Below are 72089 nucleotides of genomic sequence, written 5' to 3'. Positions count from 1 at the left end.
CATTCACTTGAACTCATGAAGGTTGAGAACCTAGATGATAATATTGTTTGAGATGCATCATTTGGTTGTTGTGTGTTTGCTAATGTATCCACATATATGTGGTGTGTTGTAGTTTTATAGTGTGAGTGTAATGTGAAAAATTAATTATAGAATAGTTTAACATATTTTCAAATTGGTGGTTTTTGACAGTGACACAAGAACATATCACTAATTTGATTATCTATAATATGTTATAAGTTGGTAGCGTCCTATGGAGAAACATCAACTTACAAGTTAATTTGATTATGTGTTTAAGAGGTCACCGTGTATAATTGACTTTTGAATACATTCAGTACCAGATTGCCTTCCTAGATAGCCGGTGAATACAACGAAAGACCATGTGTTCAATAGATGGAAGTGTGTCCATAGTATGGTTCAGTATCGAGTTTGACCCTTCAATTCTGCAAAGTACATCAAAGATGTTCTGAAGCTGTTATGTTTTAAATGGAGGTCACGTGATAGCTCGAAAATGTAGTGGTGAAAGAGCGATGTTTGTGAGATTCCAGAGTGGGTGTAAGTGCTCATGAAGACCAATCAGACAAAGATTATTTTTGTTTTGTAATATGTGTTATCAATGCTTTCCATGTAAGCATTAAGGGAGGGTGTTGGAAGTAATGGTTCCATGTCATGTATAGTTGTCATTATGAGTTACAAGTAGTCAATCTAGAAGCTATTGATTCCTATGTTATGAGTTGGTGCCATAATCTATATGTGTCAAAGTCACTGTGCTATGTCCTATATATTTGTAATTGTTGTGATCAATAAAATTTCAAGTGATTTATGTGTGTTATAATGTTCTCTCTCTATTTTTCTAATGATAAGAAAGAAAGCGATTACATATTTATACTGCTTATATTTCACCAATAATTATACTTTTAAGTTTTGTATATGAGAAGGAAAGCAAATTAATTTATATCTAACCTTCAATTAATTTTTTAAAAAATATATGAAATGTATTGACTTTCCTATTTTGTGAGGTGAACGTAAATTTACCTACAAATATTTCAATTTCACTTTTAATTTAAAAGCCCAGAAAAAAAGAAGAAGATAAAAACATATTTTCAAAAAATAATCAAATATCTCATTTTCTGTTTTTTTGATATGCACTATTTCAAGTATGTAATGTGTAATCTCTTTGTTTTATTGATTGTAGTTTCTTTTGTATTATTCAAAACAATTATAAAAATATAATATATTTAATTATATGTAAATATTTAGTTTAGATTTATTTTAATTTTGGATTTTTTTATTTTTATTTTTCACTTTAAAAGAGCTTTTCATCTTAGAATATTTGATCCTTTTTGGTGCTTGGTAGATCCAGAGTTAAGATGGATCTACCCTCGTTTAGTTTACCCTTTAAATAGGGTATAATCCACATGAATACCATGGATCAATACAATGGCTAACAACAATGGTTCTCAAAACCTATAGTCAAGAATCCATGACCAGTAAATTGATTATTTTAACTCTATTTTATTTTAATTATTAATTCTATTATATATATATATATATATATGTATGGGGAAAAACCATAGGTTGTTTATTTTATTTTATTTTAATTATTAATTTTATTTTATTTTTAAACTCCTAGATATATATATTGCGTGTACATAGGAACTAGATACATATAGTCCAACCTAATAGAAACATATAGATCCATATATGCCAAACTAAAACATCATAAGAAGGTATAACACCAGTAAAAACATATTACAACCATCAAATAATATTCCTTGTCGATAAAAACCAAAATCTATCAGTCCATCATGGTACCATAGATCATAGCCAAACATAAAAACATGTCAAAAAAACTAAATATCATAGCCGAGAGATTACTATCTAGGGAGAGGTAAAACACCAACATCTAGTATCACTACTACACCAAGGGCACTTTTGAGACTTTTTTTGAGACAAAAAAAATCTTTTGTCTCAAAAAATCATTTTTTTATTTTAGTTATTTTATATTAAAAATTAATATCAATTGATTTGTCTTAAATATAAACTTTAAGACAAAAATAGGTTGACACAAAAATATTTTAAGACAAAACGTTATATTTAAGACAAAAATAGTTTAAGACAAAAATATTTTAAGACAAAAGTAGTTTGAGACAAAAATATTTTAAGACAAAACTTTATATTTAAGACAAAAATAATTTAAGACGAAAATATTTTCAGACAAAACTTTATATTTAAGACAAAAGTAGTTTGAGACAAAAATTTAAAGACAAAACTTTATATTTAAGACAAAAATAGTTTAAGACAAAATTATTTTAAGACAAAAACAGTTTAAGACAAAATTATTTTAAGACAAAAACAATTTAAGACAAAATTATTTTAAGACAAAACTTTATATTTAAAACAAAAGCATTTTGAGACAAAAATATTTTAAGACAAAACTTTATATTTAATACAATGACCACTTTAGATCAAACCTATGTTTAATACGATATTTCACTTCGAATGAAAATGGAGAGCGGAGCGCTTAGGGTTTGATGTTGCTCTGCAACTGGCAGACCTTCACAGACTGCGCCGTTCTGCCATTAACCTTCAGCCATAAGGCAACTACAACACAATAAGGAACAACTATCGGACAATGGAACCCCCTCAGGGGGAGGACATGATGCCTCCCCCCGCTGATATGAAAAACGGCCTGCGACAGATTGAAAGTGTCAGGATGGACCATCCAGAAGATACAGCAGCAGAGAATGAAAATACGCCAACGAATAACAACACAAATGAAGAACCACGAGTGACGTCAAACACCTGCAAGCCGGTAGCAGTTGACAGACCCAAAATCGAGCTCCCAAGTCAGCGCATCAACACTCAGATCCAGTTTATGAGGGATCATGCTTTGATAGGAAAGTTCATAGGCCTTTCGCCAACGGAGAAAGCTTTGCACGACTGGATCACAGCCAAATGGAAGCCAAAAGGGCACATAACACTGCAGTTAGGGCCTAAGGGCTTCTTTACTGCCATTTTCAATTATTTGGAGGACCGAAACAGGGTATTGGATGGAGGACCATATTTCTTCAATGCAGCAGGGCTATACCTAAGAGGATGGATCGAGTGCTTTAACCCGGACAAAGAAGATCTGAGCTGGGCCCTGGTGTGGTTCTGCCTTTATTCTCTCCCTCTGGAGTATTGGGACGAAGACTCTTTGCGAGACATTGGGAATGGTTTAGGCAAATTTATCAAAGTGGCAGAGGAGACAAAGCTGAAGCGATATACCTCCTATGCGCGGATCTATGTATACATGCACCTCAGCAAAGCTCTCCCGGACGTGGTAAGCCTCTACCATGATGATTATGAATGGTTACAAACAATAGATTACGAGCATGTACCATTCCACTGTCGAAAATGCCACGCCCTGGGCCATTTATTCCGAGACTGTCCCTCCAATATGAAATCCACGACCACCCCTTCAATGGACAAATCTGACTCGGATGGGTTCACAAAAGTTCCAAATCGCAAAAAGACCCATAAAAAGCCCTCTACCTCAGTCAAAAAACCTGTCACCAGCACCTCCTTGCCTTCAACAAGCAACAACTTTGAAATCCTGCTCTAGCCAGAGGTTCATATTTTAGATAATCAGAAACAACCTGAAGCCATTCCTAAGACTTCCACCCATTTTTCTCCATCAAGCTCAAAGAAAGCCCTCACTTCTAAGCAACCCACGGACACCAAAATTCCCTCTCCCAGTAACATGCAGAAAAGGACTGCTCAAGGTATGGAGGTAGATAGCACTCAGATGCAGCTCATGATTGTAGATGATACAGAGGCAGAGTAGGAAACAGTACAACACATGGAAGAGGAACTGGAGAGCTTCAACATTGAAGATCTAGATATACTGGGACTTGAACAGGCTTGTAAGAAAAAGGAATATGACAAAATTCCTGAGCGACAGCTAGAGAACTTAGAAGTAATTCTCTCAAGAGCACAAAAGCAAAGATCATTAGGCGTCCAAACTGGTAGTCAGTGGGATGGAAGAAATATCTTCAAATACAACAAGAAATGAGGACGGAAAACCGATCTTCAGAGAACCATCTGTATAGGGGAGATGCTGGTGGAATCTGGAAGATACTCCAAGCTCACCAAATACTATAATCCCCTTCCTAATTGTGAATCATGAAGCTCATCTCGTGGAACATCATAGGGCTCAACAACCCGGGGAAGGGATGATTAATAAGGAACATGCTACAACAGGAAAAGCCTCAAAATCTCTTCATGCAGGAGACCAAGTGTAATTCCACAACGTTGGATTAGATCCTTGCCAAAGCATGGCCAGGAAGCAAAGAAGTGGTAGTGGAAGCCATGGGAGCCTCAGGAGGGCTAGCCATCGTTTGGGATGATAGAGCTATAACACTTACCAACATACATGCCAGTAAGCACTTTATTCAGGCCAAGTTTCATTTAATAGGGACAAATGTTCATGGACACTTAACTAATGTCTACTTCCCCCAGGAGGCAACAAACAAAGTAGACACATTGAACACCCTAACTCAGATCAACTCAGAAAGATCCCACCCACTTTAGATCATAGGAGGGGACTTCAACATGATTACAAGATTGGAGGAAAAAAGAGGAGGACGGATCAAGCTGGACTGTGAAAGCACGCACTTCAAAAACTACATTCATAACAATAGGTTTATAGATATGGAATTCAACAATGGCGTTTATACTTGGAACAACAAGTGTGCAGATGCCCACCAAATTGCATCTCGGTTAGATAGATTCCTGATCTCTGATAACGCAATACATCTTGGTGGGGATCTCTTGGCCTCTATATTGCCACTCTCTGGCTCGGACCATTGGCCTATTAGGCTTCACTGGCAAATACCGGGAGACAATGTTCGCAGGCCCTTTCGTTTTGAAGCCTTTTGGTTGAATCACCCCGATTTTCTTAACCTGATAACAAAGACATAGAGAAATTTCACACCACTAAAAGGCGCAAAAATGTACAAGCTCCAACAAAAGCTAAAACATATCAAGGAAAAAATAAAACAGTGGAATCGCTTTACCTTTGGCAATATCTTTTAGGCACAAAACACTCTTGAACAAGAAATGCAAAAATTACAGCAGAGAATCATAGCTGAAGGCAGATCCGAAACCATAGCAGAACAAGAATGTCAACTACAAATGTAGATCTCAGAAAGAGAAAGACAGGCAGAGATTCTTTGGAGACAAAAATCGAGGATCCGATGGCTTAAAGAGGGTGAACACAATACAAAGTTCTTCCACCATATCACTATCCAATGGAGAATGCACAACAACATTACTCTCCTCCAAAATCGACAAGGGGAACATATAGAGAAGCATGAAGATATAGAACATGAATTCCTCACCCACTTTCGGAGGGTGCATCAGGAAATGGAGACTGATCGGTTGCCAGCTATAGAGAAGATCATAATATTATTCCTAAGATTGTAACTGAGGAACACAATCAAATACTCCTCAGGCCTATTTCTTTACAGGAAGTGGAGACAACTATGCGACAACTCAAAGTTGGGAAAGCACCTGGACCAGATGGCTTGACTTCGGACTTCTTTCACAACTTCTGGGATCTAATCAAGGAGGAAGTTTGGAAACTAGTCGAGGAGTCCAGAGTTAACATATGGATGCTTCCATCCTTGAATGCCAACTTCTTCGCCCTCATCCCTAAGGAGGAGAACAACCAGAATCCGGACAAATTCCGACCTATTGCACTATGCAAGGTATTGTATAAAATTGTCTCCAAAGTGATCGACACACGCCTCAAGCCCCGGCTTCCTCTTCTTATATCACCGGAGCAATCAAGTTACGTGGAAGGAAGGCAGATCATCGATGGCATAAGTCTCACTCATGAAATCATTCAATCCCTAAAGCAAACCAAAAAGGTAGGTATGCTCCTAAAATTGACCTCTCAAAAGCTTTCGATACTTTAAGCTGGAAATATATTCAAAAAACACTGCTGGCCTTTGGCTTTACCCCCCCATGGGTAAGATGGATTATGAGTCTAATCACTTCTACCTTTTTCTCAATTCTTGTCAGCGGGACCCCCTCCACCCCCTTCCACCCATCCAGAGGTATCCGACAAGGGGACCCTCTCTCACCCTTTCTATTTGTTATTATGGCGGAAGGTCTTGGACGTTACATAAAAGATGCCCTTCAAAACCAGCAATTACGTGGCCTTTCTTTCCAGAATACCCCTGCTTTCACCCACCAACAATTTGTGGAAGACAATATGTTATTTGGTCATCCTTTAGTCCAGGAAGCCCGTAAACTGAAATCAATTTTATCTGACTTTTCGGATGCCTCTGGCACCTGCATTAACAAATCAAAATCTCAAGTCTTCTTCTTTCACACACCTCCCATCACTCAAGCCTCCATAGCCAGAATTTTGGGCTTCTCGATTGCATCTCTGCAAAGGTCTCCGGCTCCCAGGTGGATTTGTCTCACTTTTTGTGGTTTTTGGTCTCTCGCAAAGGTGTCCGGCTTCCAAGCGGATATGTTTCTATGATTCGTGGTTTTGTGGTCTGGATGTGTTCTTTCTTCATGCCAAGTGTCTTGAATTCTATGGTTGACTCTCTGCTAGGTGGAAATGGCATATTGTTACTTGGTTATGTCCCTATCTTTTTGGTTCAGGATTGTATTCCTCTTTGTTCGTTTTGGAAAACTAAGGTCTACTTTGAAATAGTTATTCTGGTTCAATGGCTGGTTTCCCCCATAACAGGGGCAGTCTTCAAAGCTTCTTGGACTGGTCTCCCCTCTGTTGGGGCAGTCAAATACCAACAGTTGCATTTTGTGATGATGACTGATGCTTAACATCTCTGATATCAGGTTTCCCTGTAACTTTTTTTGTATTACACAAGTGTCCCCTTTATCCTCCCGAAGTCTATAATCGAAGCTGCACTTGCCGTAAGCTGCCACAAAGGTTGTTGCATTAAGTGAAGTATGTGTTATATGTTCTGGATGGTCTATGTTGTATCGATAAGTTTTCAAGTGTGTGATCGTAGTGAAGTTTTATCACTATTCACATAAGTTCCACTAATCCCACACTTAGCTAAATTTCGGAGTTTCCTTAGCAACCTAGCCTCATCCAACTTTCCTGAACTACATAATTCACATATGTAACCCTCAAGATTTTATGTTGCTTGTTTGAACCGTGCAATACACAGAAATCCCAACCTCCCTTACCATTCAAAAATGCGCAGTGGTTTCCTCCAGTGTCCTTCCCTCAGCCGGAACCCACTGTCTCCAAAAACTGTGCAGTTTTGTCCCTTGACTACCTAGTCTGCCTTGCATCCTGAAATTGCATAGATGTTTCCTCCCAGGGCCTCATCCCAAGTAGTGCCTTACATCCTAAAACTGTGTAAATGTGTCCTCCCAAGGCCTCATCCTGCAACAGTCATTGCCCATTGAAACTACACAATTATGTCTCTCACGGGCCACGAAGAAAGATGACATGATAGATGAATCTCAAGGAGTTGAGGAGAAAAATAAGCAGACCAAGAAACCTAAGGTATGATAGAATATTAGGACCGCATGAAGACTCCATCTGATGCATAACCCTTTGGAGGCTAGGTATGGAAAACAAAGCACGTCTTTTGAAATACACCTCTTAATGTAGCTTAAAAGTTTGCTTATCATTTTCGTATCATTCCGCCTTCAATGAAATTCATGGTTGCAAGAACTGAAAGTCATTCCATGTGTTTTATCTACGTGTCTTGCTCCCTTTCACTTGTTTATTACATAGCTTAGAAGATGAAGAGTATTACCACTTCTTTATTTAAGCTACTGAGGTTGTGACCAACATGATATTATGACTAACCAGGCACGATGCAAGACATCCTAAGTGGGATGAAATATTTTTGATGATATGTATGTAGTCAATACACTCCTCTGCATTACTCCTTTGCATTAATCCTTACTTTGTATCTTGCATGTACCCTCACCGCTTGTCAGATTTGGCTACCTGCTAATGGATTCTGTGCTTAAAACACAGTTCTGCCACCGACTCTGTCTACACACGACACACCATATATAACAATATTTTCGTTAATCAATGGATCGCCATCGATCGTTATAGTGATCGATGGTCGATCAACAATCTCGTAACACAGGAATTAAGCCATCATCACATATATATACGGATAACACGAAAAGGCATTATTACATATACACACACAGAAATCCACACAATATCAACACTGAAGACACTTTATATTATACATGATATGATTACAGATCTAAGGCATTTCAGCCTTGGGAGCAAATTCCCCTTCAACTGCATTTTGATCACTCTGTTCTCACAAATTTACTTTGTTCTCACTCTTTCCTATTGAACACGCAGGTTCATCATTTATAAACACATTGGATCGGATCACTGAAAGGATCCGATCAAATCCTCTCCATGAATCACTCAACTGTCCCTAATTCTCTCTACATGCATACATACATATGGCAGATTACATTAAATAAGTCTTCTAGAGACTTTATCCATTCCATCAAACTAGCTCTATTTTAATAGAAATGTCCCATGTTTACTCTGATGGTCCACGTCGTCCTCCTTGCTCCGCTTTGGATTCCTTGTTTGATTAAGAGTGTCGAATGCTCCTGCATTAGGCTCAAGGATGTCATGTTTGTTCTAGGCCTAAAGAAAAATCTCATATTTGTTGCAATTTTGGAAGACCATGGTTGTGAAGTGATATTAATCAAAGGAAAAGCATTCCTAAGACACATAACCATGGGACAGGTGAAGCAGATCAGGGTTTGTGTGAAGAACCTGTATAATCTAGATGTGGAAGACTATGTTGCATTAAGCACTAAGGCGGAGAAAGTGCAGGTCGCGATGTCAATGAACTTTGGCACAAAATACTTGGCCATTTGCGTCATGATACCTGAAATATTATACAACAAATAACCACTAGCCTCCCTAAAGGCGCACTTAAGTAGTAGGATGTATGTGTAGGTTTTAATCCCGTATAAAAATTACCTGCATACGAATTCTAAAACACAGAAAATAAACAATGCGAGAGCATAACAAATAAAACACATATACATAGAGATTTTCCCTTGGATCCCGAAACCAGAACTACCAGCTTGATTTTTTCATTATGTTCCTTTCAATGTTATAATACATATTTATACATGCCGAAGCATCCAATACCATGGACCGAAAACCATCGCATCTAATACCATGGAACGAAAACCATCACGTCCAAAAACATGTGCAAAAATAATGCACAAAACCATAGGTGGGTCCGCCCATCCTAACATAGGGTCCAAAACCAAAATTTTCGGGGGTGCTGCCCCAGACCCCATAAAGTGGGGTTACAAGTATGCCTCAAACCCCCTATGACCCCCATACTACACAATCGATGCAACGAAGGCGGGCTCCTCCCTCCCTCTAACCCCCCGGTTAACTACGTGGGCTAGTCATGGAAAGAATATAACACAACCCAACAGTATGCAAAGGATGTACGTTGCGGAAGTACATAAAATCCACATTCCATGATCGGGACAACAAAGCACATGCAGTCCTAGAAAGGATCCACTATCATGTTTATGGACCTTTCTCGACAACCTCCACTGCCATATACAAATATTTTGTCATTTTTATTGATGCCTTCTCACGGAAGTGTTGGATATTCTTCATGTGGAAGAATGATGACACATTATCCAAGCTCGTATAATTCAAGGCACTACCCAGTCTACCTTGCATCCTGAAACTACGTAGATGTGTCCTCCTAGGGCCTCATCCCATAGCAGTGGCTTGCATCCTAAAACTATGTAAATGTGTCCCCCCAGGGCCTCATCCCGCAATAGTGATTGCCCGCTGAAACTATAAAATTATGTCTCTCAGGGGCTATGAAGAATGATGACATGATAGATGACTCTCAAGGAGCTAAGGAGAAAAATAAGAAGACTGAGAAACTGAAGGTATGAAAGATATTAGTGCCGCATGAAGAATCCATCTGATGCATAACCCTTTGGAGGCTAGGTATGGAAAACAAAGAACATCTTTTGAAATACACATCTTAATGTAGCTTAAAATATTTCTTATCATTGTTGAATCATTCTGTCTTCAATGACATGCATGGTTGCAAGAAATGAAAGTCATTCCATGTGTTTCCTCTTCATGTCTTGCTCCCTTTCACTTGTTTATTACATAACTTAGAAGATGAAGAGTATTACCATTTGTTTATTTAAGCTACGGAGGTTGTGACCAACATGATCTTATGACTAACTAGGATGGAGGACCATATTTCTTCAACGCAGTAGGGCTATACCTAAGAGGATGGATCGAGCGCTTTAACCCGGACAAAGAAGATCTGAGCTGGGCCCCGGTGTGGTTGCACCTTTATTCTCTCCCTCTGGAGTATTGGGACGAAGACTCTTTGTGAGACATTGGGAATGGTTTAGGCGAATTCATCAAAGTGGCCTCAACGGAAAATGAGCTGCTTTAAGTTCCCGGCTAGGTGGTCTCCCTTATAATGTTGAGGCAGAGAATTTTGAGCCTTCAACAGGTACACAGACACAACTCACAACTATCGTGTGTACTCTCCATCTCTCAAGATGACAATGGTCACAAGAGATGTGAAGTTTGATGAGGAGAAGGCAATGAGGTGTTCTCCTAAGAGGGAGCTTCAATTGCAGCCTGATCAGGAGCTTTTGGCTCCAAAGGAAGAACCTCAGGAAGTTGTGGAGTAGCCACAAGAAAAGGAGCAGAGAGTGGAGACATCCAGAGAAGGAAGGAAGCAGACCAAGGAAGCTAACAAATTATTGCAGGATTCTTGAGAGAATGTGGGAGCACCCACATCACAGTGCAAGCAAAGGAGGTCATAGGATCAGTACACTGGGTACATGGCTTTGATGAGTGAGCTAGTTGAGACATAAACATCTTCATTCGAGGAAGCAGTGCAATAACCAATATGGGTTGATGCTATGGTAGAGGAATATGATTCCATTGTCAGAAACAGTGTTTTGGAATTGGTCCAAAGACCAACAAACACATCAGTGGTTGGTTCGAGATGGCTTTATAAGATAAAGCATGCAGAAGACGGGAGCATAGAGAAACACAAGGCCTGATTTGTGGCCAAGGGGTTCTCTCGGGTGGAGGGAATTGACTATGAGGAGGCCTTTGCTCCAGTAGCAAGGTACTCATCCATCAAGTCAATTCTAGCACTGTTAGCACAGATGAGGTGGAAGATCCACCAAATTCATGTGAAGATAACATTCCTCAATGGAGTTATTGAGGGGTAGGTGTATATTGAGCAATCGAATGGGTTTGAGACCTTCAACAGAGAGTCGCATGTGTGCAGACTCAAGCGAGCGTTGTATGGACTCAAACAAGCACCCCGTGCTTGGTATACTAGGATCGATAACTATCTCACTAGTTTGAGCTTCACCAAAATAGAGAGCCATTGAATCCCATGGATTTGAAGAACCTGCAAGGATTCTAATTCCATTATCTCTAATAAGGAAATGAGCTTATTATTTCTCTTTGCTAAATTTCCAACCCATGAGTATACCTTGTTTGTTATTGTCTCAACATACAAATACCCAAGTATCTTTTTCAAAGCTTATGATGCTACAAGTGCTTCAATATGTGAAATGCAATGAGTGCCAATCAAATTTTCTAAATCATTCTTTAGCAGTGCGACAAATCCATTTTCACATCCAACCATAGATGAAGTACCATCAATCGAAACCCCTATTAGTTTCTCATTTTCCAACTACCTTGTTTCCTTTAAATTAACGATGGTATCATATATAGTCTTTCCTTTTCCACTAGGAACAATAATCATTTTCATAAATTGTGTGACTGGAGGGCCCAAACCTTTTAAATCTAGATATGTAGAATACACAACAAGGTGTTGTTATAGAGAAAAAGGGATTTTCTAGCACTTTTCTAGTTTGCACCTCTTCAAGATAATTTGATATAGAGAGAATGAATTTAGTAGCTTCTTTTCTATTTATGTAGGAAGAATACTCCTCTTGAGAAGGCATATTAGGCGTCTGTAGATGCATTTCAATATGACAAAGATCTTTATAAGTAAAAATTGAAATATCTTTTTTTGCAATAAAATATGCTAACTAAATGGTAGTTCTGACCATTTCCTTATTAGCCTCACTTATAGCCACTATGTGTTCTTTAATGGGATTTTCAAACCTTTCAGTGTCATACAAATTTCTCTGAGTTGATGTTTGATGAATAATGGATTTTTCATGAGTTCTCACAACATCATATTGAATCGTATTAAATCCATCTCCAATACCCCATGGACCTTGAGCCTTGTATTTCTCACAAATTTTACACTTCATATGAGTCTTGTGATATTCAACATTGATACTATACACCCAAGGATGTTTTATCATCCTCTCTTCTCGGAATTCATGTTTTGAGAAGGCCTTCCTCCTCGAACTACTAGATCCACCACCATGTCCTTCCTTTTTATTGCCAAGAATTTATATATCAACAAAATACTCTTCATTCATATCTTCATTAGCATCATCATTCAAATGAGGTATATATGGAATATCTTTAACGTTATAAGTATTTGATGTTTTAAAATATACCTAAAAAAATTTAGTTGATTGACCCTTCATTTTTGGAGGCATTTCTATTTAAATAATTTACCTACATGAAAAACAATTACAATAAATCACAATAATCAAATAAAGAGTGAAGGATTGATAGTCATTACATAAGTAAAGATGTCAAGATAATAAGGTGTAATTACTAAAGAATAACACATTCCACCTTGAAGTGTTTATGAATGTGGAATGATTTTTTTTTATCTATTTGTAATAGTAGAATTTTATTAGTCACTCAAATTACATTTTGGTAATTTATGATGATAAAATCCCTTCAATAAATATGATATTTATTATGGTTCATTAGATTTCTTTGTTTTGATGAATGCTCCTTAAAAAATTACTAGACACTACCTATAGTACAATGATTACTTACTATAAAATAGATACACTACCTATAGTACAACAAGTAGATCAATAATAAGTCAATTCAAAAAAGCAACTTCAAACGGAACCTTAACCTATGTAAAATAACATAACATTTTAAAATTCTTATGGAATTTAACATTCTTAAACCTATAAGAAATCAAATTAAGTTAAATATATGTTTGTTATTAATAAATTTAACATAAAAGATTTAAATTAAAATATATTAAGTATTAAGAGCCCTAGGTTATGCATGGTTTGACTACCAAGGAGCCTCCAGTTGGTACCCTGGTTGTCGTATGCCTAGGGTTATGCATGGTTAGACTGCCAAGGTGCCTCCAGTTGGAATCATTCAGTGGGAATATGGATCGGTTCTATGGTGCAGATGCCTCTTCCAAATGCAACGATCGTGGTGTTAGATCCTGGTACATTGTGTGCCTTGAGGTGATCTCCCAGGGTTGTCGAGCCGAGAGTGTTAGTCTGTCGAGTCCTCAAATGGTTCACTTCTTTCTTTCTCTGTTATGGTTCTCTACCCGCTGCTTTACCTCGCCACAATTTGCCTTTGATCAAGTTTCCCACTTCTGGTTGCCTTCGAAATTGGTTCTTTTCAGTGGTATAACACGATGTGCGCTGAGACACAGTCTCTGTTTTCAAAAAGGGTTTCCAGCTTGGATAGTCTCTTCAGGTAAGCGCATATTCGTTTTAGGTGTTAAACTTAAATAGTTTCTGAGTTTTATAGCTTTTCTCTTGTTTTGTCATCACATACTCATCTTGTTTTCTACTTGAATGTGCAGCCCTGGTTGGCTATGGTGTGGGTCTTCGGAGTCATGCCGAATTGCGGTTGGGTCTACCAGTTTCTTGGTGCCCACTAAAAAGTATGTGTTTGTTTGTCGAACTAGGCTAGGGATATTAGTTAACATCCTTCATCTGTGAACTGGACGGAATACTATCCCTGTAATGTATTTTTAAAAGGTTTCTCTGGCCTAAGGCTGAGGGTTTTGTTATAATAACTCAGAGGGACTGGGCCGAACTTAGAGGAATAATTCCTCGTTTTCAAAATTTTGGTTTTGGTTATGAAATTGCAGTTTTGTTGCCAAGAATGTGCTTGTGTTAAGTTATTGATCTATTAAAGCCACGAGACTAGGGTTTCTGTGATGGGCATTAAGGGCACGAGGCCCAACGGCCGCAGAGTACATACTCATTTATTCGTGGGTGGCGGGAGATAGATATTAGGACCCTCATTCTTATGAAAAGTGGGAGACATATGCGGGAAATAGCAGGAAACAGCAGGCTAGGCCATCTTAAAATGGAAACAAGACCGCTGAAACCATCAGAACTTTTTTGGTGTAGAGGCTAAAAATCTTTTTGGCGCTAAATTGTTTTAGTTTTTATATGTTGGGGCTTTCACTGTTATTTTGCAAAGGAACTCGAAGCTGAGCTAGAAGTTTCAAGGAAGACAGCAAAGGGTTTATTTTCCACAGGTATTTTCCGTTCAATTTGATGTATTTCCCTTGCAAAGATGTTGGCCTTAAGAAGTATGCTCTACCACGAATTTAAAGAGTTTTTAGCTGCACTATCTCTAACTTCAAATAAAAAGCAGGATCTGTGATAATCTGATTTCTTCATATTGAAGAAATGTTTTGCAAAAGTTGTCTTTCCTACGCCACCTAACCCCACTATCCCCAATATCTAAGATTTCCCCCTTTGCTGTTGCTGCAACAGGACTGTCTCTTCAAAATCTTGAAGCTTAAAATTCAAGCCTGTTGGATAGTCAGCCATGGGAAACTCTGTCTTTTTCACTATTTCTGACAGACATTTAACCCTTTCGTCTTGAATTTGAGTGTAAATTTAGGGAAATAATGTTTATTAGGGCATAGTGTTGTTTCTCTTTGTAAATTTATTAAATAACCTGGTGTTATATGGAATCTCGTTACATATAACATAGTTTTGGGCTCTCATTGTTAGGTTGGACATGGAAGCCTGGTTCGATATGCTAAAAACGATCTATGAGGTTGAGATGACACTGAGTACATTGACTTTTAATCATTTAATGGTGGCCCATTTTACGCTCAATGGGTATAAAGAGATCATGAGGATTTTCAGGTAAATGTTAGAGAAATTCCACGGCTTCGATCCACCTAATAAGTATGAGGAGGTCATGAAACGTTTCAAGGAAATGTTAGAAAAATGTCATGAGGCTGATCCTCCTACATATGCTACTACAGACCTCCAAAGCAGCACCCCCCAGAATCCCGCGTGTCCTCTTGAAAGGTTTCGATGGAGTTGGCTGTTTTTGGATGTGTTTTGTTCATCTTACCTTATTGTTGAGTCAACAAGTTCTTTCTTGTGTTTCCAGCAGTACTCGATTTATTTCCATGGAAGAAACTTATAATTTGCTACAGTTGAATTGTGGATTACGAGACAAATTTGTGATAATCCAATTTACTATCTCAATCTAAATTTTCGGTGGCTTTTCTCCATTATTATTGGCCCCTCGAAGGGTATTGAGGTTTCGTTTTGTTTATCAATGGGAACCTTGTATTCTGGGGACCTTTATACTTACATAACTACTCATTCTCAATTTGTTGTGTGTTTTTTCTGTAGTTTGCTCATAAACCCATTCTAAAAGTTTAGGTTGCACCAATTTTGTGGCCTCTCGGTATTCCATGAGTTCAACACAAAATGGGCAGAATTGAAGTTGGTAGTACATGGAAGGTCTATTCCCATCTTTATTTTCGTCTCTCAGGATGGTTATGTATAGATGGAAAAAATGGTTTATGAAGTTTTCTGGACAATGGAGAGGAGGAGAGCTTCAAAGATGCAACAATCTGCACGCAGTGGTTTCTGAGAAAAGAATTGTTTTAAATGATGCCATATTTCCCTCTTTCAAACCTCTTCCCACACTTCTCATGCAAGATATGCTTGTAAGTTCCTTTATATGTTCAAACTAAACAACATAGCATTTTATATTTAAGTATTGTAACCATGATTTGGGTTTTCAATTTTATGTCATCAGCGCCTCTCTAGGCACTTGGGTTTTCTTTGAAGTGCATTTCTATAAATTAACATATACATTAGCCAAATCTATTTAAATTTAGGTTGGATATTTAGAGTTACAATAATGCATACATCGACCATTTGTGTGAACTCAAGATAGATATTCATCCTCGAGTTTCCTATGTCTAGGTGCATTCTAGATCTTGATTTACATGAGATTGTGTTAGTTCCCTTATTTAATGTGCCATGAAAGAGATGATGGCTCATCCCATTTCCATGAATGTTGTAGAAGGAACCTAGGCTCTTTTGGTGCAAACATCATATTGGTTAGATGTATCTGAGTTTACAAATTTTCTAACATGGATATGAAATTTCACTTGGGAATGGGAAAAATGTAAATTTATTTCAACCTGAAGATAGTGTTAATCCCCAAATACAAGGAAGGAATTCACTGTCTTTTTTATTCTTAGGACTATTGGATTTTGTCTCTTGAAATTGATTTCTGAAACTAGTTCCGATCTCAAATTTTTTTATTAAATTCCTTGGAATATTATGGAGGATATTTATAAAAAAATTTGAGTACAATCAGAGCTAAATTTATTAGTGAAATTCATACTGGAAGATTACTACAAGTTTCCCTATCTCATTTTTCTAACATATGGGTTCACAATATTCTCCATACTTTTACTCATGTTATCATCTAGTTTTTTCTTAAAACATTTGGCCTCAAAGTACCTATTTCTCTATCTATCACTAGGTAGTGAATTTAGGTCACCTAGTCTAGATTTGGGGGACATATATTTCAATAGTATGGAAATATTGATTGAGTTAGGTGCTTGTCTTTTCATTGTATCTATTTTCAATGTTTAGAACTTAGTGACATCAACATTATCATTTTGGTACTAGTTGTTTTGTATGCAATAGTCTTGATATATACTCTTTTCCATTCCTAGTAGAGTAGTGCAAAGGTTTCAACATGTTTACACCAAATATATTTGTCAATTTTAAAAGGTATGGGGCCACATGAAAAACAGGGTTAAAATCTCATCTTTTTTCAATGTTTTGCAAAAGTTGTCTTTCCTACGCCACCTAACCCCACTATCCCTAATATCTGAGATTTCCCCCTTTGCTGTTGCTACAACATGACTGCCTCTTCAAAATCTTGAAGCTTAAAATTCAAGCCTGTTGGATAGTCGACCACGGGCAACTTTGGCTTTTTCACTATTTCCAACAGACATTTAACCACCTTATCTAGCAGCTCCATCTCCAACTCCTTGCTAGTTATTCAGAAGAAAATAAATATAACAGTGAGAAACAAACGTCTATGTCTATTTATCAAACATAAAATACTATCATTGATAGTGAAGGTTGAGTTTTCACCCAGTATTGCACGCCTCCAGCTCGAAACCACTAATGTCTGCAACACGAAAAAGTGAATTTCTCCAATCTTCAATAGCCTTGGAGTCAAAGCGTGGCTTCTCTTCATTAGTTTGAGTCACTTGATATCCACCATTCTAGGAGATGCACTGGGATGATCTTTTGCTTGGATATGTGATCATGTGTTTGGCACTAGAATCTAATTCGTTAGCATGAAATAGGTTCGAGAGGGGTGTTATGGAGATATGATTGATTCTCCTCTGAACATCTCAAATCTGCATAAATCTGCGTATAGGTATAATACCAAGCCATGATATTTGTAGCTTAGGTCTTTGAGAAGTATGAGGCATGAAATTGGCATTATTTGGTTTAATCCCACACCAACATTTACTCATGAATTGATGAAACCAGAGCTCATGGGCATTCATTGCATTATCATTCATTTGAATTCACTTATTCCATGTGTGGTTAACTATATTGGAGGGTTAAACATAATTCTGAGTTTTTATACCCTCTCTGCCACCAATGCTCTACATTATTTTATGTCTTTTCATTTTCCAAGCATATTTTAGGGTTCTTTATTGCATATTGGTGCTCTTCTAAGGCAACACACCATATCGCTTCATCTACCATAATAATTCTTTGGACTCCGATTAGTAGTTTCCATGCATGCTTAATATGCTTCATATGCATTGCTTTTCAAATGTTGATTTCACAGTTTAATATAAACTGGTGATAATTTATTTAAATATTTTATATACAAAATGATGCTTGTTTTTTAGGAACACTGTTTATTTTTTGAGCACCATATATGGAACCTCGTTGGTTTCAATCCATAATTGCAGAGAGTCAACCAACCATACTTTCATTTAATTTTCTAAAATCTCTCGCTTTAATCCAACTTCCGAATGTTGCTATATAAATGATCGAATAGACACTAACTGTGGCAACAAACTATCTTGAGGCATTATCTGGGCAGCGAATCAGCCCTGAGACATTATCTGAGGCATTGGCCTATCTCTAAGGCATTATCTATAGTAGCACATTAAATCTGAGGCTTCACTGTGGCAGCAATATGTCTATGAAGTAATTCTGGGATAGAAAGATACCTCTAAGGCACTGTTGATGACAATAAATCATCCTTGAGGTATCAATTGTGGCAGCGAACCACCTATAAGGAATTGTTTGTGGCAATGAATCACCCCTAAGGTTTTTATGTGGCAGGAAATCATCTTGAGGTATGGTCTGGGGTTTTGAGGCAAGCAAGGTCTAGTTTGGAGTTGATTGCGGCTGCAATGAGACAGTGAAGTAATGTTTATAGGCAGCAAGGAGATATTATACAGAGATTACTTTGCATTATGCGACAACAATTTAAGACAGTGCATTACCCTTTGTAATATAATACAAAGAACTCTTCAGTGAAATTAGTATTACATGCATAGAAGTTTAAACCAACATATTTTAGAATAATTTTATGGTTTTACACGTTGTCATATATTTCAACATTTATTTATGTAATGATCCTAACGAGTGTCCACAAACTTTTCTTCGTAGATTTCTATTACATTATTCTATACAAAATGGCAGACCATGTATTTATGTTGCTTTTGGTATTTGTATTATTTATGTTGTTGATTTAGTTAGAGGTTGGATTTGTTTTTAGAAATAAATTTAAAATGATACTTCAAAAGTTTGTTTGTGACTAGTTAAATGCTTGTCAGAAACACTCTGATAAGCTTGCCTCAAAGTGTTGGACAGATCTTCAATGCTTACTCAACACATATTTGGTGTTACCAATTCTATTTTCTTATCGGTTTTTTGATCAAGGTTTTCTTATTTTTATGTTATTATGTGTTTTTTTAAGAATGTACCCATGGGTGTTACTGATGCTACTATGGGGGGTTCAATGATATTCACTACTTTCATGGAAATGTTAACAAATGCACGAGGGCAAGACGCTGCTATGATGATGCATGAGGTAAGATTGAATATTGTCTTTTATATGTTCAATTATCTTATATTCCTTATTATATTATGCTAATTTATGTTTGTGGAATGCAGGCAATTGCTAAAGTCATTCCAACCCCTATAACACCTTATAAAACATCTAAGGTAATGATAGTGGTAAAACTTGTACATACTTGTGCTTCATGAAACTTCACATATATGGTCATTGATTCAGCTTTATATAATTCGAAGGCTTCCGTCCGGCGATTTTTCTGAAACGAGGGTTTCGACAACCATGGCCGCCGTTCAAAATCCGTCTGTCGTCGGCGTTGTAAGAGATGGCCAGGCGCTATCTAGTAACATTGGTTACAGGAATTCCAAGTGTGACAGTCTTCTCTCAGACATGGACGCGATTTCTAACTGTGATTTTCTGGAAAGTGCGATGTCTCCTCCGTCGGCCTGCAAGTGGGAGGAGCTGCCATGGCTGAAGGCCAAGAGTTATTACAGCCTCGCTGCTTTTGTGGCCAACAAGCTGGAGCTCTCGTTGAGGCTCTCAGGGCTTCATTCTCACGGCAAGAAACGAAGTTCCAGGATGAACTCTATGGCGATTAGCCATGAAGTGCACAAAAATGGAAGAGATTTCGCAGGGATTGCTTCAATTGTGTTCTGGAGGAAGAAAGCCTGCGTCGATTGGTGGTCTAAGGTGAACGAGACGACCAGAGCTGAAGCATTTAAGCTTGCCATTGCAAAGGTCGCCAAATCTGAGGAGGATGCGGGGCATATGTTTGACAAAACACACCTTCGAGATTTTATCCCAATCAGGGGCCTATGCTCTGTTTCAGCTCAAACGGAATGCGATGGAAAGGTTTTAAGTCTCCGGCTTAACTCCCAAGACCCAGCAGAGGCATGGCCTAAGCAAAACCTTGCAAATCTATCAACCGTGAGTCTCAGGAGTGCCTCCCTCCCAGACAGATGCGTGCTTACCAGTCTTCCGGGCCATCAGGGTCACAGTAGCCCGCAGAGAACAGAAATTTCAGAACCATTCCAGATTCTGATTGTACTCATATCCGGTAAGTCAATGCTGCTTTGGGTGAGATCTTCAGATCTGGTGCAGCACCTCAAGCTACTCCTGGAAAATAAGGCGGGGTTCCCGACAATCTTTCAGCGACTCCTTTATGAAGGTAAACAATTGGAGGATACCTGTCCCCTGTCCTGTTATAATATTCAAAGAAATGCCTCCATTACCCTGTCCATGCGTCTGAGAGGGGGTGCTGTTGGACAGTCCTCTTCAGCTGCAGCCTTTTCCTATAAAGATGCAGTCCATTCTCAGAAGCCCAAGGAAAGAGCTCCTCCTGCTCAAGCTCCCAAACCCTTCTTAGTGGACAAGCTGGACGAGTCCCCCACCATTGAAATATCACATCCCTTGTTGGATCAGCAACACCAGGTGTTTGCAGAGTTGGGCATCATTTGCAGGTTCAATGGTCTTTGGCCTAGTACAGCAGATCTGTACCAATGGATTCATGCAAATTGGACCAACAATTGCAAGGTTATCTTCTGTTCTAAAGGCTTCTTTATAACTCTGTTTGTTGATAGCGATGATTACCAAAAAGTCTTAACTGGAGGCCCTTGGTTTTGGAATTCTGCGGGTCTGTTCCTTACTCCGTGGTTCCCAGAGTTCGATCCCTCTACAACAGTCATCACCAAACTCCCGATCTGGGTTAGACTCCCTAACCTTCCGGCGCATCTTTGGAACTTTGTTGTATTTGAAGCTATCGACAATTCATTAGGTCGCTACCTCGACACAGATCCCTCACGAGGGCTAAAAGGAATTTATACCTTCGCCAGAATCTGCGCAGAAATAGACATAAGTAGAGGACTTCCTGATCAGATCATTCTCAAAATAGGTGATTTCCATTGGACTCAACCTCTGGATTTCGAGAATACAGCATTTCGGTGCCGAAATTGTCATCTCACAGGGCACCTTCAAAGTTCGTGTCCTTCATTGCCTTTCCAAAAAAAGAAAGCTAAATCCAAGCCAAAATCCAAAAGCTGGAAACCTCATGATCCTCCCCCAATGGATGTTTTTTCCAGCTCAGATGAAGAGGACGAGGAGGAAGATGAGGAAGTCATGGACGAAATGCCAGAACAGGTTTCTCCTTCAGCGCGTCACGAGGAAGCAACAGTCCCTCCCGTCTCTCAGAAACGAACTCATGAGTCTTCTCCTTCAGATTCAGACAAGGAGCTTTCGCCTCCAGCCCAACACAGTTTACAAATCGTTCTTGACCAACAAGATCCAACTGGTTGGGTCAAAGTCGGCAAAAAGAAAGGGAAAAAAGGTCGACCAAATGATTCCACCCTCGTTGTGTAGAATCTTTGGTTTGGACCGGACTTCCTTCTTCTTCTGGTTCTGTTTGTTCAGCTCTGCTCTAGTCTCTTCTTCTCTTGGGAGCCGAGGTGGATATTTCTCCTTTCCGGCTGCCCTGACAGTCTTGTGGTTCTAAGCCGCCATGCGTGGTGGGCAGTCTATTCTTTTTAGTTTCCTGAAGCTAGGCCTGCTGTTTAGCGGCCCGTTTTTCTGCAGTTTTGCAGAAGTTTTGTACTATATTTTCCTTTAATACAAACGCTCACTTACACAAAAAAAGATAGTGGTAAAACTTGTTCAATATTTTTGTGCATTTAGTTAACTTATTTCACTATATATATTTATTAATATTTGTGTTTTTACTAAGCGTGCATTTTGTTGGCATGCAGGATTCATTTATTCCCCTCAATACAACCAACGTTGGCATGCAGGGATCATTAATGCCCCCATATACATCTAATGTTATGCAAGATGTAAGATTCAACCATTTATTTATGTGAGTTTGATTATGTTATTTGTTGAGAAATCTAGGGAATATATTTAATAAAGTTTTTGCAAGACGACTCCATGATTTATGAGGTGTTACAAAGAGCTACATCGTGCCTTCAAATGGATCACCCCATCTGTTTTTTTCTTCTTGTACATACAATACTATTTTAACAAGTAACCCAAACAATATGTTATTCCAAAACATGATGTGAAGTTACTTTTTTAGGGTTTTTATGTAATCAAGAGGCCTTTTTAGGGTTTCTTAAATTCAAACATTAGATCATAATCTTTTCCCTTTATGTCATTCTAGAGTTTATCCCATGCCCTAGAAATCAAATCATAGGGAACAAATACCTTAAGATTATGGTTTCTAAATACTAGGGTATTTCTTAAAATATAGACCCATAAATTCAACCCTACTACATCTTATGATGGACCCTTTAAAAGAAAATTATTATACATACCTCATGGACACCTATCTGTACTGATTAGTATTTTGGTTGCCATGATTATTTGCAACTTTACACTACATTTCGTTGATCATTTTCCACCTTCATGACCTTCTTTTAATGAGTCTTCCGAGATATTGTCATTCTATAATGGGACTTGCTTCTTCATGTGTTCATGAAACCCATGCCTCAGTCATAACAAAAATAATCTTCTTTTTCCTTTTTTTACATAAATTACATAGAATTGTGATTAGATATGTGATTATGAAGACCGAACCTAGTTACATATTTCAACATTATTCATCTGTTATTCCATCTTATTATTTATATTTGTGCCTTGCAGGATGTTTCTAGGGTGATTCCAACAAGTATACAATCTATTGGTATAGAGGGTCATGTTATGCCATCTACACCTAGACCAGAACCCCATAACATGCCCTTTACACAATCTATTGGTATAGAGGGTCATGTTATGCCATCTACACCTAGACCAGAACCCCATAACATGCCCTTTACACAATCTGTTGGTATATAGGGTCATGTTATGCCATCTACACCTAGACTAGAACCCCATAACATGCCCTTTACACAATATGTCGGTATAGAGGGTCATGTTATGCCATCTACACCTAGACCAGAACCCCATAACATGCCCTCTACATAAAATGTGGGTCTAGTTAGCGTTCTCCCACTAGGACCAGAACAAGTTTCTTTGAGGAGTCTTATAGACTCACAAACAAGAATGTTAAGGCTCCTACCAAATATTCCTGCAAATGTTCAAATCAAACAAGAAATAATTGAACAAATTTAGTTATGGGAAATGTCATTGTTGGAGAGTGTAGCTCCTACAAGAGATCAACAGGTAATTTTTTTTTTTTTTTTATAATTTCAATTGTTATGTTTAGGATCATTATTTTAGATATGAAAAATAGTTTCATATTTTGCTTGGGTTCTTAATAGTTTCACAATTTCATTGTAAATGTAGGAAGTAAGTGACACAGTGCCTAATGTATCTATAAGGGAACCTTCCTCAATCCCCAAGACTACAACAATATCATCAGTGACCACAAAAGGAATGCAAGAAGTTACAATCTTGCTCACTTCAGAAGGAAATGTCTTGAAGGATGAAACATGGCTGAAATTTTATCACTTTATTTTTCGTCGTGCAGAAGAATTATTTGGAAATACCATCCAAATGGATTGGAGGAAACAAGCCAATGCCAAAAAAGAGGAACTATTTAAAGATGTAGTAATAGCATTTGGTAATCCTGGATTTGATAAGGAACTTATTTTACAGATTGCAAGTAAATACATGCACTCAAAGAGGTCCAATTTAAGGACAAAGTTGACAAAAAACTTGATGTATCCACGTTCAGCTTGGATCACAGACCAAGTGACGTGGGATGAACTTATGAAAGATGCCAAGTTTAAGAGGAAAGTCCTTAGAAATCCAAACTATACGCCATCTACACAAGGAGGAGCTAAGAGACGCCTACGAGATACAAGAAAAGCAACCCAAGCTAGGGTGTCAAAAATTGGATCTCACAAATTAGGCTCTGGTGGATATAATAGTATTCGTGGTGGTATGGTAAGTGATATTTCCATCTATTATATTTTCTATTTTAGGCAAAGTAACCATGGTCACGTTGAATTAATTGTATCTTATTAGTTATTTTACCTTATAGATATGATTATCTTTGTTAATGTAGGTTCACCAGTTTCAAAAGGAAGCTTCAGAGGAAGACCTAAAATATGTTGTATTACATGGTTCCCAAGGTCTTCGCCAACACATGATAAATCGAGGGGAAAAAATAATTACTGGTTATGGATCCGAGGTTAGTTGTTTATAATATTATATGAATAATGCAATAAATCAATTGGAGGTTTTAAAGTTATTATAACAAGTTAAAGTGTGTTGTGTATAGGAATTAGGTGAAACATTTGGGAGTGAGCATGGGGAGGAGATACAAGCACATGATGATTTGCTTGTTGCACAAAATCATCCAATAGTCATTCCTGAACCTTGGCAGGAAACCATTGTTGAATTTCAGTGAATGGGAGATAGAAATAATGAGGAGGGTGTTCAATGTGATGAGCATTCCACACCCACAATTAATGTAGCGCCTCCCAAAAAGAGGACAAAAAGGATTGATATGTGTTAAATTTTAATAACTTGAACGTGCATCGCTCTAGCTTCTAAGGAGCACACTAGGTTGTGAGGGTCCAAACATAAACTAATTATGTGTGCAACAAAACAAATTTTGAAGATACTTTTTTTTTTTGATGAGTACTTACATATTAAAGGCATCACTAAGATTGTTGCAGGTCCTAACTTGTATTATTTGTTTGATTATGATCAATTTGATATGCTTATATTTGTGTTGTACGTAGATGACCTGGTCCTAAAAGTTAGTTAAAAAAATTCTATCCCATGGTGCAAGAAGAAACTGGCAAGTGAAGTTGACATGAAGGATATACACCTCATGTGTTATTTCTTGGTCTTGGAGGTTTGGCTGAGTTGAGGTGAGGTGGTCCTCGAATAGGCGTAAGTAAGCAATTGAGATTCTGAAGAAGTTTCGGATAATGGACAATAAACCATAGGCTACTTTTATGATACATATTTTGAAGTTGTCAGTAGATTAAGATTCAAATTTGGTTGATTCGTCAGCGTACAAAAACTATATAGGTTCCCTAACATATTTGGTAGAATTTAGCAGTCAAATTGTTGTGTTCATGAGATCCCTTGTCTCACAAACAAGGGGGGCTTAGACACCAATTTATTGTCCAGCTTGGCTGCTAATATATGGTTGAGCTGAGGTTGCTGCAAATATGCTCCATGGTCTGAGGCATGAGAGGTACTTAAAGGGCACACTGGCACAGTGCTTTGAGCTGCTGCATGCTTTAGTGGATTTTGACAGGGCCAGAGATGCAGGTGGTAGGAAGAGTGATTCATGGTTTTGTTTCAGCTTGGGTTCAAATATAATATCTTTGTAAGGATGGGATACCCATGTGTGCAAGTTGAAGAAGTCCCTTTCTGGGCTAAAGTAGCCTCTTGTGCTTGGTACTCATGGATTTATGAGTACTTACAGATTATGGGCATCACTAAGACTGTTGCAGGTCCTAAATTTTATTATTTGTTTGATTATGATAAATTTGATATGATTATATTTGTGTTGTATGTAGATTACCTGGTTCTAACAGTTAGTTTAAAAAAATCTATCCCATGGTGCAATAAGAAACTGGCAATAGAAGTTGACATGTATTATTTCTTGGTCTTGGAGGTTTGGCTGAGTTGAGGTGAGTTGGTCCTCGAACATGGGTAAGTAAGCAATTGAGATTCTGAAGAAGTTTCAGATAATGGAAAATAAACCCTAGGCTAATTTTATGATACATATTTTGAAGTTTTTAGTAGATTCAGATTTAGATTTGGTTGATTCGTCAATGTACAAAAAGTAGATAGGTTCCATAACATGTATGGTATAATCTAGCAGTGAAATTGCTATGTGGATGAGATCCCAATACACTATCCTAGTCATCCCAGCTGTATAATGCATAGTTGTACCGTTGTAACACTAACATAGGCACCAGAAGCTATGCTACTAGAAAGGATTGAAAGTAAAGTAGGATGCTAAGACCTTAATGTCTTTGCATGTCAAACACTACGCTGATACTTATTTCATTATTTACTTTTTAACCATCATATGCTGACCATTTTCGATGATGCCAAATTGAATGCTCTTTTTCCTGTTTCCTAGGGCATATTACCAAAGATCCTAGAAGAGTTACTAGCTGCCAGGAAAAGAGCCAAGGCAGACCTAAAGGTGGTGAAGTAAGTGCTTCCTATGTTCATGTTACATGCTTGTATTTTTTCCACTTAGCATCTCAGTTTTTAACTTCCTGTAATCTTGTTTAGGAGGCTAAAGATCCTTTTGAAAAGGCTATCTTGGATGGCCGACAATTGGCTTTGAAGGTAATTACAGCTTTGTCAAGTTTGTATTAATTATGGCTTGGACATGGAATAAAAGTAAAACTAGGTATGCTGGTGAAACACATAAAATAGTTTTGACTGTGTGCACTTGCAGATAAGTGCGAATTCAGTTTATGGGTTTACTAGTGCCACTGTTGGGAAATTGCCCTGTTTGGAGATTTCGTCGAGTGTGACGAGCTATGGTAATTTCACAGTTCTTCCATGGAAAAAAAAAATTAAATCCATGGACACCTTGATTCTCCCCTTGTTTTTCCTAGTTGTAATGTTATTGGTGCTTCTTTTACTTACAAGATAGAGATGCTTGCAGTCCTCTCTTATTCTATATATGCATGTATCAGCCATTCACATTTATTATTTTTGGGCATCAATTATATCCATGTAATACATTTCTTCCTCCTGGCATAATGTTTTTGGTATGAACTGTAATTGAAAATCTTGTACAAATAAGATCGAGTTCTTGAATTGCATTAATTAGTCATGTGTACTTGTACAACTAAGATGATATGCTTAGGCCCTCTTATTATATTTTGATTACAAGTGCATTTTGATCTTTTGACATATTCTATGTTCCATCAGACAATATCAATTTTACGTATTGTTTTAAAATTTCATATCATTAATCATCTCATTTTTTTTCCACCTGTCAGGCCGTCAAATGATAGAGCATACAAAGAGGCTAGTCGAAGAAAGGTTCACAATAGTTGGTGGTTTTAGTACAATGCTGAGGTAGGCTATTATTTAGCAACTAAAGGCATTTGTAACCTTTGAACTGGATCAGTAATGACAGGAAGTACACTTGTATTGGTGATAGTCCAAGTTCTTGAAATCATAATGGGTGATCTGATCCTAACCAAGATTTCTACTGTAAATCTTGATATTATATTTTTATATTTGAATCTAGGTTGTATATGGAGATATAGATTCAGTTATGATACAGTTTGGTGTACCAAATATAGAAGAGGCCATGACGCTAGGGATGGAAGCCTCATATTATATTAGTGGTACATTTACAAAGGTACAATGTCAAGAATTTTAAATATCCGTGAAGCCTCTAGAGTTGTTAATGATGTTTTTGTAGGGATGAATGTTTTAATATCACCTTTCTTTTTAAAACTAATCTTCTTTTGACATTCCACTTCCATGAGATCTTTGTAAATATGCACAGGACAAGATGATTAGTTATGCTTTTATGTGGCTTATCTGCATCTGTTTGGTGCATCTTTGGCATCTAATCAGTGTGTTATTTAACATATGCTTTTATGCAGCCTATTAAACTAGAATTTGAAAAAATATACTACCCATTCTTGTTGATCAGCAAGAAAAGATATGCTGGGTTGTTGTGGAAAAATCCAGATGCTTATGACAAAATGGATACTAAAGGTGACAAACCTGATCTTTTTTTTTCAAAGACAGGCCTTAGTGTTTGTGAAGGCTCAAAATGCTCTTAGAAAAATAATTTATTTGATACCTTCTTAGTTATTAAATATTCCTGATCTTTTAAATATTCCATATCAACAGGCATTGAAACAGTGCGAAGGGACAATTGCCTACTGGTGAAGAACTTGGTTACAGAGTGCCTTCACAAAATACTCATTGATTGTGACATACCTGGTGCAGTGCAGTATGTCAAGAACACTATTTCTGACTTGTTAATGAACATAATGGATTTGTCACTTTTGGTGATAACTAAGGTGAGAACAATGAATCCTTCTGCATGTTTATGTCCAAATTTGTTTGACCATTTGTTACTTTTGAAATGGATAAAATATGATAGGGGGAAGAGGAGATTTACATTGCGAGCAAGTCACTTATTACATATTCCTGGTTTCAAGTGTTAGAAGTATATACTATATACCTAGTTGGGGTAGGCCATGGAAGTTTCGTTTTTAAGTCTGTCATGTTTCTTCTCCCTACATTCTGTACTTGGAAGGGATTCAGTCAATATTTATTGCTAGCAATGGGAGGAAGAAGTGTCAAGGGAGGCTCTTATACAATTGAAGAGAATCAAAACATGACAATATATAATATATCTGCATTTTTTAATCTCATGCTGAGAAAAATTGATTACTATTTAGCTGCGGCAGAAACATATGTTTGCAGGTCATATCCTTTATCAAGGCTATCAACATATTCTTAAGGGCATTGTTGTTTTCCTGTGCTAACAATCTCTTTGTTGAGTCAGGGTCTGACAAAGACTGGAGATGACTATGCAGTGAAGGCAGCACATGTGGAACTAGTTGAGCGCATGCGAAAGGTAAATACTGGAAATAACTTCTCAAAACAAGTATAATGAATGGTGCAATGCCTTCTGGTTCCATTTCAATCCTATCTCTCTATTTTTATTACTGCAGTGCATCTAAAGACTCTTGTAATATTTTGCTTTTTATTGACAATGAGTCCATTGTTGGATTTTTTAAATTGATGTCGTGTTTTAAAGCCAAGTTGCCCCTAGTTTACAAAGGGATGCTGCAACTGCTCCAACTGTGGGTGATCGTGTTCCATATGTCATCATAAAGGCTGCAAAAGGTGCCAAGGTAATAATTAACCCCTTCTGTGCTCAGCATAAGTCTCGATATTGCACTAAAAAATGGTTATTTTAATTATTTTGTTGTGTTTTAAAGCCAAGTTGCCCCTGGTTTACAGAGGGATGCTACAACTGCTCCAAATGTGGGTGATCGTGTTCCATATGTCATCATAAAGGATGAAAAAGGTGCCAAGTGTTGGAAATAATACTGAGAGGGGGGGTGAATCAGTATTATCAGATCAGATAAAACTTTTTCAATTTCATACTCAGATTCATACACGCAGCTTCAGTTAAGGATATCAGCGTATATACGCTACTTCGTTAAGGGAAACTAGCGTACATGCAGTAATCTTATGATTCAGTTAGCTTATCTTCAGTAAATGCATCAGAACATTATTAACCATATTAATAGTAAACAGGTGCAGTATAACAGAACAGATCATCACACATAAGGCACACACATGAACACCATGATATAAGGTGGAAACCCAATGTGGGTGAAAACCACCTGCTGCAATTTGTTTCTATCTTCCTTTAATAAGAAACTTCTTTTACAATGTACTGGTGCAGTCCTTTAGCAACACGCAGGCTACAACCTGCAGAGGGCTACAACTCTCTTAGCTCTTATACTAGCCGATCCATTTACTAGTACGTAGGTGCCTGCCTACAAAATGCTCCAACCTTTACTCGTTCTCCAGCTGCTCCTGGAAGGGAGGTACAACCCCCTGACTCTTGTACTAGCTGATATGTTTACCAGTACATAGGTGCTAGCCTACTGAACTCTACGATCTTCCCGGGACCACATTTCATACATTTTCATACTGGATCCATAAAACAACCTGCATCATCAATCTCTGAATCACCCAATACTGAATCACTGTAACCCTGTCAACAACATAGACAACATAACAGTAACCAGATCCAACTTCATCTTCAAATATCATACTTCACATTGTATACGCTACTTGGACAAACCCAACCTGCGTGTATACGCCCTTTCGCCAAAGACAACCTGCGTACAGATCTGCAAATCCTAACTTATAATTCCGCAGCTATATCAGACATCAAAACATACCCAGATCATAACAATAAACATGCGTCAATAGATCTAGTCTATCCAAAGTCAAACCATATGAAGATAATCATTCCAAGCCTTGAGATCCCGTTCCATAGTTCATCATCCTCCACATGAGTGAAACCATGGTTCAGATCACCAACCCATAACCAGCATTTGGATCTCACACTTCATCAGATATTCATTACTCACTCACACTCTTTGGCCTAATGATCTTCTCCTTATATAGGTTTAGGCCTTTCATAATACCACGGTCCAAAACCATAGTAAAACAATACCATCAACTCAATACTAGGGATCAACACGTCTGTCGAGATACTTTGGTCCTAAAAAACATAGGCTCAAGTACCGAGGACTAACTACCATGGACCAAAAGTAAGCTTTCCGACACGTACACTCTTTTCCGTTCATGAACCTGCGTGTATACCCTACTTGGTATATAGCGAACTTGCGTATACGTGACTTGGTATATAGCGAACCAGCGTGTATACGCGACTTGGGCTTAATGAACCTGCGTATATGAATTTTCTCTTCTTCTTATAGTCTGATCATCAATTCCTTGCTGCTGACCTTCTGCACTATGATTTGTCATCAGTGTGGTTTGCCATCAAGGACAACACTTGTCTCATAATGCCAACACCAAGGTAATAATTAACCCCTTCTGTGCTCAACATAAGTCTCGATATTGCACTAAAAAATGATTATTTTAATTATTTTGTTATGTTTTATTTGGAGGCATAATTTATAGAGGGATTATCGATATAATGACTAATGTGTTTACTTGGGCTCAGGCATATGAGAAATCTGAGGATCCAATTTACGTACTGGAGAATAACATCCCTATTGATCCACAATATTATCTGGATAATCAACTGAGCAAGGTGAAAGACGAAAGCATCATCACTTGCTGTTTATGCTCTTTTTGAAAATTTCACCTGTGTTTCAAATATATCTTGATAGATAGTAATTCTTTCCAGCTAAGTGTTTTTGATTAGTGCTTGTTTTTGCTCTGTAGCCGATGTTGCGAATATTTGAGCCCATTTTGAAGAATGCAATGAAGGAGCTTCTTCATGGTAGTCACACACGAGCAGTTTCCATATCAACTCCTTCAAATAGTGGAATTAAGAAATTTGTCAAGAAACAACTTAGTTGTATTGGTTGTAAAACACCTATCAGGTATTTAGTTAATACAAGTAGAGGGTGTCCTGCATGTGGTTTCCTTGCTTATAGTAGTGCACAATTGAGAGTAACTATTATTTCAGTTTGGCGCTTTAGAAAGCTACTAGGGTTCATCTTTTTGATGTGGAAAAATCTATGAGGTTGCATGATTCCATGCCTGCTCTCCTTGTAAGAAACTGTCTAGCTTTCTTATAATAAGAATGTCTGGTTAGGTTGCTTCATACTAAAATTCATGATGTTACTTGATTTCATGTTGCCATTGTAGCAAAGAAGATCAGACACTTTGTTCACATTGCAAAGGAAGAGAAGCAAAATTGTATCAGAAAACAGTTGCAAATGGTAAGCTGGTATTCTAATACCATTACTCTTTATTTGGAGAATTTAAAGTAGGCCTTGTGTCTATTGTTCTCACCTAGATTTTCTATCATATGACACTAATATTTGATCAATGTCAGTGAGGGAATTAGAAATTCTCTTTGGTAAACTATGGACACAATGTCAGCGGTGCCAAGGCTCTCTGCACCAATATGTTCTTTGCACAAGTATTTTGAATGCTATATTTCAAGTATTACATAGTATTACATTTTCATAACATGATTTAAATTTACATTATGGATGTATTTTGTAACATTTGTGTGATCATGTATTTGTTTTTAATTAATAGGATGTTTTTATTTTTATTTTTACAATTACTATCTCTTTTATACTTACATTGATGTACTATCCTTATTACAGTCGTGACTGCCCAATATTTTATTGTAGGAAGAAAGCTCAGAAAGACCTAACTGAAGTAGAGGTGCAACTAGAGCGCTGGCAGTTTTGAGGATGCTGCCTGTGTAGCTTGTAATTTTTTGTATTATCGAATATTTTTGTTTTCCTGAATTTTCTCTGGTGTATGTTTCTCTGATTAAATGGACTAGGGAATTTATTTGGTCCTTGAATTAGGATGAAAATTTTTGTATTATCGAATATTTTGCACTGGCAGTTTTGAGGATGCTGCCTGTGTAGCTTGTAATTTTTTGTATTATCAAATATTTTTGTTTTCCTGAATTTTCTCTGGTGTATGTTTCTATGATTTAATGGACCAAGGAATTTATTTCGTCCCTGAATCAGGATGAGCATGGTTTATTTATTGTACAGTAATTGTCAAGTCCTTGTTATTTAATGTTAACCAGTTCGATATATCTTTTCTCCTTGCAAATGAGATGGAGAAAAAGTTAAAATTTGATACATACTTCCCAAGGCACACCCTATAAATGCAATGTGCACGCATATCCCAAATTTTAGGAGAGCACACACTATAAAACATAGATTTGCAGGCTTACATATGTATGTCCAGACATGCATATAGTTGAATGGATGGATGGATGGATAGGTAGATAGAGATGGATACACAGATAGATTGGCAGGAGCAAATCCGAGACAATAGTTTGAGCAGATTTATTTTTTTAAAATAATTTTTGGCAGGAGCAAATCCGAGACAATAGTTTGAATTATGGGCATTTAATTTTTTTTAAATAATTTTTTGTATTGTCTCTAGAGAGACAATAGTTTGAATTATGGACATTTATTTTTTTTAAAATAATTTTTTATATTGTCTCTAGAGAGACAATAGTTTGAATTATGGACATTTATTTTTTTTTAAATAATTTTTTTTATTGTCTCTAGAGAGACAATAGTTTGAATTATGGACATTTATTTTTTTTTAAATAATTTTTTATATTGTCTCTAGAGAGACAATAGTTTGAATTATGGAATTGTCTCTAAAAAGACAAAAATGTAATTGTCTCTAAAGAGACACAAATGAAATTGTCTCTAGAGAGACAAATCAAATTGTCTTTATAGAGACAATAATAATGTGTTCTATATTGTCTTTATAGAGACAATAATAATGTGTTCTATATTGTCTTTATAGAGACAAATTTTTGAGACATTATATTTTGAGACACACGCTTAGAGACAATATTTAAGACAATATTTGAGTTTCTTTTTGTCTCAAGTTAAGACAATTGACTCAAATATTGTCTTAAAACCCCCCTACATGTAGTAGTGTATGGTTCCACCCATCCGAATCTCAATGTGCATTCCATCTAGAGAATACAGTAAGCCTTGCTTGGACATCGTGTTTTCATTTTGATTAAACTTTCTCCCTATATGATGAATAGTAGGGTCCCTGAAATACCCCCAAAGGGTCTTAATTTGCATGAGCCATCCATTTAGTTGTGGTTGTCTAATCTTCACGCATCCCTGAACATGGTTGATGATGGTATGTGAGTCGCCGTATATGTGTATAGTGGGGATGCTTAGGAACGTTGTGAACCATAGGGGTCTCCATAATGCCACAACCTTCATCTTCATATTAGTGCCTATGCCAGCTCCCCAATGAACCCAAAATTCTCTTTCCATTGAGATAACGATCCAGAACCCACACCCACAAATACCCCCTGTGCCACACCATAAAAAAACCCAGCTAGGTCTGCATTCGCGGGGCTAGTCTTATGGTTAGATGACCTTTTAGGTCTGATAATGTTGGTAAGTGCAGAAGTATACCAACCAAAAATGCGATCAATCACACATGGACCATCCCCCATAATGCCTTCAAATATTATACCATTTTTCCATCTCCAGATTTCCCAAAAAATAGATAAAGGGATGTTTCTCCGTTTGGGGGGCGGGTTTGACTCCACCAGATCAGATAGTCTGTGATATTATCAAATGGATTTTAGAGGAATTTTATACGTCCCGGAATCTCCTGCCATATCTGCAGTGAGATTGGGCATTTAAGAAATAAATGGACATTGTCTTCCGCCGCCTTCCTGCATAATACACATAAACCAGGCCCCTGCCAGTTTCTCTTTTGTAGATTGTCCCAGGTCAAGTTCTTATTTTTCCAAACAAGCCAAAGAAATAAAATGATTTTGATAGGAATTCTAGTTTTCCAAAATTTATAAAACCAACATACCTCAATGTTATGTTGTGTTGGAAATAACACTGAGAGGGGGGGTGAATCAGTATTATGAGATCAATAATTTTATTTCCCAAACAGATTTATATACGCTACTTCACTGAAGTGAACTAGTGTGTACACGTGACTGTGCTTAAAGAAACCACCGTATATGTAGAGAACTTATGATTTAGACAGTTTATCATGTGTTGAGCTTAAACCAGTATATAAAAGATTTATTAGACAGTGCAGTAAAAGAAGAATAAAGAATCACACATAAGAAACACACGTGAACACCAAGATTTAAGGTGGAAACCCAATGTGGGTAAAAACCACTTGTTGCTGTCATCTCTATCTTCTTTTAATAATAAGAAAATATATTTACAATATTGTATTGGTGCAAACTCATATGAGTATGCAAGCTTCTACCTGAAGAAGGTTACAACCTTCTCTCGTTTTCCAGCTTCTACTGGAAGGGAGCTACAACCCCCTAGCTCTTGTACTAGCCAATACATTTACTATTACGTAGGTGCCAGCCTACAGAAAACTTCACTCTTCCACCAGGGACCACGTTTCATAAATTTTCAGATTGGAAGCTCCTAGTACACAACAATACACATGAAGGCCTTGTTTCATCCAATTTTCATACTGGATCCATCAAAGCTTTTAAACTTAAACTTCATCAACCAATATTTAGTTAATCTGAAAAATTAGGTCACTGACACCAAAACACTGTGCTGAACCCAAAACCCTGCATCATCATTTAGAACCAGTTGTAACCTCAAAAATCATGTATTAGAGTGTATACGCTACTTGGTTGAACCCAACCTACGTGTATACGCTACTTCCTTTAACCCAACCTGCGTATATCTCTAAAGATACTGAATCATAAACTTCTGAACCATAAACTGTATCAATCAGTGACATTCTGAATATCAACTATCATATTACAGAGTTCAAAACAGATAGCAACAAGGATCACCCTTCCTTCTTAATCAATCAATCAATTAGACTTAATTTCCTTATACAATAGTTCTATGTTTAGATCTAAGAAGACTTCATTGAAAAATAGTACTAAAACAATAGAATTTGATCAGATAGATTAGTCAGATCTAAAATTAAGTTTTTCTTTTTGTATACACTACTTGAAATAGTGAAACCTACATGAACACGCCCTTTGGCTGAGACGAACCTGCATACAGATCTGTAAATTTTGACTCAGAACTTTGCTGCAATTCCAAACTTCAGACAACCCAGATCTTGATAGATAACAAATAGAACAGGTGCAAAACATCAGATCTGGTCTCCATCAATATCATATCATTCAAGAATAAGTCATTTCAAGTCTGATGATTCTTGATCCAATGTTGAACTGAAGGTGCACATGAATATTTCAAATCCGGTCCCAAACATAACCCTGCAACATAATATATACTTCAGATAGAAGTATTCCTTAGAATCTCATTGCTTTCACACCTTGGCCTAATGATCTTCTCCTCCTTATATACTCTTAGGCCTTTCTCAATACCTTGGACCCAATACTTTGGACCCAATACCTAGGGTCAATACCTTGGACCCAATACCTAGGGTCAATACCTTGGACCAAATGCCTCGGACCAATTACCTTGGACCAAAATACCTTGGATCAAATACCTTGGACCAAAAACTTGGTTTTCCAACATGTACATGCTTTTCCTCCTGTGAAAGTGTGTGTATACATTATACACTACTTTTGTTCTGTTAAACCATGTGTATACGTGCCTTGGACAAAGTGAACCAGCATATAACTCTCTTTCTTCATTCTTTGGAGTCTGATCTGTAATCCTTTGCTGTTGACCTGCTGCACTGTGAACTTTCATTTGAGTGAGTTTCCATCAAGGACAACACCTGTATCATAATGCCAACAATCTCCCCCTTTGGACTTGATGGAAACAACAACACCAAGACACTCTCCCCCTTTGACATCAAGGGCAAATGGCGGACCAAGATATTCTCTCCCCTATGTTGTTCATGCTCCCCCTAAGTACATGTTGAATTGTCTGACTGAGCTCCCCTTTGTGCATGCTAAGATGCACTGAAACCATCCATGCTCCCCCTGAGCACAAGCAAGGTTTGCAAATATACTCTCCAAAGAATAACATGACTCTATAACTCAACTATGTGAGTATGACCTTCCTATCATCAATGACTCATACATACATCCATCTCCCAATCAAGAGGGGATATGCCTAATTTTATCATCTACCCAACCAAGTGGGGATATACCAATTGTTTATACATGACAGAAATATAATTACATCATCCATCCCATGCAAAGTGGAGATACAAATTACATCGTTTGTCCAATAGGAGTCATTCAAATGTATGAGAAGACATATCACACCCTATAATTTTACATGACTTAGGCAACAAAAGGTATAAATATCTGAAGCCATAGCTCGACTCAGCAACCATAATGCCAACAATGTAGAATGTGAGTGAAGGTTAATGCTCCCCCTGAATGTGTGCTACTTGTGCATTGTTAACAAGTCAATGATTAAGGCATCTTTTTCAGTTAGATAAAAATTAATGAACATAGCATACCATTAGACTGTAATCATCAACATTAGACAGAGCACCCATGTCAGAGCCTGCCCCACCGTTTTCTTGTCTGAAAAACATATACGCTCCTTGACCCACAAAAACCCGCGTGTGTACGCAACTATACTTCATGAAACACACGTATAATAACCTTTCTCTGAAACATTGGATTTAGTAGCAGGATGATGCAACAACTAATCCTAGCTTTTGTTTGAGATATTCAAATGTTTCTCTGGGTAGTGGTTTAGTGAATATATCAGCAACCTGTTCTTTGGAGGGAACATACTCCAATTTGACATTTTGTTCAAGCACTTGTTCATGTAGAAAAAGGTATTTGATGGGTATGTGCTTGGTCTTGAAGTGCATGACGGGATTCTTTGAAACACTGACGACACTTGTATTATCACATAGAACGGAGATGGGTGGAGTACATGTGATTAGAATGTCTTGCAAGGTTTGCATCATCAAAAGTAGTTGTGTGCAACAAGATGCAACAACTACATATTCTACTTCAATTGTAGATAAAGCAATTGAACTTTGTTTCTTGCTGAACCAAGATACTAACCTGGAACCATATAGAATGCACCACCACTAGTGCTTTTTCTTTCATCAACACTTCCTACCCAATCTACGTTTGTATATGCATGAAGAGTAAGATCTGCATCTCTAGGATACCATAAACCAAAGTCCTCAGTTCCTTGAAGATATTTGAAATTTATTTTAACTGCCTGAAGGTGTGATTCCTTTGGGTTTTCTTGGAATCTTCCAACTATTCCTACTGCATGCATGATGTCAGGTTGGGTACCTGTTAGATAAAGCAGACTGCCAATCATGGATCTGTAAGTTGGTTGATGTACTACTGCTGACTCATCATTTGAGCTGAGACTGCATCCTGTTACCATTGGGGTACATATAGGTTTAGACTCTTCCATTCCGTACCTTTTCAAGATCTGTTTAAGATATTTGGTTTGTGAAATAAAAATACCATCTTTATTTTGTTGAACTTGTAGACCAAGAAAATAGGTAAGTTCACCAAGAAAGGACATTTCAAATTCTTGTTGCATTACTGAAGAAAAATTATGACTCATGGATTCTTCATTACTACCAAAAATGATATCATCAACATAAACAATAATAATTAGTAATTTATCAGTTTCAATATTTGTATATAGATTGCTATCTGCTGAACCTTTTGTAAAACCTTGTTGGTGTAGATATTTGTCAAGGCGGTAATACCAGGCCCTTGGAGCTTGTTTTAGACCATAAAGGGCCTTTTTGAGTTTGCATACAAGTTTTGCTTCATTTCCAAGAATGAATCCTTCTGGTTGTTCAATATAAACTTCTTCTTCTAAATCTCCAATCAGGAAGGCTAATTTTACATCCATTTGGTCTACTTTGAATTTTTGAAAGCTAGAAAGAGCAAGAAACATCCTTATGGCTTCAAGTCTGGAAACAGGTGCAAAATTTTCTTCAAAATCTATACCTTCTTGTTGAGCATACCCTTTACAAAAAATTCTGGCCTTGTTTTTAATTACTTCTCCATTTTTATTCAGCGTGTTTTTGAATATCCATTTCATTCCTATAATATTTTTATCATGAGGTCTAGGAACTAACTCCCAAGTATCATTTTTTTTCAATTTGCTCAAGTTCTTCATCCATGGCCTTGACCCAACATTCATCTTTGCATGCTTCTTTTTCATTTTGAGGTTCGGTGGAGGATAGTAATGCTAGATAGCTTGAGGTCCCTGTAATAGTTCTTCTTGTTTGTACACTTGCCTCTTTTTCCCCTAAGATTTGAGTTTCTGGATGATTTTTCTGAACATACCTGGATGAAGTATTTTCTTCTACCATTATCTCTTGTTCTGGTGCTTCATTGGTTTCTTCTTTAATATGATTTTGATTTGATGTGGGAAAATAATCCCCATCTTCTTCATTATCATAATCTTCTGTTGATTTTATCTATTTTGGATTTTTTCATGTTTCATCTACTACAACATCAATTCTTTCAACAATTTTTCCAAGTCTTTTATTATAACATTTATATCCTTTACTTTTGGAAGAATAACCAAGAAGAATGCCTTCATCTGCTCTGGGTTCAAACTTACCAAGTTTTTCATCAGTCCTTTTGATATAACTTTTTCTTCCAAAAAATTTAAAGTATCTTATAGTAGGAGTCTTACCATACCAAAGTTCATGTGGAGTTTGAGTGTTGTTTACCCGAACATTTGCTTGGTTGAGAATAGTTACGGTACTGAATGCAGCTTCACCCCAGAAGGTTGCAAGAGTTCCAAATTCATCTAGCATAGCTCGAGCCATTTGTTGAACTGTTCTGTTCATTCTTTCTACCACACCATTTTGCTGAGGAGTCCTTGCAGTGGAAAATTTCCTTTTTATTCCATGTTGTTCAAAAAGTTAAAGAATTCATCTGAGGTAAATTCCCCTCCTCGATCAGATTTGAGGAATTTGTTTTTTCGATTTGATTCATTTTCAACCAAAGTTTTGAAGGCTTGGAACTTTTCAAAAGCTTCATATTTATGCTTTAGAAAACCTATCCAACACATTCTGGAAAAATCATTAATGAACAAAATAAATTGTTCTTCCCCACGAGGTGAATTTTTCCTTGATGGTCCACATAAATCGGTATGGACAAGTTCAAGAGGCTTACTAGTCAACCCTTATTTTTCCATGAAGTAAACTCTGGTTTGTTTGCCGATTTGACATGGTTTGCATATTGTATTTTTTGGGATGATGATATCTAGAAGATCACGAACAACCTTGAATTTGCATGCTTTTCTTATTTGAGAAAAGCTTAGATGTACCAATATTCTATGCCACAACCGGTTTTCATCATTTTTGCTTAGATAGCATTGTTGTTCTCCTCCCTTGAGTATGTATAAGTTGTTTGGAGTTCTTGTACCTTTGATCACGATCTCTCCTATATCAAGCTCATGAAAAACACATCCATTTGATCGAAATACTACTTCATTTCCTTGATCACACGTTTGACTGACACTCAACATGTTATGCTTTAAACCGTCTACATACATAACATTTCCAGATTTAATTTTTTCTTTCAAGAAAACATAGCCTTTACCTTTTATGATAGCAGGAGTGTCATTTCCAAATGAGATATTCTTTTCCTTTTCTAAGGCATTATATGAGTGAAGTTTTTCTTTGTCACCTGTCATGTGTTTTGAGCACCCACTATCGATGTACTAATTTTCTTGTCCTTCTACATATAAGGCTATACCACATATTTCTGTTTGAGATTCTTTCCTTCTCCATATCTTGGGATTTATTTGAGTTTTCTCCTTTTGAGATGTTTGCCGAAATTTTCTCCTGCATTCAGATTCTTTATGACCAAAGTTGTTACAGATTGAGCATTCTATTTCATTTTGAAGAAGAGAAAAGTTATTATAGGAACTTTTCTTGTTCCTTGTTACATTCCTTTGATTTCGTGCTTCTCTAGTCATGATGGCTTTGTAAGAAACACATTGAGCAGCTTTGTGTCCAAAATTATGACATGATAAACATTGCCCATTAAATAGGTTCTTGCAACTATCGAATCTATTGACCTGGTGATTGTAGTTTCTATTGATATTCATCTTTGAGGCAAATTGAGTATGATTTACCTGAGTTTTGTTGTGGATTCTATTCATCCTTGGAGTAAATTGAGTTTGATTTACCTGGTGATCTGCTTTATGCCTTTGCTGACGATTGTCATATTGTTCACTGGTCATTGTTGCAGCAAGATAGCTTTTGGTGGAGGTTGGCAGCTTCTGTGATTGAGATGCTTCTTCAGTATATCCAAGATATGTCTTTATTATAGGAGAATGTTGAACTTTGATAATTTCATTTAAAGTTTCTGATCCTTTATCAAATCTAATATTGAGAGATTTTGTTTTCTCAAGATCCTTTCTTAGACCCACAATTTCACATTCTAGTTTTTCATTGTGTTTTTCCTTTTCAACAAGTTGGTATGTCAAGGTATCTATAATCATATTCTTTTCTTCTAAATAGATTTTGAGTTTAGACATTTCTTCATGAAGGCCTTCCTCTTCTAAAGCATCCAAAAAATTATCATCGTCATAAGCCATGAGAAGTCTGTAATCTTGTCTAGTTTCATCTTCATCACTATTAGATAAACCATCACTATGTTCATGAGTATAGTAGCTCCTTTTATTCACAACTTGTTTTCTATTCCCTTTTGCATATTCCTTTCCTTTTTCAAATATATCTTTATGAGGACATCTGGTAGCATAATGACTGACTCTACCACAAGAAAAACATTTGAAGGGTAACTTACCTCTAAACCTTCTAGAACCATGTTGAATCTTTTTGACAAAGTTTACCTCATCTTCTTCTTCTGAAATATGTCCCGATTCATTATGTTCTTCCTTTCCCTTTGCTGAAGCTTTGAATGCATCTTCTCTCATATCCGATGGTCCTCCTTTTTTAATCTCAAAGGCTGTTAAGCTTCCGTGAAGCTACGTCATAGTGATATTCTGCAGATCCTATTTTTCTTCTATGGCAGACACTTTGGATTCAAATTTAGCAGACAAGGATCTCAAAACTTTCTCAACTAAGGTAACTTCCTTAATTTCTTCACCCAAATTCTTCATACAATTGACAACTTCATCTATACGTAGGAAGTAACTAGCTATACTTTCATCACTATGCATCTTAAGAGTTTCATACTGAATTCTGAGAGTTTGAAGCTTAGCACATTTTACCTGAGAGTCTCCTTCGTAGCTCAGAACGATTTTGTCCCATATTTCTTTGGCTGATTTGAGCTGCATTACTTTGACAGACTCTTATTGTGATAGAGTTCCTAATAATGTATTGACAACTTTGGCATTGGTTTCATATTGCTTTTTACTTGCCGTATCTGTAGGAATTGCTGTTGGAAATGTATATCCTCCTTCCACAATTTCCCAGACATCCGTTCCAAGCGATTGTAGATAGGTTGTGGTTCTTATTTTCCAATAAACAAAGTTGCTCCCATCGAAGATTGGCAGTCTGATGGATCCCATGTTTTCTTGATTATTCATGATGATGGATCTCCCTTCAAGCGATCAAGCTTCTTCTGAAGGACCTGCTCTCATACCAATTGTTGGAAATAATACTAATAGGGGGGGGGGGGTGAATTAATATTATCATATCAATAATTTTATTTCCCAAACAGATTTATATACGCTACTTCAGTGAAGTGAATGTTGGGTTTGGAGCATGATTATTTAGAGGTCTTTGTTTCAGCCGGATGTATACCCCAGGAAGTTTGTACACCCCTCCACGCGGGGGGGTGCAGGGGGGACTTGTCCCCCCCACGGGGGTCTGGGGGCTAGCGGTCCCCCAGCGGGGATTTCGAGGGCAGCGCCCCTGAAGCTAAAAACAGATGTAAAATTGCCTTGTAAAAGTATAGTAATTTCTAGTCAATCTGGGCCGTTCATTAGGCGGATGATCTGACGGTAGAACTTATGTTTATTTTAGGGTTTTTTTTCCCTAGAAGGCAACCCCTCTCTTTGTATGAGGGAATTGTATTGAGGCTATGTAATAGATGTGTATTCTCTGAGCGAGAAAAACAGAGGTGAGACTGTGAGAGAAAATAGAGGATATTACGGTGGATTTGCTGTAGGTTGTGTCTCTTCATTTTGCTGGATAATAGAAAGGAAGGATTGGCTAATCAGGGTGGACGTAGCCCAAACTGGGTGAACCACATATATCTGTGTCTCTCTGGTTTTATGCATTTTTTTGTGTTTATATTTCTGCAATATTCTATGTGTTCCATTTCTCTGTATTATATAATTTTCTAACAGTGAACTAGTGTGTACACATGACTGTGCTTAAAGAAACCAGTGTATATGCAAAGAACTTGTGATTTAGACAGTTTATCATGTGTTGAGCTTAAACCAGTGTATCAGAGATTTATTAGACAATGCGGTAAAATCAGAATAAAGCATCACACATAAGCAACACACATGAACACCAATATTTAAGGCGGAAATCCAATGTGGGTAAAAACCACCTACTGCTATCGTCTCTATCTTCTTTTAATAATAAGAAAATCTATTTACAATCTTGTACTGGTGCAGACTCATACCAGTACGCAAGATTTTACCTACAGAAGGTTACAACCTTCTCTTGTTTTCCAGCTTCTACTGAAAGTGAGCTACAATCCCCTAGCTCTTGTACTAGCCAATATGTTTACTAGTACGTAGGTGCCAGCCTACAGAAAGCCTCTTCCACCAAGGACCACGTTTCATAAATTTTCAGACTAGATGCTCCTGGTACACAACAATACACATGAAGGCCTCATTTCATCCAATTTTCATATTGGACCCATCAAAGCTTTTAAACTTAAACTGCATCAACCAATATTCAGCTAATTTGAACAATTAGATCACTGACACTAGAACACTGTGCTGAACCCAGAACCCTGCATCATCATTTAGAACTAGTTGTAATCTAAAAAATCATGCATTAGAGTGTATACACTACTTGGTTGAACCCAACATGTGTGTATATGCTACTTCCTTTAACCCAACATGTGTATATCTCTAAAGATACTGAATCATAAACTTATGAACCATAGACTGTACCAATCAGTGACATTCTGAAGATCAACTATCATATTACAGAGTTCAAAATAGATAACATCAAGGATGACCCTTCCTTCTTAATCATTCAATCAATCAAACTCAATTTCCTTATACAACAGTTCTATGTTCAGATCTAAGAAGACTTCATTGACAGACAATAGTAAAACAATAGAATTTGATTAGATAGGATAGTCAGATCTGAAAAGAATCTTTTGTTTTTGTATACACTACTTGAAAGAGTCAAACTTGCATGGACTTTCCCTTTGGTCGATACGAACCTGCATAAAGATCTGTAAATATTGACTCAGAACTTTGCTGCAATTCCAGACTTCAGACAACCCAGATCATGATAGATAACAAATACAATAGGTGCAAAACATAAGATCTGGTCTCTATCAATATCAAATCATTCAAGAATAAGTCATTTCAAGTCTCATGATTCCTGATCCAATGTTGAACTCAAGGTGCACATGAATATTTCAGATCCGGTCCCAAACATAACCCTGCAACATAATATATACTTCAGATAGAATTATTCCTTAGAATCTCATTGCTTGCACACCTTGGCCTAATGATCTTCTCCTCCTTATATACTCTTAGACCTTTCTCAATACCTTGGACCCAATACCTAGGGTCATTACCTTGGACCAAATGCCTTGGACCAATTACCTTGGACCAAAATACCTTGGATCAAATACCTTGGACCAAAAACTTGGTTTTCCAACATGTACGCGTTTTCCTCCTGTGAAAGTGTGTGTATACGTTATACACTACTTTTGTTCTATTAAACCACGTGTATATGTGCCTTGGACAAAGTGAACCAGCGTATACTTCTCTTTCTTCATTCTTTGGAGTCTAATTTGTAATCCTTTTTTGTTGACCTGCTGCACTATGAACTTTCATCTAAGTGAGTTGCCATCAAGGATAACACCTGTATCATAATGCCAACATGTTGATCATTGTAACACAAGGATTTGTAATAGTCTACAACTGATACACCAACTCTCTTCAACTACCTTATCCATCCAATCCGATCACCTTCCTCCTCTCTACAAACACCAATCAGCCTCATTTCTGACTTGATATGATCCCATTCCCATGCCTCCAGATCCCCATTTGCCTCGCCCCCTTCCAGATAGGGATACCTCCATGCCACTATCTAATGGCTTGGTTGCAGAAAAATATGCCCATATCATTGATGTTGTGTATGAGCCCATCCAAGGGGTGGATATCTTGTCCTATACCCAAGATATGATCTGGGCCACTTAGAATCTTATGCCCAAAACCAAAAAGCCAATAAATGTGTTGTAGAAAGCTTTGTCAGATTTTATTTAAACTGAGCCATATAGCCGACCCTGAAAGTACACCAATGAGCTCCCTATGCATCTATGCAGTAAAATCCCTATCTTTGAGGTATTTATGTCTTATAATATCCGCCTAGATACCAATGCCAAATATGCCTCTCCACGGGGTTTTTTGCAGCAAGGCCAATCCAAAACGCCTCAAGTCCAATATCCCCCAACCTCCCATGCTTTTTCGAAAAGTAATGGAGGCCAAACTAGTCAGATGATATTTTTGTTCAGTTGTCGATCCTGACCAAATGAACTTTGCCATAATTCTGTTGAGTATTGTGATGATAGTACCCGGGAGGCAGTAGAGATGTGACCAATAAACCACCAGTTGTGTGATGACCGATTGTGTGAGAGTGAGGCACCCACCCAGTGATAGACATCTGTGCTCCCACCCAGAAATCTTATTGTAAAAGTGATCCACCAGCCACATCCAATCATTAATTATGTATTTATTAGGCTTGATATGAAACCCCAGATATTTCATACCACCCTCCAAGCTATCAGCCTCCACCCCAAATAATCTTTTGATATATGCAATATCCTCCATATTACCCCTGCCATATAAAATAATGGACTTTTGATGATTCATGAAAAGTTCTGTGGCATTTCCAAATTTGAAGAAAATGTGGTATATTTCCAACCATGTAATTCTAGTAATCATGCCCATAATAAGCACATCATCATAAAAAATACCATGTGATATTTTGATATTATGACCCAATACTAGAGTCTGAAACTCCCCCTCCACCATGACCCTTTTTATATGTAGACTGAGTCCGTCCATGGCCAATATGAATAACAATGGGGAAAGGGAGCATCCTTGTCTCAGTTTATGGACCGCCCTGAAGAACCAAGTGGGATATCCATTAATGATCACTGCATATCGAACATTCGAGATACATGCCATGATCCACTTAGTGTTCCCGGCCTGTAGGAAAATTTTATGTAAGACCATCCGCAAATAGCCTTAGTCCAGGTAGTCATATGCCTTCTGCAAGTCCACCTTTATAACAACTACATTTAACTTTTTTGTGTGAATAGTATGGAAGCACTCCTGTGCAGTAGCCACAACATCATGGATCTGTCTATTCTGTAGAAAACCAAATTACTTGGGAGATATAAATTTTGATAGAGTGTGCTTAATTCTTCCGGCAATAGTCTTGGATATAATTTTATAAATTAGATTACACAGAGATATGGGTTGATAATCCATGAAGGACCCAATGAATATCCCCTTAGGAATGAGTGCAATGTAAGTTGAATTAATATGTGAATGGATAAAACCCTGAAGTCGAGATTCTTCCACCATCGCAAGGAGGTCCTCTTGTATTATATCATAAAAATGTGTAAATAGCTCGACGATCCAACCATCTGGGCCTGGGTATTTGTCCTTACGGAAATATCTAAGCACTTCTAGTATTTCCTCCTTCATAACACTCTTATAAAGTGCCTCATTTGAGTTAGCATCAAACATAGTGGGGTAATCCCACTCCCCAAATCTGGTCCTTAGCACTGTCCGCCTTCCTGCATCTGTATGCCCTACCAAAATGATTGACCACCTCCCTCTGTATATCCAGTAGAATGTGTATCTGCTTTCCCTTTGAGTCCATCATATCCCAAATGGTGTTAATCTTCCTTCTGTGGTTTGCATATCTGTGGAAAAATTTTGTATTCTGATCCCCCTCCTAAATCCATATAGCCCTACTCTTTATTCACCATGTTGCCTCCTGTATTTGTAGTATATTTAGTCTTTTTTTTCAAGCGAAATGATGGAATCTTGCAGAGTCTCATAGGGATTTCCCATTTGTAATAGTAGGCTCAATCTGTCCAACTCAACCGAGATATCCATTAGGTATTTTTTCATTTGGGTTTCCTAGTTCTTCTCCAACAAATTTACTATTGGAGAGATGTCATGTGACTCGTAATTTTTCCGGAATTCCTTCACCAGTGTGTCAAATTCCAGGTCCTCCAGCCACACCCAGTTGAACTTAAACGACATCCCCCTTCTGAGATCATCTCGATTCCATTGTAATATAACGGGCCTATGGTCAGCGATATAGGTGTTGATGAGATGGCATCCAATCTCTCAATCAAGTGCTCATGCAGTAAAAATCTATCCAGTATTTTGGGAAACATGACCATCCCCTATCCTTCCACTATCCCAAGTGGGAGCAATTCTAGGAGGGAAAATATCCACTAAATTGTAGTCTGCAATAATATTATTTATTGATCAATAGTGGGATCTAATTTTCCAGACCCCCCCCCCCCCCCCCCCCCCCCAAATCTCATCCATACCAATAGTGAAATTTAGATCCCCCTCCAATACGAGGGAGTCCAGTACCAAGATCCCGAATTCCATGAAATTCTCACAGAAAATGCTCCTAACATGATAGGGGCATATATATTTAAAATGTGTACACACCCTGGAAGAACTATGATTTTCCCTGCTAAAAAGATGCCTGCAAAACAAGAGTATGCCTTCATATAAACCCATCTCAGGTCCCATAGAGCAACTAGACCCCCGGAGAGGCCAACAGAGTTTGTAGCCACAATATGCCATTCAAGGAGCATCTTCCTGAAATATGTTACCACATGTTGAGTTGAGTGCATAGATTCCTGGAGTACAATGATATAAAGGCGAGACGTATGGAAAATTTCCTTGAGGGACAAAAAATTGTGTGCAACCCATAATCCCCGGATATTCATAGAGAGGATGAAATTCATGTCAACCCTAGAGTGAGCACATTTTCTCCAAGGGCCCGAGGGTAGATGGAAGATGCAATTAGAACATCGATAAGAGTATGAGGCTCTGACGGACTAAAAGGGAGGGGACATGGACATCCTTGGAAATGACGACTATCTCTACTATGTTTTCGGTGGACTGTGATGTTTCTGGCCGAGGTAAGGTTGATATGGGGTGGCAAGGATTTATGAGGGTTGTGTATAGAGAGGGTACATAGGTCCAGTGTATTTTTGTTTAGTAAAAAATCGATATTGTTGTCCACTGAGTTTTTAGGGGATTTTATGGATGAGGTTGGCGTAAGTGGTCGAGGCCCCATCACCGGGAATGTTGGTAAAGGAGAGGGGGGGTGGGAACCGGGATGTAAGTGATATGTGATGGGGAAATGACATCATGTGCCATGAGAGGGGAGGAGATTTCCATGAATTAGGTGGGTCACCATAGGGAGAATGTGTGGCACTTCCCAAGGGAAACCGTGTCAAGTCATCAGCAGTAGGCGAGCCAGATTCATGTGTCTTCCAGGGAGATGAGGGAACATTAATTCCGAAGGAATATTATTGATTATTTGGACAGAAATCAGAGGATAGATGTGATAAAAGACAAGTAGGGGGGGTACCTGTAGGTATGCAGTTTCTATATGCCATCCCAACCACAGTCTGATCACCAATAGAGTGAGAGCCTCATCCATTATACTTAACCATCATCCCATGCAATGACCTTATGTGTGGTAAATGACATCCCCCAGCCTGCATGGGCATTGAGCCATGAGGTGTCCTGTGTGATGGCAGATAAGGCATCGGAAAGGGACACTCTAGAAATCCAACCATTGCAGTAGATGTGTGCCTTCCCAGTGAAACTCGCTGTGGTCTGGGAAGCCCCCAGTATATTCCTTCTCAATCATAATCCAAGCAATTCACTTATCTTGAGCTCCCAAGCACTATGGATCAACATATATAAATTTTCCAATGGCATTCCCAATATCCATGAAAACCTAATGAGTCCAGAATTCAATTAGCAAGCCAAGTATCTTGACCCAGATCAGTCTGTTCTTGGGTGTCTCCTTGAGAAGATTGAAGCTGATATACCATGAATGTAGGGCCAAGAAAACTCTCCCCATAATCCATGGCAACCCCTTGATCTTATCTAGATCTTCCTATCTCAGAAAGTGAAAAATATACCAACCATTCATCAGCTTGACCACCGTAGGCATATTGCCCAAGTGGGTCTTCCACTTTTCTTCGACCCAACAGTGCATGTGCCCTTCCTTTAATTTAGTAAAATTCCATCTTCCCACAAGAGTCCACTTTTGAAAACTGTGAACATGGTGTATCAAAACATTGTGACCAAAACTCATTTACAAACCTAAACAAAAACTAGTACATTGTGTTATAGCACCATTTACCACTCTTGGTATATATGATGCTTTGCTTATGGCCTAGGGAAAACCCTCCTTCCAAACTTGGTCCAAATATATAAAAATCAGTGTTTAATTCCCTGTACACTACTTTGACCTGAGCTAAAAGCGTGTACACGCAGGTCAATCAATACCAAACCCGCGTATATGTATTAAAACACTTAAAAAATTAAATTCCCTTAATTTTTGGCGGAGTTCACGGGTTTTACCTGTTGATTACCTCCTATTGCCCATGGCCCAACTCTTTGCCAATTGTTTCCCAACTAAAAAACTAATTGAGAGAGGTATAAATAGACCTCCATGGGAAGGCCTTAAGGAGAGGATAAGAGATAGAGTTATTATACTGAGATTATCCCTGACTGAGTCTAATGAATCCCTGTGCCTCATGCACTTCCCCAAGCTTCAGGAAACCCTTGTTTCCTTGATTATAGATATCCTTCCTTTTGCTTGAGATATCATGGTGTTGGTGATGGAAGAAGATTGTTGAAGGCTAGGATAGGAAAAATCCAAAGGACGGTTCTACTTGGAGCCAGAGAAAGACTCAGGTGAATTCTCTCCATGTTATTTATAACTTACTGCAATAAAAGAAATGCTGTCTTGTTTCCGAAATTAACTATGTCTATGCATAAAATTATGTTTTAATTCATATATGAATGTCATTTTGATTTATGATCAATCATTTGTTTATATGATATAAAGTCAATTTCATGAATATGCTTTACTTCTATACTGCTATGTATGTTCGAATTGAATGATTTTCAGGTTTGAAGAACATCGGGAGTTGTAGAGGGTGTGAACCCTGTGGGACCTACTCGAACGAAGGAAATCCTGGTATGACCACTCTTACGTAGTTTGATAATATAAGCATCTTTCTTGAGCTGTTTGAGTATTTCTTGTTGTAGTTTGCTTCTACTCTGTTGGGGTTCTAACCCAAAGCCCTAGGGTGCTTTCACCTGAAACAGAATTGGCAACTCCACCGGGGATAACAATCTTGTTATTCCTAGTTTGGGTTGTTCATTCTCAATCATGGCCCAGTCTTTGGTTTTCTTGCGGTTAAAGTTTTATTTGGTCTACTAGAGTCCCAAGCCTCAAGTCTGATCTTTTGGATCAGACTTTGTTTTTTATTTTTCTTGCAAAGCTTTGTATACGCTCTTTACTTTGTTAATAGTTGCGTATACACACTTGTTTCGGTAAAGTGAACTCGCGTATACGTGATTTTCCTATGTCAGGAGCACTTGTGCACGCCTCTGTGTTTGCACATAGTCGTGTATGAAAATTTTTGCATTATTTTTTCAAATCTTTTAGCCCAGATAGATTTGTTGCCTGGTCTTTTTAGTCTCTGTGTGGTCAATTGTTGTATGAAGAATTTAATTATTCTACAAGCTTATTGTTTCGAAGTCTCTTCCTCATTGAAAATATTTGGCTTAGGTTTGCTTCTTTAGCGAGTTTGTAATTTGTGTTTTTGCACACAAGACTTCGTCCTGAAGTTCTTGATTGTTCAAGTCCTCCAGAACACGAGATTGTTTTTAGTTTCAGTGTCAAGCCCAAATTTCAAATCTACTTGCTTTGCTCTCCTTTGTTTTGTGGCCTCATAGCTTTTCTTGCTTTTTGAAAGTCTTTTTGACGAATTTGGAAGTATTTCTTTCCTGGCTTCTTAGTCAGTTTGTCAAACTCTTTGCTGCTATTTGGGTCGTTTTGTACAAGTTGAAGTCTTTTTGCTCAAGTTTTCGTTCATTTTCGAGTTTGTAACTTGCAAAGACTCCTTGTGCTCTTTTTTTGATCTTTTGAGTTTTAGTAGCATTTTGGTGATTTCAAAAAGTTGTTTTGGTTGCTTTTAAAAAAAAGAAAAGATGTCAAAAAACTATGTTTTTGTTTTTCTTTTGCCAAGTTTGGTTTATGGTTTCTTTTTGTTGTTGAAAGTGAATTGCGATCTTTTACAATTTGTCCTTCTTGTTTGGAGAGAATTTTGTGTTCAAAATTTGTATCCTCTTCAGTACTTAAGTTGGCTCATTGTTAGTTATAAACAATTGCTTTTTCTTTTTGAGTGTTATTTAGGATCTTGCATCTCCATTATATCTTGCATTAGGGTAGTTTGCATTGTTAAAGCATCCATAGTATTTTATCTTTTGGGTGTGTGAAGTGTGTTTCAAGAAAATAAGAGAAAAAGTACTTTGCTTTGTAGAAGTTTTGTAGAACCTATATAGAGATCTCTTTTCATTGAAGAAAAATGATTTTATTCATGTAGTTAGTTTTTCATTGATTTCTGTTGCGTCATACAAACATCATTGGTTTCACTCCCATATTTACCCTTGACTTAAAGAACAACCATTAAAATCAAGCAATTAATTAAAATAAACTAGAACTTTTATGTTGTCATCAGAATACACCAACAAGTTTAGGTTTATTAGGGCCTTGGATTAGGCGAGAGGAGAGTTAACTCTCCAAGGCTGCTCAAAATTAAAAAACATAGAAGTTTGATTAATGAGAAAAATCCAATAGCATCAGGGAGACCGGGAAAGCTCTGTAACTGGGAGTAAAGCACGAGGGAGAGTGAAGATAAGGATGAGAGATACCCCCTCTCTTACTTGTCGGATCCCACCTCATGACTATTCCGCCCGGCTTCTGATACGAGTTGATGACCATAGTTGCCTATCCTAGGGATCACACAAGTGGTTGTGGAGGGGAATCCCATGGCACCTGAGGCTGACGTTGTATTACGTTCAACAGTACTTTTGGAGGGTACCCTTGCAAATCTTGGGTTCTTGCACCAACAAATGCTGTTGTCTAGAGGTCAGTGTAACTGCCTCTGATACCTTCGCTAGTAGGCTCGGGGCATAATTACCCCAGTCTATTTTCAGAAGGCCCTTGTTATTAACTTTCTTGTATTTTGGTGTTCGGTCCTAATCACCCGGAGTGGAAATAATTGAGAGTTTTTTGATTGCTGATATATTTAGGGACTTTTTAGTGAGTGTTCTTTGCTCCTAGTCAGCCTAGCTTTATAATTTTTTGAGTCTTTAAGTAGATATTTTAAATAATTAAAAGTGGATGATCGACCATCTTGACGGTCTAGGAGAATTTGTGGGCTATCACCTACGAGTCCTGAGTCTTCTCCTAGAAGGTGTAGGAATAATTATTCCAGTGGTTTTTAGTGAGTGGCAGCAAGTGCATCGAAGACTGATCCTTCGCTTGGGGTCATTAATTCACAAGATAGACTTGGCGCAAATAGAGAGTTAGAGAGGAACACACCAGTTCTTTCTCGAGCACTTTTTTCAGTCATAAGATAATATCGAAGTTGAAGAGCTTTTAGAGTCGGTTGCAGATCTGAATTCTCCTCTTCCTCCTGATCATCCAGACGTTCTATTATACATCGGAACCCTGAATCATAGGCCTTAGAGCCCATGTTTACACCCATCTATTCCTTTGATGACCACTGTTGGAAGCATGGCATCTACGATGAGTGTTGAGAGTGTATAGACTCCCATATCTGTACAAGGAGGAGGAACTATTTCCATCCCTTCTATTACTCCTAGAGCGTCTATATTTGGGTCTAATTCCATTCCGTCAATGAGTGGAAGTTCTCAGGATACTGTATCCGGTTTTGGATTTATTCCTTATGGAATTATATCTCATGGGATTCCTTCAGTTCCTTTGAACATACCATCGACTGCCTCCACATCCATGATGAGTGGATTGACTTATTTTCAGGGTTTCCCATTTGGAAGTGGTCATATACCACACTCCAATCCAATAGTAGGGTCAATGCCTTTTTCCTTTATAGGTCGAGGTAATAACCCATTCCAGAGTTGGATAAACCATGTGGTTAGTGGGATAGGATTTGGGAATCAATTTTATTCTGGCCAACAAGGGAATGTGTCATATTCTTCAGTTAATTCGTTTTAGAATTTTCCACCCTTTTCTAACACATGGAATCCTTATCAGGGGCTATCAACTCCTTTTAACACTTCGTTAGGGGGTAACTTCACTGGTTACGGAGGATTTTCGGCAAGAGTTGGTCAAACTCTGAATTTTGCTGGACCACAAGGAGCACCTTTTGGTTTGGTAGGCTCTACGAGTTACTTCAGGCAACTTGGTGTTTTTCAAAATCCAGGTCATTCTTTTCAGACCTTTGGGAACCCCGCTCGCACTGGATGGAATTCCCAAGGTTCACCATGACTCCCTTTTTTTGCCATGTTGAACTTGTTAGACTTAACTAAATTGACAAATGATCCAATTCGGTACAATCTGGCTTGGCCTCCAATCCCAACTAAACTTCCCTCGGATATCCCAAAATTTGAAGGGAAAAGTGGTGAAGATCCAGGAGACCACGTAACCACATTTCACTTATGGTGCTCATCCAACTCCCTGATAGATGATTCGATCAGGTTGAGGTTATTTCAGTGCACCCTAACCGAAAATGTAGCCAAATGGTATATAGAGTTTCCAGGGGGAACCTATACTTCTTTTTGTGATTTGGCTAATGTCTTTTTGAACCATTTTCAGTTGCCTGTCCGATATGAATCCAGAACTGAACTTCTGGCTAACTTTCAGCAAGACACCACAACTCACATTTCAGATCACATCTAGGAATGGAGGAGGAGGGCAAGGCTTATCAAATCTGAAATCCTGCTAGAGTTCCTTCTCGAATGGTTTCTCAAATCATTACAACCTAAGATCTCAAAGGATGTGTCTCTCTCCGGTGTTTATACGGAAGAGCATGCCATTTTCAAAACTCAACAATTGGAACTGATATATTCTCAGTCTGTGGTTCTTCAGAAAATTCTACCTAATGCTCCTAGATCTAAGGTTGATTTTAGCCAAACCGAAAATAGGTCCCCATGCCGATGGTATAGTTAGATCGATTGATGTGAACGCGGTGAACCTATTGAATCAATTACAACAGTTGTCTCTACAATCTGCTTCTTCTACACAGGCAACACCGTCTATACATACACCTTCCGAACCTACCTCTATAAACGCTGTCCAGACCACTAACCCCAAATGAAATCAACAATCCAATGGGAAGAGGAAGGAACGAGGTAAGAAGAAGAACCAGGAAGGAAAAGGCGATGCAAATAAATGTGGAAATGATGCTGGAGAGGGTAGGAAAGAATCCAAGAAAAAGGTAAAATTTCCATGCAAGTTATGCAATGGGGATCATCTGACTCACCTCTGCCCTAAGATGCAAGATGCTCAACGCTTATTAGTATAGAAAGATTCCTCTAGCTCCCAAGCTATTCTGACTAACCCTTTTCCCCAAGGAGATGAATTACTTGCTGGAACTAATTCTAATGCTGGTACCTCCGCCGGGGAAAACCAAGAAGGGAAAAATTCATCAAATGTTTATATGATGAGCTCTCATATCGACGTCACTACGCGAGACGATTATGGTGAATCGGAAACATTTAAGGCTAAATCTGTTCTTGAAGCCACATAACCACTTCATATTGAGTGGTCCTCTCTTGAGTCTATACCTCAGATACTGAAAGGCTCCGCAAAGCGCTAGACTATTAACCCTAATGCTAGGGTAGCCCAAAACTACTCAATTATAGAAGATCTGGCTCAAAGTCCTTATTCTATGTCAGCATTGGGGGTACTCCAGTCGTGCCCTACTCAGAGAAGTGCTTTGCTTTCGCCAATTGGCGCAGTAGACCCAAAGAATTCTTTAGTGCTCACTTTTGATATGTTGAATGCCAAAAGGAGACTTCCTCGCCATATGAATTTCCAGATAAAGTCCACATACCGAAAGACAAATATTTTTTGAACTATTATAGATGAGGGAGCTTCCACATGAGTGATGTCTATGTCATGTTGGAAGGCCATTGGATCACCTTCAACTGTTCCTTCACCAACTCTTTTGACGACATTTGATGGACATTCTCATAGGTCGCACGGGATTATCCTGACCTTTCCTATCTGTGTTGGGGGAAAGGTAGTGAATATTGAGGTAGAAATCGTCGATGCGAACCTAGATTATAACCTCCTCTTAGGCAGGAATTGGATTTATGATATGGATGCCATAGTTTCATCATTATTCTGCATCCTCTATTTTCCTCATGAGGGGAGGATTGTTAGAGTTGATCAGTTAGATTATTCTCCAGGTGACTCTCACGCAACTTCGGATTCTACCATTCCATTGGTGGACAATCCTCGTCAACCTATTGAGAATTTAGGAGTTGGGATGTACTCTTCGTTAATGGGTATATTTGACCTCCCTGCTCCTACAGCTAGAATTAATGCGATTTCATCCTCTAGGGGACCTTCTCGGAAAGAGTTCTTTCGAACTCGTTATTTTTCGGACCCTTGGCCCTTACCTTCATCTACCACCACATTAGATGGAGGGCAGGTAGGTGGAATGGAATTTCCCATGTTTGTAGTGGAACTCACTTATCAATCTATCATTAACTCTATAGACAACCATCCCACTCCTTTTTCACTAGAGGAGTTAGATGGCGATGTGGCTCCGGCTTGGACCCTTGATTCTACTTCAGCTCTAGATTGCTTGGATACAGTCTTACCATCTAAAGAAAAGTTTTTGGAAGCAATGATGGGTGTGGATCGACCATGGGATGATTTACATCACCATTCATATTTTCTCCCTCCATTGCATGAAGTTGAATCTAGTTTGTCCAATCTGTCTACTAGTGATGTTTATACAGTTTCAAACCCTTTGGCTCCAGTACAATTTTCTGTCGAAGGTAACATGTCAGTTATCTCACGAACTGTACCTGTGAACATCTCTATGAATCCTAACGTAAACAAAAATGTCTTCATCGGAGTTGACTGTTCCCCTGAAGAAATTCAAATCTACACCGATCTCTTCAAAGAATTTTGAGATGTGTTCGCTTGTTATTATGAGGAAATGCCTGGAATTGATCCATCTATAGTCCAGCATGAGATCAAGACATATGAAAATGCCAAACCTATTCATCAAAAACTTCGACCGATCAATCCTCGTAAAGTTGCAACTATTAAAACTGAAGTTGGAACGCTGCTTAAGGCAGTTTCATATACCCCATTGCTCTAACTGAGTGGGTTTCCAACCTAGTCCTAGTAGATAAGAAGCAAGGAACGATCTCAGTATGTATCGACTTTAGGGATTTAAATAAAGATTGTATAAAAGACAATTACTCCACACCTTTTATTGATCAAATTGTTGATGAATGTGTGGGTAATGAATTTTTTTCGTTCATATATGGATTATCTGGTTACAATCAAATTAATATTTGTCCAGAGGATCAGCAAAAGACAACCTTTATTTGTCCTTGGGGCATGTTTGCATACAAGAAGATGCCTTTTGGCCTTAAAAATGCTGGAGCTACTTTTCAGTGGGCCATGCTTTATGCTTTCCATGACATCAAACATGTTATCAAAGCATACTTGGATGACTTAGCTGCTTGTTCTCGTAAGAGAATTGATCATCCCAGTCACCTTCGGTTAGTCTTTGAGAGATGTCGTTTTTATAAAATCCGGTTGAATATGAATAAGTGTGTTTTTACAGTCACATCCGGTTAGCTGTTAGGATTCATTGTACCGACTAAAGGGATTCGAGTTGATCCTTTCAAGGTTGAGGCGATAATTCAGTTGCCTCCCTGTCTTCCATTCATCAACTTCAAAGTCTCCAAGGAAAGGTAAATTTCTTGAGGAGATTTATAGCAAATTACATCGAGATTACCAAAGGATTTATGTGTTTGCTTAAGAAAGGAGCTCCATTTTTATGGGATGATTTTGCACAACAATATTTTGATGTTTTGAAAAAAGAATTAACCTCTTCCCCATTATTGAGTCCACCAAATTATGGCAGAGATTTCCTTTTGTATCTTGTTGTGGCAGAATCAACCATCAGTATGGTTCTAGTTCAGGAGAATGATGCTCTCACTGAGCATGTAATCTACTACTTGAGTCGAGGCTTAGTAGGACTTGAGCTACGCTATTCTCCCGTCAAGAAATTGGCCTTGGCGGCTGTCCATGCTAGTGGCTTCATCATTACAGTCTGCTTCACAAAATGTTTGTCTTAGCGAGTGTCAATCCTTTTCAGTTTGTCCTCAGTAGGCAAGTGATTGAGGGCAAGTATAATCGATTGGTTGTTATTTTGCAAGAGTTCGATCTCGAATTCTTTTTAGCTAAATCTAAGAAGTCATTAGTTTTTGCGGAATTGGTGTCAGAGTTGCCTTGTGAGGAAGATATTGTTTATGAGGAAAATTTTCCCGACGAACATTTATTCCTGATTTCTTCACAGGATCCCTGGTACTAAGATATCATTATATATCTCTAGACTTCGAAGATTCCACCTACTTTCTCCAAATATGAGCGTCAAAAGTTATGTCACCTTGCCAAAAACTATGTTATTATTGGTGATACATTAAATTGCAGAGGGGTTGACTCAATCCTTAGGCGTTGCTTAACTTTGGAGGAAGTCGAGTCAGTGCTTAATGATTGCCACAGTGGATCTTGTGGTGGTCATCTATTAGGGCTTGCAATAGCCCCGAAAAATTTGCGAGCATGCTAATTTTGGCTTTCAATTTTCAAAGGTTGTATTGAAGTGGTCAAATGTTGCCATCCTTGTCAAGTTTATACCTGAAAAATGCACGCACATCCAACTCCACTTTTTTCTATTATCACTATCGGTACATTTACGAAGTAGGGCATTGATTTTACTACTTGTAATCCGCCTTCAGTAGGTTATCACAAGTACATCATTATGGCCGTAGACTACTTTACGAAGTGTGCTAAGGCCATTCCTACTTTCAAAAATGATAGTGAGACAACAACTTTGTTTCTCTTCAACCGGGTTATTTCATGATTTGGCACCCCAAGATAGATTGTCATTGACCATGGCAGCCACTTCCAAAATCAATTTATGATCGAATTGGCTCTCAAGTTGGGCTTCCAGCTAGAGCATTCATCTCCATATTATCCTTAGGCCAATGGGTAGGTTGAAGCCATGAATAAATCCCTTAAAACCATCCTGCAAACGACAATTGATAAAACTCGATCCAATTGGCACATCATGTTGTATCTGGCACTTTGGGCATACCGAACCTTAGCTAAGACTACCACAAGTTTTACTCCTTTTCAATTAGTTTATGGGTTGGAATCTATCTTCCCTATCGAATGTGAAATTCCATCCCTTAAGCTAGCTGTAGAACTTCTTCCGGAGACATCTAGTCTCGAAGAACGCCTTGTTCCTTTGGAACATCTTGATGAGTAGCATAAAGATGCAGCCATAATAAATGATGTTGATAAGAAGAGGATTAAAACTCAATATGATAAAGCTGTTCATCCTTAGGTTTTTTCTGAAGGCGACCTTGTCTTCATCTATGACCAAGACAAAGACGCCTTGGGGGTGGGCAAGTTCAAATATATGTGGTATGGTTCCTTTATAGTCAAGTGTGTTTTGAAAAAAGGGGCTTATGAATTAATTGAATTTGAAGGGAACAAGCTGGCGAAACCAAGAAATGGGCTTTACCTTAAGAAGTATTTTTCTTAGGCTTCGGCCGAGAAATTGCTAGTTTGTATATATTGTATCTTTTTACATATTTGTTTAGCGTTTTGTGATATTGATATTTTTTGATCTGCTTTGGCAGGTATTGATGGACAATTCGATATATTTCGGATTCGCTGATGGTGCAAGTAGGCACACTCAGAATCTTTCTTTCGTGGCTTGGGTGATTTATTATCCATTTGGTCTATTGATGGTGTCGAGGGGAGTATGTATTGGCCCTGCTTCAAACAACATTTCCGAATATACTGCCATTCTTAATTTACTATCCGAAGTAATATCTTATGGGATTGATTCATTGGTAGTTTATCTAGATTCACAATTGGTGGCATCGCAGTTAAATAACACTTATCAGGTTCGCGATCCTTATTTATATCGCCAATTTTTGAGAGTGAGAGTGTTGCAATGATCATTTATTTATTTATATCACATATGTTCACATTCCAATATCTGAGAATTCATTAGCAGACTCTATTTCTAATCAAGAATTAGATTGGCACATTAATCATTCATCAAATTAAATAACATAAAAAAATTGAATCTGTATATATATATATCATAAAATCGCCTGTATATAGATGGAGTGTTCAAAAATAATATACAAAATTGGGACAAGATGCGCTCAAAATTTGGGCTTATGCCCATAATCAGTCATACATAGATCTATCTATCAAGTTGGCTCAGGATGAGTGGTTAAAAAGTTAACCACAACATTGGCTACACACCGAGGTATCCGGACCTAGTCCCATGGTACCCCTACCACACGGCGCTGCATCTCCTTAGGCAGATCCTCTACAGCTATCATAGGTACTTGGTGAGTTAGTCTCACCAAGTTTATCTGAACAACATAAAGAACTCTCTCTGTCTTTGTTGCCATCTCTTCGGCCCCTCTTTCGCAATGCCTGTGCCTCAAAAATCCATCAGGTCTCACTAGACCCACATCTGGAACATGGTCATTATATTTTGTCAGTATTTTGTCTAATAAAAATATATTTTTTTAAGTTCATTTCCTATTAAAAAATCCAATTTTTTTACCTATGTCTCCCCATGCCGCATTTGGTGGTAACACTAAGTTTGGATCTCCTTGGAAATCCATGCCAGCATATAGGTAGTCATCAACCACGATGATCTATTGATCCCACCAGGTGAAAAAATCATCATCAAAGGTTGTTTTGGGCATGTCACCGCACCCGAGGTGCTTCATCAGGTCCACCCATCTACCCATTCATGGATCTCTAGGGCTGCTGATGTACACTTATACTTTGGGACGTAGCCCAGATAGTTTCTCAAAGAAGAATGAACACAAGATGGTTCATATCCAAAATTCTTCATTTGACCCTTCTGTATAGAGGTCAATTGACTCTTCATGTTAGTTAGAAGAGGCATGCATCAGTCAAATACTATGGTAAGACATTACACTACCAGGCTCATAGATACTTGTGACGCTTGATGTAGGGACACTGACCCATTTACCCGTGCAATGGTAAATAGCAAAATCCTCAAGGATAGACTCTCCACATGTTTGATTGGAATTTGGCTCCCAATATTCTCTGGATGTCTAAGAAAATATATATGTACATAGTCTTCCACCGAAAGACTACCTCTCGTACTGTCGATCGAGTGCATGAACTCCCCTCTTTGGGAGAGACCGGTAATGAAATAGATATCTTCGACCTCAATTCGTAGAGGCATCTGGTCGATCATGAAAGCGTCGTCCTCTACGCTCGAGTAGTGGATCAAAAGTTGTAGCATGTGCATATTGGCTTTCATATTTGGCATTTTGAAAAATTTGAGTAAGCCACAGCCTCTTAGAGCATCCAATGCATTTTGATCATTCGTTACCTCATTATCTATGGCAGTATGATATCTTTCTCTCCAAGTGATAGCCTGCAAACAATTGAAGTTTCAATCATTAATTTATATGTTAAAACTTTAACTCACGTACATGCAGGTTCCCTTTAGACACAGACACGTGTAGGGTCGTCATATACTCGAGTTACTTACATACAACCCTCATGACACAAAGTTGAATTTTTGGGCATAGTTTCCCATGGTCAAAACTTTGAAAGAACTTTTAAAAACTATCATAAAGAATTACAAGTAGGATTTGAGGATTACCTAGAGACTTTGGGGTGTGTTATCACAAAATCAGTACTAAGGGCTGCAGCCAAGCAAGATTTCATGTAACTCTTTCAACCAGACTTTAGACCAAGGATTATCCTCCTTGATCAGAGAGGGCTCTCTCACAGACTTTTGATAAAAATCAATCACAACAACAGATGGCTAACTCTTTACAAATTTATAAAAACAAAGCTGGTTGGACACATATCAAATTAGTCTTCATTGGGCTATGGAGTCTCACACACTTAGTAAACAAAAGCACAGTCATTTCATGGAAGTCAAGGCTCTTTGCATTAGATGTTCAAACATACTTCACAAAAACCACAGCTTGCCAAACACACAGGAAGTCAGAGCATAAGATATGAATTCTGAGTGATTGTGCTATAACAAGGCTGTAAAAGAACATTAAGAAAATAAAACACTATCACATTTAAACAATATAATCCATTGAGAATCTTGAGAAGAAACAACCACTGTTTTACTATTACTGTAATAAGTCTTTACATTGGCCCAAATAAACTCTGTTTTTGTATAAAATCTCCAACCTTTTTTACATCAGAGTCATTTCTATATATAGGAAAACCAAAAGTACAACTACTTGAGACTCCTCAACAAGCATGAAGGGAGCTCGAAATCCTATCATTAATTGCCTTATCCATATCTAAACAAACTAATTAATTACAAAGGTATTGCGCTGTGAAAACATAGAGTCCCATTCCCATTGAAACTCTAAGTCTATCTCCTCGTGTGCATTGATGCTTTCTTGAAATTTGACACCTGTATCACTTCAGTAATAGCCAAGACATGCTGGAGGAACCTTCACTGAATGAGCAGCTTCGGATACTTGATATGTGAATGACTCATCAACTGATAAGGATCTGTGCCCTATTTACACGGTCTCTGCCTCCCATTAGTCTTCATGCATTAAAAGACTATGCTCCAAGCCATTTAATTCTTCTAATAACCATGCATAATTCAATATGCCTTATGATCTGGACACTTTGTGAACTGAACAGGTGTACCACTCAAACTTTCGGTAACCCTACCAGAACCCTAATAATTCGGCTATAAAGTAACTTTAGGAAGACTTTAACAAAAGACAAAAATTTCACTTTTTCCTTAAATACTCACACCTGTCACCTTTTGGATATCTGAATAGCTTTGTATAATCTCCATGCTGGCCTCGAGTCATCCCTTTTAAGATTTGCTGACCTCAGCATCAATTTCATTTTTTTCACATAAGGTAATCAAAACAAAGCATATGAGTCTTAAAGCACTGATGACTTAACTCCGTGATCTTTTCAGCTATTTTGTACAGGTGTAAAGGCTCCAAAAAGTTTCAAAATGATGACAGCCAAAATTTATCAAAACTTGAAAAGCAAATTTCCCCTTGGATTAATCAGCTAGTTTGCCTAGCTTCCTCTTTAAACTGCTAACTTCTTCCTTTAAAGCCTTGTTTTCTGCTCTTAAGCTTGTGTTCATTTGTTTCATGATTTTTGCCTGCTTCAGAGCTGGCACCGTCCACAAATATGCATCAGACACTGAGTCAGTTTGGCTCATTAGACTTGTTCTGCCTTTTATTACAGCCTTTTTATAATTTGCATATCTTACTGCCCTTTCCTTAGAAACATTTTTAATCTGAGGTATTTCTTCTTGTGTTGTTCCTGCTTGTTGCTTGATAGCAATGACATTTCCACCTTGACTGATGATAACCCTATTACCCTTATTTTTACTTTTGGCTGCTTGAACTGTTCTGGTCAAAACCTCAAGTACATCTGTACTAGGCACTTCTAAAGGTGCCTTCTCTTTCTGCGCTTTCTCCACTTCTTTCATTTGTCTTCTTGTGACTGGTCTACGTGGCTTGAAAGCATATTCTTTACTAGGCTCTTCAAATTTCAATCTTTTTGAAGCTCTTGGTTTTTTTGTACTTTCGGGTGAAGATTGAGTGAGGTCAATATGCATTGGCTGCACTGGGTGATCTTGCTCAAACTCTATTGGTTCAATCTGTATTGGCTGATCTTGCTCAAGTTCAATAGCTTCAAGTAAGTCATTTAAACTGCCTTTTGAAATAGGGCTTTCTTCCACAGTAATTGACTTACCCTTTTCCTTGTTTAGTTGACCTCTGGTTTTCACCCTTGAAATCTTTTCAACTTCACTTGGTTTAGCTTCATCCTTCTTTTTCTGGATCTTCTGCTTTGATGACTGAGATGTCTCCTTAGATGATGGCTTAGGAGTTTCCTTTGCTGATGATTTAGGTGTCTCTTTTGCTGCCACAGACTTCTCTGATTTCCTTAATTTGGTTTTAGGCTTCTTTTGGTCTGTCACCTCTTTTCTGAGCTCAGCCAGAGTGGGTTCTTCACTCCTTTCCTCCCTTTCCCTCACAGGCAATGGAGTGAGGCCTGTTTTGCTTGGAAAGCCGGATCTCTGCCAATCTTTTGTAAACCATCCAACACCAGCAACTTTACTAAACCATGATGAAACAAGGATGTTTCACAACCATCTTTCTTTAACTGGATTTTATCACACATTTTACTAATACTTCTGAACAAATAGAAAGGTATATCTATTGAAGCCTTACCTGTGAAATGCAACAAAAGTTTGAAGTGGTAGGAGTAAACTTTATTGTACCTTCCCTCGCATGTTAGGTATTTCTGGATGCATGTGAGGAGCATAGCATAATGTTCCTTTATGTAACTCCTTGGCACCGCTTTGGTGAGGTCCTCATTTACATAAGGTTCTTTCAAAAATTCTTTACAGGGACTCATGTTGAATTTAAAGTTTTTGAACCATTCTTGACCTCCCCTCGGAATTTCAGTGACAGTGGAAATAGTTTCAGGAGACACAGGAAACTCTAACATTGACACCTTTGAATTCAGTCCAGTAAAATTCAATGCGAAAGCCTTCGTTACCTCTGCATGTCCTCCTTTCAACTTCTCGCAGAACCTCCAGCAACCAGCATTTTGAAAGGCTCTTGCGACACCTTCATCCCTGAGTGTAACATCAAGCCCCTCCGGCTCTGTCCTCAAGCACCTACCGGATCGATGTTCCCTCTTTTCCATCTTGCTTCGAATATTTTCACACAGGGAACTAATGGCAGCTACAGCGCGAAAACAATCTCGACTTTGGAGTGCAGGCTCGCTTGCAATGATCCCTTTAAATGAGAACTTGGGCTTCTCATACAGCAAACATGTTTACACATTATGAAAACACATTATGACATAACCATACCTCGTAAAATCCCTTAAGCTGACATTCATATGCATGACTCTGGACCTTATGGCGGAATGATGATTTATCATGACCGGGAGATGACATCAACTGACAAACATGAACGGACCTATGACTCACCCCTCCCGGATTTGACATTCCAAGAACAAGCGCTACAAAAACCCTGAAACCCCGATTTCGTAGCGCGGACAGTTCAAATTTAACAAAACGCGCTACGAAATGGCTGATAAACAGTACGCTGCGAAAAGACGGAATCATCATTGCGCAGCTAAATTGACCAAACAAACATGCGCTGCGAAACTGCGCAAAGTACTAATGACATGACATGTCTTAACTGACAATGATGGAGGGTATCTAACGATTTTTTCTTACACGAACTTACATCAATACCTTTTGAAATTCACATTTCAAAGTGACACACACATATAAACCTATTCACAAAACTGAAAACATTTATATGAACCTTGTGGACAACATTACATACATGAACTATGGTTCTAAGTGATAACAGGGTGATTTAAATGGTCCAATTTTTTAGAGGAAAGCTTGCTTCGTTTTGATCCACAACTCTTTGCTCCAAACAAAAATGAAAAAACTGTGAGTCCAAAAGTCATTATGTAACTTTGAAATTGCAAAATATTTTTTAAAAAATTCTTTTTGTCTCATGGATCTTTTGACAAGTGGGCTTGGATTTTCGAGAGTGGGTTGTTTTTACAAGAAATTTTGGAGACTTCTTTGAGACGTTGTTTTGGTCCCATGATTGCTGACCCATCATAGCAGGTATCATTCTCTCACTAGCATTTAGGTTAGGGAAAACCATTTTCTGTTGCATCGTGCATACTAGCCTCCATTCAGCGATACATTAGCTGTAGGGTCAACCCCATCATATCTTGGTCAACAAACCATTTTCACTCGCCGATTTTTTTAAAATCATGATGCGATGGTAGAGCCATCCTTTACATGGGCATCTTAGTTAGATCCTCACTGACATTGGTTTCCCATGCTGCTATACTAAGTAGGCTTGGGAATCCTCTTTAGTCCCACCATGACTGATGCGTTGAAGACACATTTTCCTTTCTTCTGCACTAATTTTTGGCCTTATACCCTAGAGGCTCCTTTGCGTTGAGTTGTCCTGCTACATTTCATTTTGACTATTTGCACCTTTTGGCCTTGAGCTAGCTTCACTTGGACTCGTGTTTAAGGCACTTATTTGACCATGTCTTTTGCAAAGCCAACCATGCAATCACTTAACTTCTACAACTTGACGCATCCTTTTACCTGTGGAAGGAGCATCCCTTTGAGTGTCTTTGACCAGTTTCGCCTCCCTACATTGAGCATAGGAATGTTCCCCTCCCATGAACTAGATAATTTGTTTCTCTGACACTCGTTATTTCCACTGTAATATAACATTCTTTTATTCTTTTTCCAGCTTAAAGAAAAAGACAAAAAAATTATATATTCCAAAAAGAGTAGGAACGGGATGACATTTCCATATTTTGTTGGTAGCTAGAGTCAGTCGTGTCGCCCTTGAACAAAGCACTCAAAAGAAAGTCTCTCCTCCATTAGGGTGGGATTTAGTTTGACTTAGGAGCGCCTCAATCTTGTTATTGAGTCAGTACTCCTCCGATTAGTTACCTCTTCCTATCATATGGAGATTTTTCTTATGCCTCTTGCATGACAAAACTATACAGAGTTATCATATGCTACCATATAGTTATCATTGAGTCGTGATTTTGTTCAAGGGAAGTAAACCTGAGTTAGCCTATCTGCGGTGTCTCTTGACCTATTATTCAGTCGACCATCCCTGGTTGTCAGTGTCATGTTTGTCATCACATCATTTATATTGGTCCTTTGCTCATGTCAATTTGATAAGGTCTCCATTGACTTCTTTCTAACGGGTCTTGTCCTTATCGACATGACAAATTGCTCTGAGGGTAGATATAGAGCCACACCCTGGCCCTATTTTCATTATTGATAGGTCACCTTGTGCTTATCATCGATTAGTATCATGGGTCTTTAACTAAGTGGTTTACCTTGTGTTCGACATCAAATTTCATTATCACACATTGGGATTTGTGCAGTGACTTGGTTTCCACTTGACCCTATTGGTGGATTCCTCGCCTCTATGTCAGCTTTCATTATTGGTTGGTTCAGAGGGTTTCTATCGTGCACTAGCTACATCTTGTGTATGTCGGAAACGTGCTTCGGTTGGGCTACTACATATTTTTCATCCGATTCCTTCCACATTATTGGCCTACAGGTTACACTCGCGCTAGATTGATGAAGGATGCCTTAATGCCTTCCTTCTAGCAGATCTTTTCCTATCGACTACAACTCATTTGCTCTGGGAAAAAGATCTAGAGTCCATTTGGCAGTACCTTGGGGTTTGTAGTCATCAGTGGCAGATTCCTTCGCTATTGACAATGGGAAACCATCATTGTCTCTTGATTTATAGATTCTTTCAAGTGTTCGACTTCAGCTCATTCATTCGCACTTGTTAGATTGTAGTGGGTACCTTGACTCTCATTATCATTATCAGTGAGTAGTCTCCTGTTTTTTAATGATATACATCAATGACTAGTAATCAAACAATTTCTCACGTGGTCAGCATCAAATCATTCATTCCCATTGTGTAGAAATGTACCGCGACAGTCGATGAAGACCTTGGGTTGCATAAGCATGTTTTGGTTCACTTGTTAGTTGCTCCTGTTGATGCTAGTTGACACCACCCATCTTATGTGTTGTAGTTCTTCATAACGACATCTTATATGCTAGCATCCAAGTTGTGATGTAGTATCATTTTATTCCATCATGTTCATTTGGTACTATTGGGATTAGTTTTTGACATCAGTGATCAATTTCATCCTTCAACATCATTGATTGTCTTCTTATCTGTGATATTTAAACATGTACTTTTTTGATCACGATGAGATGATCCATTATGAACTTTCAGTTGCTTTATACTAGTATACATATTGTATCTACTTGTACTTATTATGCGGACATGCTTTACTTTCTTTGAGCATGGGTATGCCCACCTCAAACAACAGTTTCTTTCTGATCTCTTTTGATGACTTGGCAGGCTGAATTCTGGTTAAGTCCTTCCCAGTCTCGGCATGATTCTTTCCATACACTTAATACATTTCGGCCATCATGTATCCCTTCTGAACTCATTTATTAGGGGGAATCTGTTATAGCACCATTTAGCACTCTTGGTATATATGATGCTTTGTTTATTGCCTAGGGTAACCCCTCCTTCCAGACTTGGTCCAAATATATAAAAAACAGTGTTTTATTCCCTGTATGCTACTTTTCCTTGAGATAAAAGTGTGTACACATGGGTTAGTCAATACCCAACTCGCGTATATGTATTAAAACACTTAAAAAATTAAATTTCCTTAATTTTGGGCAAAGTTCACAGGTTTTACCTGTTGACTACCTCCTATTGCCTGTAGCCCAACTATTTCCCAACTAAAAAACTAATTGGGAGAGGTATAAATAAACATCTATGGGAAGGCATTAAAAAGAGGAGAAGAGATAGAATTATTATACTGAGATTATCCTTGATTGAGTTTGATGAATCCATGTGCCTCATGCACTTCCCCAAGCTTCAGGAAACCCTTGTTTCCTTGATTATAGATATCCTTCCTTTTGCTTGAGATATCATAGTGTTGGTGATGGAAGAATATTATTGAAGTCTGGGATAGGACGAACCCAAAGGACGATTTTGCTTGGAGCCAGAGAAAGACTCAGGTGAATTCTCTCCATGTTATTTATAACTTACTGCAATAAATGAAATGTTGTATTGTTTCCGAAATTAAATATGTCTATTTATCAAATTATGTTTTAATTCATATATGAATGTCATTTTGATGTATGATCAACCATTTGCTTATATGACATAAAGTCAATTTCATGAACATGCTTTACTTCTATACTGTTATGTATGTTTGAATTGAATGATTTTCAGGTTTGAAAAACATCGGGAATTGCAGAGGGTCTGAACCCTATGGGACCTACTCGAACGAAGGGAATACAGGTATGGTCACTCTTACGTAGTTTGATAATATAATCATCTTGCCTGAACTGTTTGAGTATTTCTTGTTGTAGTTTGCTTCTGCTCTGTTAGGGTTCTAACCCAAAGCCCTAGGGTGCTTTCACCCAAAACACATTGTTAGGTTTCTATCAAATGATTCTAAAATACAAGGCTTCTCACAACTGATATATTAATTTTTGAGCATCCATTTTGTCTACTTCGAGGAAATGCCTTTCTATCAATTTAGCATTTCGTTAATTTATGGCTTCCTTCTCTGGCTTGAGTATCATTTAAACTTGTTCAATGCATTCACTCACCAATTTTTCTTGAAGTAAAACTTTCTAGTTCTTCTTGATGTGAACTATGTAGAAATCAATTACATTGCATCGATTCTTCTGATGAAAATGTTGAGTGACTTTTATCTCTTCAACAACCTCTAAAACTGGAATCCTTGAACCCTCCTTTTTTTGGACCTAAATTTGTTGAATTCAAAATTTTCAGCTGCAGTAAATGTTGTATTGTTGGGCTATTTGAGAATAATTCTATACTTCCACATGCAAGTGAGTTTAAGACTGCAACGAGATCTACATCTGGTAAATTCAACTGATGTTTGATGCCTAAATAACTCAACTTTGCAGAGTTTTTAAACAATAGCAACACGACTATTTGATAATTTGTAGCTACCATTTCTGTTGGCGTGTTAGGTTCAAACCAACCTACAATATCACAAATGCCCAGTGAATATATCCAAGAAAGTTTTTGTTATGAACTAGCTCCCAAAAAGATAGAAAATATAAATCAATGACTTCAAAATCAGCCTCTTCGAGGGGTAAACCTCTTTTAAATTACACAAATGAACAACTCTTGGATGATACAAATGACTAAACCTCCTTTCTACATAAAGGAGTCTAAGGAATAAAAATATAATCAAAGCCGACACAAGAATAATAATATAAGGGCACAACAATAACAATAGTGGGATTCTATGGGGCACACCAATAACAATACGAGGACATTAGGGACATAATAATAACAATAAGGGTTACAATGACTATAGTAATGGGGGAATCACTAGTATTATAAAGACCTAACATGCCCCTCTCCTTCAAAAAAGTGTTTTCCTCAATGATTGAGTAGTTCTTGATGCTTCTATATAAAATTCTCATCCTCCCATGTGCAATCTTCAGTGGGTAAGTTCTTCCACTTGATGAGATACTTTGAAATTGATCAATTTCGTAGCTATTGAGTTCTTATTACTGTGGCTACTTTAGGTTCCAATATGATTTTTCCTTCCTCGTCAAGTTCTAGCAATATTGTTTGAACTGGGAGCTTGTAACCTATAACCTTATTTAAATATGAAACATGGAAAACTGGGTGCACTCGGGAAGTTGTAGGAAGCTCCAATTTGTATGCCATAGTACCAATCTTTTGCAACACCTTGTATGGACCATAATACTTTGGTGATAGTTTATTATCCTTCTTATCTTACTTGAGGGACACTTTTTTATATGGTTGTAGCCATACAAATACCCAATCACCTACATCAAAACTACTTTTGTTGTGATGTTGATCTGCCTGTTGTTTCATTCTATTCTGCACCAAAGTGAGGTTATCCTTTAAGAGTTGGAGAACTCACTGTTGATGCTTGATGTGATCTTCCATTGCTTGCACCTTTGAATTTTCTCTTAGATATGATGTGATGGATGGTGGATGATATCCATAAAGTGCCATAAATGGGGTCATTTTTGCTGCAGTATGGAAGGAAGTGTTATACCACAATTCAGCTAGAGGCAACCATTTGACCCATTGTGTTTGTTTATCAAAGGCAAAGAAACGAAGATATCCTTCCAAAAATTTGTTTACTATACCAGTTTTCCCATAAGATTGAGGATAATAAGATGATCTATGAGATAACTAAGTACCGAGGCAATAAAATAATTATGTCCAAAAATTTCCAATGAAAATGGGATCTCTGTTTCTTACAATAATCTTTGAGTTTCCATTTAGCTTTTGAATTTTTTCCATAAATGCAGTAGAAATTGTACTGGCTTTAAATGGACGAGATAATGCACAAAAGTGTGTATACTTGGTAAGTCTGTCAACTACCACCATGATGACACTCTTTCCTTTGGACTTGGGTAAAACTGTGATAAAATCTATTGAAAACTCCTCCCAACATTGGCTTGGAATGGATAAAGGTTGTAATAGACCCGAGGTCTTAATTGTTTGAACTTTATTTTGTTGGCAAACCAAACATTCCACCAAAAACTTTTGAATATCTGATTTAAGGCCATCCCAAAAAAATTCCTTCTTAACCCTGTGGTAAGGTTTTAAAAATCCCAAGTGGCCTCCTAAGGGAGAAGTGTGCAATTCCATAAGAATATTTTGTTTGAGTTGGGAATTCTTACATAGGTATAAGAAATATTTGTACCATAACAAATCATTTTTCCAACTAAATGTATAAGATGTACTTGGATCTTGTTGTAACTTTTGAATGAGTGCCCACACTTCTTCATCATTCTTCCATTCATCCCTTGATTCATTTATCCAATATGGTTGGATAATAGAAATGGCACAAATAAATTCTTCCACATCCTCATCCTTTCTTGATATTTCATCTTCCACAACATTTTTCTTCCCTTTTTTTTATATGATTTCAAAGTCATAACCTAACATCTTTGTGACCCATTTTTGCTGCTCTTATGAAGACAATCTTTGTTCTAAAAAGTATTTAAGACTATCATGATCTGTTTTTACCTTGAAGTGTCTTCCCATTAAGTAGGGTCACCATTTATTAAGTGCATGTAGTATTGACAACATTTCCTTCTCATAAATAGCTTTGCGTAAATAATTTCCTTTGATTGGACGACTTTCGAAAGAAATGAGTCTTTCTTCTTGCATTAAAACAACATCAATTCCATTTCCTAAGGCATCACATTCCACAATAAAGGTTTTTGTGAAGTCCAGCATAGCTAAGATCGGTGCTTGACATGTTGCCTCTTTAAGATGTTCACAGGCCTTTGTTTCTTTTAGAGTCCATGAAATGTATCTTTCTTCAATAATGTTGTTAGAGGTGCTGCTATTCTCCCATAATTCTTAACAAACTTGCGATAATACCCAAGGAATTGCATGATAAGAAGGATACGAGATGATTTGTAGCTAGTCCTTTCGCAACCAGCTTCATCTTTTTCCTTGTTTTTTGCAAGCCCATTATCTTCTCTTGAATGCTGTTTAATACTTGGTAAGCTTCTTCTAACCAAGGTCCCAACCTAGCCTTAAGTTCGGACTCCTTATGAGCTGCTTCAACTTGAGCGAGGAGCTGCTTCCCCTCGTACATCTTGGCGAGGCGCTGCGCTTTAGCAATTGAGCGCACCATTTCCCTGACCTTTTCGTACTTATTCTGGAGCTGGCAAACCTCTGTATTCAATATTTACAGGTTTGGGTCTTCTTGCAGAGTTGTGACCAACTCCATCGCCTGTTCAAACAAGTCGTGTAGTTAGCGACTGCAACATCCAAAGTGGCCATTCCTTCCTTGATGGTGGCTCCACGCTGCTCCTTGACCTTGGGCGGAGTCGTAGGTTGTAATTTGAGTTGCAGCTCTGTGATCTTCATATTGAGTTCGAATTGAACTCACCTAACTTCTACCTTCACCTTGTGCATGTCTGCAACTAATTTCTGGATCTTGGCTTCTGGCTGTGCGTCCTTTGGGATGTGAAACTCTGTCACTTTTTTGCATGCCTCTACTACTGTGGCCTCCAACCTAGAAATATGTGCATGCATTGTTTCTTTTTCCTTTAATGCCTGTGTTTTCTTAGTGAACATTTTTTCATTGTTCACCTTGTATTCGCTGATCAAATTGAGAGCGCGCTGCTCCCGAGCTCTCAATTCCTCTATCACCCTTGCATGTAGTGCATGAAGAAATTCATTAGGGAGCATTTAAATGTTTAGCAGGATGTACTTAAGGGTAATTAAGATGATTTGGTCATCAGTCGATTTTGCGTGTGGGGACCCTTTCGGTAGAGTAACCTTGCAAAGGTTCTATGTACTAACCAATTCTATAGCCTGACTCGTCCCTAGTGCCAGGTTCACTTGTTTTGTGCTCGCTTGACCTGTGCCCACCTGTATCCTTCTATTTTGGATCTACAGCTCGTGTAGATCCTTTTGTATGCTCCCCAACATCTGCATGTACTGTTGCTCGAATTGTTGCA

The 72089-nt window shown here is 37.9% G+C and overlaps 1 protein-coding gene across 1 annotated transcript; it reads left to right on the top strand.

Moving 5' to 3' along the window:
* Positions 1-25431: 25431 nt before the first annotated feature.
* Positions 25432-67904, top strand: LOC149189530 (DNA polymerase delta catalytic subunit-like). Its single transcript, XM_089410265.1, has 14 exons — positions 25432-25534; positions 25786-25883; positions 26358-26423; positions 26516-26572; positions 26685-26772; positions 27238-27290; positions 27492-27605; positions 27856-27970; positions 28109-28281; positions 28773-28844; positions 30981-31070; positions 31205-31365; positions 31634-31707; positions 67816-67904. The coding sequence occupies exons 1-14, from the start codon at positions 25432-25434 to the stop codon at positions 67902-67904; spliced, it is 1353 nt and encodes a 450-aa protein (XP_089266391.1).
* The last annotated feature ends 4185 nt before the right edge of the window (positions 67905-72089 follow it).

The sequence above is a fragment of the Pinus tabuliformis genome, chromosome 3_1 (assembly GCF_031772625.1).
Source record: "Pinus tabuliformis cultivar Carrire ecotype Pingquan chromosome 3_1, CPIR1, whole genome shotgun sequence".
NCBI classification, from domain to species: Eukaryota; Viridiplantae; Streptophyta; class Pinopsida; order Pinales; family Pinaceae; genus Pinus; species Pinus tabuliformis.
This window is presented reverse-complemented; position numbering and strand designations above follow the sequence as displayed.

Bases quoted from the DNA above. Each gene is read 5' to 3' on its own strand.
- LOC149189530 (XM_089410265.1), top strand. From the start codon at position 25,432: ATGCTCCATGGTCTGAGGCATGAGAGGTACTTAAAGGGCACACTGGCA. The intron at 26,773-27,237 runs GTAATTTCACAG...TCCACCTGTCAG, and splicing joins GTCGAGTGTGACGAGCTATG to GCCGTCAAATGATAGAGCAT. The intron at 28,845-30,980 runs GTAAATACTGGA...ACTTGGGCTCAG, and splicing joins TAGTTGAGCGCATGCGAAAG to GCATATGAGAAATCTGAGGA.